The 60,948-nt window shown below is 37.8% G+C and overlaps 3 protein-coding genes across 3 annotated transcripts; all 3 read right to left on the bottom strand.

Moving 5' to 3' along the window:
* Positions 1-1,625: 1,625 nt before the first annotated feature.
* On the bottom strand, positions 1,626-2,360 carry LOC145780289 (uncharacterized). Its single transcript, XM_082591992.1, has one exon. It carries the CDS (start codon positions 2,358-2,360, stop codon positions 1,626-1,628), a length of 735 nt encoding a protein of 244 aa, XP_082448118.1.
* A 2,890-nt stretch (positions 2,361-5,250) lies between these two features.
* LOC145780145 (uncharacterized) lies at positions 5,251-7,590 on the bottom strand. Its single transcript, XM_082591856.1, has 5 exons — positions 7,378-7,590; positions 6,820-7,026; positions 6,357-6,483; positions 6,041-6,126; positions 5,251-5,767 (listed from the first exon to the last, which is right to left on the bottom strand). The coding sequence occupies exons 1-5, from the start codon at positions 7,420-7,422 to the stop codon at positions 5,618-5,620; spliced, it is 615 nt and encodes a 204-aa protein (XP_082447982.1). The 5' UTR covers positions 7,423-7,590; the 3' UTR covers positions 5,251-5,617.
* Positions 7,591-21,545: 13,955 nt separating this feature from the next.
* Positions 21,546-53,183, bottom strand: LOC145779508 (4-galactosyl-N-acetylglucosaminide 3-alpha-L-fucosyltransferase FUT6-like). Its single transcript, XM_082591114.1, has 5 exons — positions 52,988-53,183; positions 30,085-30,135; positions 29,531-29,698; positions 27,706-27,940; positions 21,546-22,596 (listed from the first exon to the last, which is right to left on the bottom strand). The coding sequence occupies exons 1-5, from the start codon at positions 53,137-53,139 to the stop codon at positions 22,030-22,032; spliced, it is 1,173 nt and encodes a 390-aa protein (XP_082447240.1). The 5' UTR covers positions 53,140-53,183; the 3' UTR covers positions 21,546-22,029.
* Positions 53,184-60,948: the final 7,765 nt, after the last annotated feature.

The raw sequence follows: 60,948 nt of genomic DNA, 5'->3' as shown, positions 1-60,948 counted from the left end.
TGAAAAAGGTAGTTTCACGCTTATTTCACTTCAAAATGAATTTCGTAGCAAGGGCCGGAGTGAATACTTTCGGAGCAGGAGCGCAGCCGGAGCCAAAAAAGTGACTTCGTTCACCTCTGCTAGGCATGTGGTGAATGCAAAAGTTAATGAAGAAAGGTTATTGGTCAGATGATTGATTTGATTATATTTTAACAAGATGTTATATTTGAGCCTTGGTAGAGAGCTTGACTTGTTGTAGGCTACCAGATAACGTTAAAGGATTTAACATGTTCATTAAACACACAAAAAAATGAGAAAAAAACTGCTAAATTTAACGTTTTCAGTGTCCTCATCAGGAATAATTACAGGCTACATTTACGAGAAATAAATAAACGAACTTGAAATTTTTACATGAAGGCTGTACAATAAGCGACACCTCTCAACAGCACCATCAACAACTGACACACGAATTCAATGCAGGATACACAAATTGATCGCATGACAGATCACATGACATGCACAACACAAAACACTAAATAATAGTTTTGTTGCAGCCTGATAGCCTACTATTATTGCGCATATTCAATTCTGCAGTAAAATGTTGTGTGGTGTGCAATATGCCTAAACAAACATCACGCGTTTTGTCCATGAAAAAGGGGACCCGGAATGACTCTTCGGCCCGGAATGACTCCTAGTGAAAATTTCTCTCAGAGGCCCTAGCCATTGTTCTTTGTATACAAGACACTTGTATCATTACTCGATGGTGAGCTGAGTGATGAATTAGCATTATTGCTAGGCTATATCTTATCTTATAACTTTAAAAAAAATTGGCCTTTTAGTAACAAAAGTGCCGTTTTTTCATAATCCTGCCCCCCAGTCAAAAACCGTTCCGGCGCTCCTGGATAGCGCCCCTAATGATCAGGTAAAGAAAATACAAATTTTGCAAAAAAAAAAAGTTGTAGCGCGAGACATAATTGCTTGGATAATTCATCCTAGCGCGAGGGGGAGGGAGTATATTTGCCAAGTGCAGCCATCGCATTAAACTGTAAATTGTCATTGCGAATTACCGAGAATGTTCAAAAGGTATTCGAATTCGAGGTCAGAAGGACTAACTTATTGTCTATATTTTGAAGTGTTTGATATCTTTTGTTGGTTCATTGGTTAGAACAAAAAGTTACTTCTGGGGATTCGTTCTTGATTTTGGACCCCTCCCCCCTATCTGACGGTATTTTCGGTTTCAGCTAACCTCCTCTCCCCCGTTCTGACGCATCATATGACATTTTGGTTTGCCCCCCCCCTATTTAAAGGGTCAAACAAGACTAATTTTAACCTAAGTAGAAGAAATTTGAACCGATTAACAGCCATTTTCACCAAATTGAGCTTTCTGTGTACTACCGTTAAGACAACCCCGTGTGTACTACCCCCAGACCCCTATTGGCCTCCAGCCGCCGAGCCAACGGCTACGCGGCTGACTGACACAATGTCTTGCCCCCCCCCCCCCCTAACAAACTTTCTACATACGCCACTGCTTCAGCCCTGCTGTATTGTTGTGTCTTATTCATACCCAACCTGTAAGCAAAAGGTATGAATGGGGAACATACAAAAACTTCATTTTTTGTGGCAGGTTTGGGGGGGCTTGAGTCCCCTTAGCCCCATGCTGGATGCGCTACAGGACAGGTAACAATGCGAGCAGGGAAAATCGTTTTAGAATGAGCCGCATTTTCACACCATGAACAAGATTGTCGATTAATTTGATTTGGTTTGAGTTCAAATCGTTGTCGCACTGCGCTCACTGCAGGCGTGAAATCATCAAAACGTGCGCTGTCCACTTCTAAAACGCTTGTTTGCAGCAAAAGCTTTTGCTGCTTTTTAACCGATTCGGTGTTGCGAAACATCCGAATTGCTTTATCAAGGGTCAATTCCGAATCTAGTTGCAATCTTTCAGACAAGTCTTTGTTTGAAATACCAACTACGATTCTATCACGGATTAGTTCATCACGCAAATTGCCGTAATTACAGTTTTCCGCCAAAGAGTAAAGCAGCGACGTAATAAATTCATCGGCTGTTTTATGAATTTCTTGTTTTCTGAGGTTAAACTTTGCTCGTTCATATATGACGTTGCGGTGAATGTCGAAATAATTGTTAAACTTTGCTATCACCTTGTCATACTTGTTCCTGTCCTCTGCACTTAACTCGAATGTTGCCAAAATATCGTCAGCCTTATCTCCAATCAAATATATCAGAAAGTTAACTTGTTCTTTCTCAGGCTTGTCACTAAGTGCTGAAGCAATTTTGTATTGTTCAAATCTGCGGTTCCAACCTCGCCATTCTTTTGGCTTATCAAAATTAAACTGGTCTGGAGGTCGAAGGTTTCCAGCCATTCTGACACGGTAGTGTTTTTAGCTCTATTTAATAACTCAGATACTTGTAACTAAAATGGCTGCTGATGGCGACAGCGTATACATACTAGGGCAGGTCGATTTTAAAATTTGATATGGAATAAAGTACCGGTAGTTGCCAATAAGTGAAAAACATCTTTCGCAAGCAAAAAAAATAAGTAAAGTGCAACGATCGCTTGCGGAAATACGATTAAATTCTTAAAAGTTGCTCCCCGCGTTTTTTTGAAAAGCGCGAATATGTAGCGCCGTTAGCGGAAGTCGTCATAACAGCCGCAAACGCGCGATGACTTTCTCCATACTTTAATTAGATAATGTAGGCCTACCTAATCACAGCAAGTTAGTGGAATTTTATAATAGGAGACCTGAACAGTGAAAAAGTTGTTGTTTAGCTCGAATTGAAATTAAGCATTTAATTCAGTGATAGACTGTAGGCCTACACTGTAAACGAAAAAGGCTCGAAAAAGAACCTATAAGGGAGCTACTGCGAATGGGGTTCTTTTTAAGAAAAGAACCCTTTATGGGGTTCTTGAAAGAACCTATAAGGGAGCTACTGCGAATGGAGTTCTTTTTAAGAAAAGAACCCTTTAGGGGGTTCTTGAAAGAACCTATAAGGGAGCTACTGCGAATGGGGTTCTTTTTAAGAAAAGAACCCTTTAGGAGGTTCTTGAAAGAACCTATAAGGGAGCTACTGCGAATGGGGTTCTTTTTAAGAAAAGAACCCTTTAGGGGGTTCTTGAAAGAACCTATAAGGGAGCTACTGCGAATGGGGTTCTTTTTAAGAAAAGAACCCTTTAGGGCAGTGGTTCCCAACCTTTTTTGGTGTCGGAGCCGAATTTGAAACTTCAGAGTACATATGGAGCCGCATGAAAACATTCAAGTAATTATAACGAAAATTTTAAAGCATGAAAGCTACCAACGAATAGCAACAATAACAAGAAAAATAACACAAATCAATTTAATGTCCAACTTGGGTTTGAGCCAAGTTTGTCAAAGCGAGGCGCAAATGCAGAGGATGCAGTAGCTGCTTAAGGTGGTCATCGGTCAACCGATTGCGATATTTATTTTTGATTCTGATCATTTTCCTGAAAAGTGCTTCACATACGTAAGTTGATGCAAATACAGAGGCGTTTTTCTGGGCATTGGTTTTCAAGTTGGGATACTTTCCCTCTGGAACTCGATCGACTCCAAAATTTAAGTAGGTCTTCACTTTGAAATAATTGTTTGAGCTCGATATCTGACTGCATGTCTAGCAACTCCAATTGAAAATTATCAGAAGCAGTGGCCACATTAACTGCAATAGGATTTGCAAACATGTTCACCATTGGCAAAAATAAATTCATTCCGTTAATGCGGCGGTTGAACTCATCAATCAAGTTACTGGTAAGTCTGCTGTAGCCTGTAGCCTATGCTTCAAATGATCCATTGGTTCGATGGTCAGATAGCGTTGGGAAATGTGTTGTAACACCACCTGCAAGCTGCGTTTTCCTTCAGATTTATTACTAACCTTGAACATATTTGTTTGCTTATTCCGTGCCGACTTAAGAGATTCCAACTTTCTTTTCCTTGATTCTCCTTGGTATCAATCATATTTTGTAGAATGAGTTTTGTATTGCCTCTCAATGTTAAAAGATTTTACACTACTTATCACCACAGGACATAGAAGGCAATGCGCTTTGTTGTCTACCTCAATTTGAAAATATTTTTCTTCCCAAGCGCTTTGAAAGACCCGATTCTCCTGCTGAAGAGTACGTGCTTTTTTTTGAAGGCTGATCTGACATAATTTTTGGTTGAATATACTAAAACTTAAGCGAATTGCTGATTATCCTATCACAGTTTTATAGCGGCAATAACTTACTGCTTTTCTCAGTCTGTTTTAAAGGACCTACCAGAAATTTTACACGTTTTGAGGTGTGTTGAGCACCACACCATATCAACCTAATTATTTCACTTAATGGTTTATGATTCACAATAAGCCGACAATGGGCCATTCACAACAGTAGGCCTATAAAGTAGGCTACAAGGTGTAAGATGAAAAGTTCACTGACAGTGCAACCTCTACGACACCACGACAATGCAGTTTGTTAACAATTTTGACTTAGTAAATAATTTTGACAAATCAACAAGTAATCGCCCTAATTATTATAATTAGATTTTTTTTATTTTTTGTGGGATTTTCAGGGATCAATGAGAGCCGCAAGAAGGCTAGCTTGGAGCCGCATGCGGCTCTAAGAGCCGCGGTTGGGAATCACTGCTTTAGGGGGTTCTTGCAAGAACCAATACAGGGTTCTTTCAATAACCCCCAAAGGTTTTTTTTTTTTAAAAAGAACCTTTTTGAGGTACTATTATGAACCTTCTGAACGTTCGATAAAATACCTTTCAGGTTTTTTTCTTATTTAGTACCTTTTTGAGGTACTACTATGAACCTTTGATAAAATACCTTTCAGGGTTTTTTTCTTATTTAGTACCTTTTTGAGGTACTATTATGAGCCTTCTGAACGTTCGATGAAATACCTTTCAGGTTTGTTTTCTTATTTAGTACCTTTTTGAGGTACTATTATGAACCTTCTGAAGGTTCGATAAAATACCTTTCAGGGTTTTTTTCTTATTTAGAAATTTTTTGAGGTACTATTATGAACCTTCTGAAGGTTCGATAAAATACCTTTCAGTTTTTTTTCTTATTTAGAAATTTTTTGAGGTACTATTATGAACCTTCTGAAGGTTCGATAAAATACCTTTCAGGTTTTTTTTTCTTATTTAGTACCTTTTTGAGGTACCAATTAACCTTCCTATGGTTCCAATAGAAACTTTTAGATAAACTTACAGTGCAATAACTGCTTAAGGTTTTATTGAAAAAGACAGTATACACAGCAAATTTACCTTCACAAATCAAGATTATCAAGAAATCGTGTTTTGTAGAAATGAACAAGTGGAAAGAAAACGAAAAACGACGAAGCATCTTCATTCTTTACATATAGGACGATAAAAAATACAGACCACAACAACTACAAAAATTACATAGGATGATGGATAGCTTTTAAAGAGCTAAGAAAACATGCTTGCAACAACGAGATACCGGTGCACGTTTTCTGATCTCCTCAAAACCTTCCGAGCATCCTGCATAATCACTGCCCATTACAATTTATTCACAAAACGCAATACCTTGCTTGTTACCTCCACATCTAAATGTAAAATGTGGGTAGACAAAAAAGACAAGGTATGCTTAGTGGATTTGGGGTAGGCTACTGGATGTTAAACACCCAGTAAGTACTCAACAGCACGGCGACTGCATCCACTAAATTATCCATGCCAATTACTTGACACCCGTCGACCATGACAGTGAAGCCATCTTCTTCTTTAAACCGTACAACCGGATTTGTTGATTCTGGATTCTACAACAAACAATAAGCATATAGATCAACTCGATGGCCAGCACAAGTGCGGGCATTGAGCAACATTCGCTTCACTAAACAATATAATGGGAGGGAGACACACAACCATCAAGGGCCTTTTTCTTGGTATCACATTTAGCGGTTATCAATCAAGTGCGATGGCTCGCTATGCAGGACATCAGTAATGTTCTTAATCAACTTTTACATTCTTAATTAGCTTAATTATAATCACCAATTGCTGTAACAAAGCATGCATTGAAAATTGATACTTACTGCATTGGTTGTGATGTAGCCATGATAACTATCATGAAAGAGTGACGGTACCGTGAGTAGCCAGCTTGGAGTAAACTCGTCCTTGTCTAAAAAATGAACTATTATCTATTAATTAATAGTTACTATGCATACTGTACGAACTACAAATAAGGGGGCGTTCAACGTCAACCGGTAACTGGGGAGGGTACCTAAAAGTTGATATTGGAGGAGGGGGTAAAAAACTGGGTGACGTCAATTGTGAACCCTTCTCTTCAAGCAAGAAAAAATAGTTTAAACTTAACTTGATATAATGAAAATGCACGTTTAGTCATGTTACCTGTTAAGTTCAGAATGTCCGCCGGCAATTTCTGCTTTTTAACGTTCTGATAAAAACGGTGGTAGCTAGTTTCTGAGAGCAGTTCAACACAATCTTTTTGCACCAGACTGTTCATTTCTTCGATCATCTGCACAGACAAAAACCTCAAATTAACCCTCACATACATCCACTATTTCTATCATTATATAGGATATATTAAAACTCATATAGTATAAACACAGGGTCAGTCGGATAATAATCCTTAAAAGCGAAATCTATTTGTCAATTAATCAGGCTTCTGTGTTTATACTGTGAGTTTACTACACTAAGCTAGCAAGTTCCAGCAGCGATCGCCTGATAGTTATCGCCTGATATATCTGATGTCAGCTAGATCCTAGTCACCTTACTAACCAGTACGTCATACTGGCTTTAGTCTTGAAACAGTGCCATATGTATATAAAAATGAACGTAATGTTCAACATACCCAAATAGCGGTTCCTAACGGCGGATATTTCGCTTGCAGATCCGCAACCGACATTTCGTTCACATCGTGCAAACGCGTGGATCGAGTGCGCAACATTCGGTCGCGAACCGACCCGTTGTTGCGACGGCTTTCCCCCTTCGCCATCTCCCCTTTCAATTGCTTCAAATGACGCTCAATGCTGAAAGCATCTTCTACCTCGCCAACCAACTGTAAAACACAACAATTAGCGCGTACACAACCATTCAATATCAACAAAGACAGCATCGGCCTTCTTTTTAGCCAAAAGGCAGTCCTTGATCATACGACTGAACTTGCTCTACACTTGATCTTCTACGCCTAACAGGAAGATAGTAAAGCTCTCAACCACGACTTCAAAGCATGTGCAGTGTGGAGTACAAGCTCCTGACAGATTGAGTCAGAGCCAGCAGTCAGAAAAGTGTATAGTAGTCGGTTTCTGTACTGTTTCTTGTTAAAATGGGCCAATATGCCTATGAAAAGTCAAATAAAACCGATATATAGGCTATTACATTTCAGACTAATCAACTAGTAAATTAATACCTGCAGATTTTCACTGATTCTTGATATTTTGCACCTCATATCCATATCAATACTATCATCACCATCATCAATAGCAGAAGTCGACTGACGTTTCTGCTTGCCGTATTTTTGGACCAAATAGTTGTAGCATACAGATCTTCACGAGTTCATTTCTGCACTTCGATAGTTGGCATAAAATGATACTATCTTATGCAGCAGCAGATGTCTTGACTCTATGATACACTAATCTAATTATCGTAAACTGTGAAATGCGTTGTAGCCACCACTCAATATCTGTTTTGTTTTGATGGACATATTTAGATTCACACAGAGACACAGAGAATGGACTAGTTTGACCCGTAAACTGGTCTGACCCGCAAAATTACGATAACTAGTAGAAATTATACCAAAGACAGGCAAGACACAACAATAACACAGGGTTGAGCATTACAACAGTATATTACATATTTACAAATAGTTCAACATATCAAACGTTTTCGACTTAACTTAAGTCCTCATCAGGAATCTGTAAATAATTATAAACTACAATCAATTTCACTTCTTGACAGTGACTACCGTAACTAACTAAAAGCATCGAGAAACACGCACGATTAAAAGCACTGGAGTGGAAAACATACAGACAGACGAAAATTACATTAAGAAAAGGCAACTGCATGATTAAGTTACAAACGAATTTGCACCACGGAGTACGTGATACAACTAGGCTAATAAATATTGAGGAGAATGGAGGCGCCACTGGCAAATAATTGTTTGTTTAGATTTGGATTGTAGCGTTTGATTAACAACGCTTCCTGAATTTTTGTGTCAAATTGGGATTTGCCTTTGCGTAAAATTTTAAATGAGTCAGCAGAGAATTTTTGATCTGTGCAAAAAGAACAATCCATGATATGGTCCTTGATGGCACTTTTCTTTAAGTCTCTAAAGTTCAGATGCTCCCGTACTCTCGTGGTCAAATGTCTGGTGGACATACCGATGTACGTCAATGCCGAATCACACGGACATGTAAAACAATATACGACATTTGAGCAGAGAGACGAAGGCGTCTGGGACTTTAGTTGAAAATACGAACTAATTTTAAATGTTTTATAAACAGGAAAAACGTCCACATCAAATTTATTTTTCATAAACTGTCCGATTTTACGAGCAAACGTTTTGGATTCTTTTCCCACAAACGGAATGGACAAGCAATGCTTCACATTTAACTCATTTTCAGCCTTTTCTTTTTGGTTGGAATTCTCAGAGATAAAACGATTCAATATTTTCTCAAAGTACAATTTTGGATAACCATTATTATAAAACATTTGTTTCAATTTCTCTATTTCAATATTAAAAAGAGCATCATTGCAGCAAATCATTTTAGCCCGAGATAATAGGCACAAGATCAAACCAGATTTCCATTTCAATGGGCATAATGCATCAAAGTTCAAAAACAAACCAGTATGAGTTGGTTTGCGCCAAACCCAAGTATCAAATCCAGTGGCATTAATTTTAATTTCAACGTCCAAAAAAGGAAGGGTTTCACGTGCTTTTTCGATTGTAAATTTAATGTTTTTATGTTGAGAGTTCAGCATATCTAAAAAGGTTTCACATGAGGTTTCTTTATTGAATACCGCAAAAATGTCATCAATGTAACGTAAGAACAACTTCGGGTGAAATGCTAGATGTTTTTCAAATAATTTTGTTTCCAAATGTGCCAGAAAAAAATTAGCAATAGTAGGGCCCAATGGAGATCCCATGGCCACACCGTCAATTTGTTTAAACAATTGGTTTTTATACATAAATATGCCTTCGGTAGCTAAATTCATTAACTTAACAAATACGTCACGCTTGAAAGGTAATTGAGTTGGTTTTGTTTCCGAATAAATGTAGTCAGCAATGATGTCAACAGTCTCTTTCAAAGGTACGTTCGTAAACAGAGATTTAACGTCAAAACTGACCATCATCTGTCCAGAAGACGGAGAATAATCTTTTAGTTTTTCTAAAAAATGACTTGTGGAGTTAAGCATATACGAATTTGGAATGTACGGTTTAATCATGCTATCTAAGAATTTTGCCAGTTCATATTCCGGAGAGCCTATCATAGAAACAACAGGCCGAAGAGGGTTACCTTCCTTGTGCACTTTTACCAAGCCGTATAATTTACCGGGGTTACTGCCCGATGGAATCAGTTTTGTTATCAATTGTTTGTCGAAGTCTTTAAAGTACTTACGGATGTAGTACGCAATTGACTTTTCTTTTGAAATGATGGGATGTGATTTGCCGCTGTCTGAAATACGTTCAAACTTCGATTTATCATTGACTATAGAGTCCAGTTTCAGATAGTAATCCGAGGTGTTTAAAATTGCTGTCCCTTTTCCTTTATCAAATTTACAGATCTTGATGTCTTTGTTTTTTGATAGAGTGTTCAGAGTTCGGTGTATTATTTGATTTCGTTTTGACGAGCAAGCACGTTTTGCATCAGACATGAATCGTTTAACCATAAACTTAATTTCATCCTTAGATTCATCGTCAAGCGTGATTTCTTTTTCTTTCCTTGCCGAGTAAATTAATTGTTCCATGTTCGTTTTTATGCTGTCAATTTGAACTTTTTTCGGCAAAATGTGATGGTCTAATCCAAACCGCAAAGCGTCTTCTTCCAATAGACTGAGTTTCTTGCTACTCAAATTTATAATACAATTAGGAGATTTGTTTCGCTGTCGTCGCCAGAGGTTGGTGAGCTTTTTTTGGTGAACATCAAGAGTTTGTTTTGCAAAGACTTTAAATTGTTCTGACAACAAAGATATTAAACATGTTTTCTGAAAGAAACTGAGTGCTGCTAGCGTCTGTCTCTTGTTTTCCTCATATTTGCTTTCCACAATGCGCAATTCCCGGCTAATTTCTTTTAACTTTCTGGTTACAATGATTTGATAGAGTTCATCCGGCTTTTTATAAACACTTAATCGTGGCGGTTTAAATTTCAAAAATTCTGGGCATATTTTTAAATTTAAGCATGTTTCAAAATATCGTTTGTCCAATCTCAATTTGACTAATTTTCTTCCGCAGCGCTCTATGCTTCTGAGCTGGTTTACAGGAATACCTCTCTTGTTGCTGATATGATAATATAGTTTCGGGAGAGAGTTTGCTTTTTTATACCAAAGACAGGCAAGACACAACAATAACACAGGGTTGAGCATTACAACAGTATATTACATATTTACAAATAGTTCAACATATCAAACGTTTTCGACTTAACTTAAGTCCTCATCAGGAATCTGTAAATAATTATAAACTACAATCAATTTCACTTCTTGACAGTGACTACCGTAACTAACTAAAAGCATCGAGAAACACGCACGATTAAAAGCACTGGAGTGGAAAACATACAGACAGACGAAAATTACATTAAGAAAAGGCAACTGCATGATTAAGTTACAAACGAATTTGCACCACGGAGTACGTGATACAACTAGGCTAATAAATATTGAGGAGAATGGAGGCGCCACTGGCAAATAATTGTTTGTTTAGATTTGGATTGTAGCGTTTGATTAACAACGCTTCCTGAATTTTTGTGTCAAATTGGGATTTGCCTTTGCGTAAAATTTTAAATGAGTCAGCAGAGAATTTTTGATCTGTGCAAAAAGAACAATCCATGATATGGTCCTTGATGGCACTTTTCTTTAAGTCTCTAAAGTTCAGATGCTCCCGTACTCTCGTGGTCAAATGTCTGGTGGACATACCGATGTACGTCAATGCCGAATCACACGGACATGTAAAACAATATACGACATTTGAGCAGAGAGACGAAGGCGTCTGGGACTTTAGTTGAAAATACGAACTAATTTTAAATGTTTTATAAACAGGAAAAACGTCCACATCAAATTTATTTTTCATAAACTGTCCGATTTTACGAGCAAACGTTTTGGATTCTTTTCCCACAAACGGAATGGACAAGCAATGCTTCACATTTAACTCATTTTCAGCCTTTTCTTTTTGGTTGGAATTCTCAGAGATAAAACGATTCAATATTTTCTCAAAGTACAATTTTGGATAACCATTATTATAAAACATTTGTTTCAATTTCTCTATTTCAATATTAAAAAGAGCATCATTGCAGCAAATCATTTTAGCCCGAGATAATAGGCACAAGATCAAACCAGATTTCCATTTCAATGGGCATAATGCATCAAAGTTCAAAAACAAACCAGTATGAGTTGGTTTGCGCCAAACCCAAGTATCAAATCCAGTGGCATTAATTTTAATTTCAACGTCCAAAAAAGGAAGGGTTTCACGTGCTTTTTCGATTGTAAATTTAATGTTTTTATGTTGAGAGTTCAGCATATCTAAAAAGGTTTCACATGAGGTTTCTTTATTGAATACCGCAAAAATGTCATCAATGTAACGTAAGAACAACTTCGGGTGAAATGCTAGATGTTTTTCAAATAATTTTGTTTCCAAATGTGCCAGAAAAAAATTAGCAATAGTAGGGCCCAATGGAGATCCCATGGCCACACCGTCAATTTGTTTAAACAATTGGTTTTTATACATAAATATGCCTTCGGTAGCTAAATTCATTAACTTAACAAATACGTCACGCTTGAAAGGTAATTGAGTTGGTTTTGTTTCCGAATAAATGTAGTCAGCAATGATGTCAACAGTCTCTTTCAAAGGTACGTTCGTAAACAGAGATTTAACGTCAAAACTGACCATCATCTGTCCAGAAGACGGAGAATAATCTTTTAGTTTTTCTAAAAAATGACTTGTGGAGTTAAGCATATACGAATTTGGAATGTACGGTTTAATCATGCTATCTAAGAATTTTGCCAGTTCATATTCCGGAGAGCCTATCATAGAAACAACAGGCCGAAGAGGGTTACCTTCCTTGTGCACTTTTACCAAGCCGTATAATTTACCGGGGTTACTGCCCGATGGAATCAGTTTTGTTATCAATTGTTTGTCGAAGTCTTTAAAGTACTTACGGATGTAGTACGCAATTGACTTTTCTTTTGAAATGATTACGACGACAAGAAGAAAAAAAAGTTTTCTGAACAATGATTTCAAGCTTGACTGAACAGCGACACAAAATGATAAAAACACATGGTTGCATAATGGATATACAAGACGTAGTATAATATAAACGAATTGTAACATAGCCTACCCCTACAAATGTATGAATTTACTTTAAAACTTCAATATAAGTTAGGCTACATCGAGTGCACAGTTTTTTGACCTGTTTAAAGGTTCACTTATTAACCAATACCATCTAGATGACGAATACTCTGGATATTGGCCATTTTACCGCATTATGTTGGGTCTACAAGTACAGTTCGAACAGTTCCGCACTTGTTAGGATAGGTTTCTACAACCTTACCCATAGATCGTTTAGAGCGCCGCTGAGAATGGTCGATCAATGAACAAGAAGATTTATTTTCTTCTGGTAACATTTTTGTGGCTGGATAATTTGAGGCAAATATTGCCTGTTCTAACTTTGCCAAAATTGATGTGTTATTTATTGGATTTGCTCCCACCGACGTCGAACGTCAAATCAGTCCTTCTTTTCAAACAACCTAGGGAGAAATTTGGTAAAGGGCATACCATCAGTAGAAGATTATTTGGTGTTAGAGGCTCATTATCGCGAGGGTCAAAAGTTACCGGTATCGGAAAGATAGGTTTGGAGTTTAGTATATTTTGATTCCACTTCAACCATCATCGTGTGGAGAGACTCGTCCAAACCATTGTTCCTTTAAAAAGGCTGTCAAAATTTTCTTATTGGACGTTTTTTTCATCTTCCATCCTGAAGTTTTCTTCCATCCCATTTCCATTTCACCATAGAAATCTCCCATTCCATCTTCCATTCATTGTAGCCGAGTTTTGTTTTTTAACGTTTAGGTTTTGAGAGGCAGTTCTTTTGTAGTCCCCACTCCAGATAACTGGCTAGCTGCACACGTGGCAAATTGCACATCTCACTCCACTTCTCAGGGTCACAGGGGTCAGATCTCAATAAACTCCACTCTCGAAGATTTATTATTATTATCGATTCCCAATTTAACTGGCCTATACCAACCCCACGTCTTCTTGGAATTTGGAAATTGCGGGCCAAATTCAATGCACTGTTAGATCTTTCTACATGTGCATACCAGCGGAGCCTTGTCAGCAAGAACCAGCAGTCGATCTTGCAACACGGATGACCGCATTTGTGGTCAGACCATTTTTGTTGTTGCATTGTTGGACTTCACATAACATATTTGTCGATGTCGCACACAAGTAGCCTATTATACACTCTCCCACACGTTTTGTAAGACAGGTGGAGTGATCTTAAGACTGGCAACAGTTCTCTGAATGCTTTTTAAGCTGCTTTTCCACGCGGCGTTATTGTGTAATCGCATCCTCCTGCTGCGGAAAGTAAGTCTCTAAGAAAACGAAAAGAGCTTACAACTTGCAGTTTTCCCGACCACTTGAACATCTGTTTGCGTTCTTCCGTCGATCGAATGGGCTGTGCCTAGGTATCGAGAGCATCTAAAGTCAGAGTCTTCGGACAAAGTGATCAGATCGACTGCATCTCTTTATACCCAGTACTGTGGCATCCGTTGCAGTGAATGTTGTTGCGACCTACACCTTTGCGATAGACAGCACAAGGAAATCTGCTTGAATCGTGTAGTTCTTCAAGGCCTATACCACAGATCGACCTTGGTTTTATCAGTGTTCATTCTCAAGCCATTCTTTTCCAATGCTTCTTTCCAAGGCAGGAGCCTCTCTGTACACACTCATTGTTCCAGGCCGTCGGCTAAAATAATTAAGTCATCTGCATAAAGATCTTCCCAAGGAACACCGGCTCGAAACTCTCTTGACAAAGCCTCTGAGAACGACAATGAAGAGTAGAGAGCTTAATACTAAACTTTAGTGTGTTCTCCTACTGTACTCCTACTCCTACGTCAAGTGGTCACCAACACGAACACCAGCTCCTGGCATTAGTGTACATAACCTTGTATAAGTCGCACAATCCACCATTTCCATTAAATATTTCTCAGTGTCCACCAGATAACTTTACAGGGAACACGATCAAAAAGCTTTTAGAGATCTACGATCTTCTTGAATGCACCCCCTTTATCTTTGTAGAGAGATACGATGAAGCTCCTCTCCCATCAGTCTAAAGGAATCCTACTATGACAGATATTGAAGATGCAAGATCACAGATCAATGATGCACCTGCATTACGTACCGTCTGTTGCTTAATAAAAACTAGAAGACCTATATCAGGGATTCATAGATCTATATGTCTGTGGTCTTGTTTCGGTGCAATTTCAACAATCGCATAGGGAGCGCAACGAAATCAATAAAAATGCGTTGGTGACTAATTTTTGCGTTTTCGGTCAATTCATGTGAAACATTATAGGGGCATCTAACTTACGTAAATGGCTGTTTTTTTTCGATGCACCCACTGCCTCCCGTGTATCATTAACAAGTTTTTGTGGGTTGATGGAGCGTGGGAGCGGCTGCTTTTGAGCATAGGCGTAGCCAGGGGGGACGAAAGGGGCCATGCCCCCCCTCCAGTTTTTCAAAGTTTGGATTCCGAAGTTGAACCATTTGTTGAAAATATAATATAATTTGTATAGATTTATATCGTTTTCCAAGACATCTGGCTATTAACACCCCCCATAAGGACTTGTTTTAGACACACAGAAAGACACCAATAAATTTTGCAAATCGTAAATCGCGCAAAGTTTACGCGATTTACGCTTCTTTTAACTAATCTGTGGAAGCAATTTCAGAATCGCTTACTCTGTTGGGTTTTTGTGTAGCTGAGTTTTTTGTGTTCTCTAATTTTAGCCGCAGTTTTTGCCCGTTTGTGTGTAACAGCTATCTTTAATAAGTTAATAGCCTAGCTGTTTATCTGCCTATAAATTTCATACAAATATTACCTTAAAAGTGTTTCCAGAAAGCGCTATAATCCATTATATGAGTGTAATTTTGCAAAAATTTTCCGTGGAAGCATATCCCCGGACCCCCCTAGAATACGCGTGCCTTCGGCACGCTCTAACCCCCCGCCAGCTTTATTGCTTCCTTTGCTTAACCCACCAGGATACGCCATTGCACATCAGGTGGCGATGTCTTAAATCAAACACTTTGTCGTTCTCTTCAATTCATCAAATATTTCCCCCCCCCCCCCCAATTTTTTTTCTGGCTGCGCCACTGCTTTTGAGTGTTTCGTTTGTGCGGTAATTTCTGTCTTCTGTGTTTGGAATTTGTAGCAGAACAAGCTTAAGCCTATTATTATGTACTCTCTCTTCTATCACTTGGTGCTGCTATTTTGCAAGGAGCTTAAGCTTTATTGAAATTTAATTTGCAACTTGACTCAGGGCTGCAGTGCCGCTATAAAAGAGGTACCGGTACATGGCTCTATAGATCCTGCGCTGTCAGGCTTTACTCCAGTGACTCCAGCTCCGGAGGTGTCAGACTTTACATCAGTCGCTCCAGCTCCGAAGGTGTCACACTTTACATCAGTCGCTCCGGTTTCAGCGCATGGAAAGAAAATAAAGACGTGTGTCCAAAATAAGTAGGCCTACATTTTTTTAGAAGTAAACACAATGGAGTTTCTATAAAACGCTGCCCTTTGAAACAAGGACAAATTTTGGAAAGGGACGGTATACGAAATTATACGAATTTTTCGAAATGCACACGTGTAAAATGAAACAAGATGGACAAAATATTTTCGATTTTGACATGAAGAAGAACACGTAATCACAGATCTCAGATACCTCAAAATGAAATACAGTTATAGATCCAGATAACTGCCAACATAACAAGTTTTTGCAATAAAGTAACACAGATGATGCAGTTGACTTGACCCTAGTAGACAGGAACGGATTCAGGGGAGCACTAGGTCATGTGCCCCCTTATTTGGGGTATTGTTTTGCGCATCAGCGAGGATTTAATTAGTATCTAGCAGGAAGTAAGCTAAATCCTCGCCTACGTTTCATTTCTGACAAAGCCATCAACAGAAAAATTAAAGATTTATTGAAATTGGTTAAGAATATAAACTGCATTCACGCAAAAGGCCGAGCAAAAGCTAATCTGGGCATGTATTTGTTCGCTGGAAGTTGTGGCATGCAGCCTGCAAGGATACTCGAGTCAACTGCAAGCTCTTGGATTGCAAGAAAGAGCACATTCTGTGTGTATTCTCTGCAAATGCCAAAATTCCATTGGAAGAAAGAGCTTATCTGATGGATCAAACCCCGGGATCAAACTCTAAAAATTGGTCCTAAAAGTATCTTTCAAATGTTATTGTTTGATCGATCAGCAGTTTCAAAAGCACAAAATAATGAAAAACGGCCACAAAAACTTCCCCATGACTTCCACGAGGAGGAAGGCGATATACCTGGACCATCAGAATTACCCGAATGGATAAGTAGCTCAAGCACGTCAAGTTCGGCGTCAGACAAGGTAAACACGATTTATTTAGTCGATTGAAAGTGATAGGCTACATATGAATTGGTACTACAATGAAAAAATCAACACGTGCATCATATTGATGTTATTTAATAAGCTCAGTGCACAAAGAGTATAAGTAACCTAAAAATTTATAGGCCTATACCGAAACTCTTTTACCTTTGTTTGCCATAAATCCCTGATGTTTGAATGTTTATAATTTAGGCCGGTAACATTTGATTTGTATCACAGATTTATTACTACCGGTACCGTAAGTTACTTTTTTTTAATGTCATCATGTTTTATTTTAAGACAATCAAAAGTGCCGGCCTGCGAATACAGCACCGTAAAATTTCCTTTTTTCCATTTAGAGCTTGTGAGGAGTGACTGTATCATCGCTTGGCAATGCATTATTACAAGACATAAAACATCTTTTGAGACCGGAAATTGATCTCCGTCACATTATTATGAATAAGTCCAAACTGGATCGAGCAAAAGCAAAAACCAAAGTTATCGGCGAAAAATTACAGACAGCAGCAAAATCTGAACTGTTTATTTTAGCAGTCGCTAACTTATTTTTGTATTTTTCTAGCGAGCACAGGGCAGCAAAAAAGATTCCATTAGTCAACTGGAACGCAAACGAGTTGCAATAGTTAGTGGATATCAGCGATCTTGAAAGCCCAAACTCACCACTGACACAGGAAGTTGCAAATTAGGACCTTCAATCATTCGTTGACAACGATCGGAAACTGAACATTTCTGAAGTACCTTCACATTCGCAAAGTGTGGAAAGATCCGTAAAACTGGTTTCGGAAGCTTCGCAAGTTTCCTACGGTTTCGAAAATCGTCACAAAACAATTGTTGCCAAAGCTCTCAGTAGAAATATGCGCCGGTCGTTTTCGTCTTAAAGTCATTATCCTCACTCTTACGACGAATTGCAGTCCGAGCTGTAGCTCAGCTAACCAACTTTCACATAGCCTACTGTAGTTCGCGTACACTGAATATTTGCTTCATTTTTATTAATTTTTTGCTTCGAAGAGTACGCCTGAACATAAAAGTTTTCATTTTGAGTTCCCGAAGGATTGAGTCAAAGCAGTTTAAACGAAAAATAAGCAGCCATTTTCGAAGTTGGTTTTGCGCCATCTAGCGGTAATGCAATTTTCTTTCAAAAATCGAAAAAAATTCAAATCAATTTTCGCAAGCCGTTTCTCATCCGGTATGGCTAATATTTCACAGAAGTGAGTTTTTCAGCTAAATCTAACTACCGGTACATTATTCACTTTAATATTCCAAAAAAAGTATAAAATCGACCTGCCCTAATACATACACGAACTGTAGGTCACGTGTTCTACGGATGAACACACAGGGAGATAACACCACAATACAGACAACCATTGCGTTGTTTCCCATTTTTCACCTACATGATGTAAGTTTCTCCAGCAATAGCATGAGCCTGCTTAACATCATTATTCCAACCAGGGACAGAAAATTTGTTGCATTTCTTCTTATCAACAAAGATTTGATTAGACGCTGCTTTGAGAGCAGCAGTTATACTGTTATAGAAAGAGTTTATTGAGGCAATGTGAGAAGCATCTGAACAATGAGAATTATTGCATTCAATAGTTTCAGTTGGTAAGGAAATTTTGGATAGATATTTTTTAGATTCCAGACCAAAGACATATTTTTGCTTAGAGGAAACACAGTTCCAATTGATCGTATTATGAGAAGAGACATTTGAAACTTCTTTAAGAGCAGGTAGATTTGTACAAGAAAAGTACACAGAAAGTGGTCTATGATGCGAATAGATGAAGTCATGCAGTATAGTTATTTTGGAAATTGATTGATGAACAGAAAAATAGGTTAGGCAGTGATCAATCCAAGAAGTTGAGACATGGCAATTACTTACATATGTGAAAGAGTCTCTAGGGAGCAGCTCTTCATCAGATATACAATAGCTGTGCTTCATACTAAAGGTTTTCAAAAAGTTTCCAAATGCATTTGATTCTCCAGCATTGAAATCACCTAATATACAGAGATTAGAATTGGCAAGGTTATCACACATAAATTGTAGACTGCTTAGATATTGTAAATAAGCATCTGTATTGGAAGAACTACAATAAGGTAAATACACATTAATGAAAGAAATTTTACAAGTGGAATGATCAACATCTAGACCAATAATAGTGGCATTTTCATTTTTGATGGCAGAGGTCTATAAGGATTTATCCCACACGATAGCAGTACCACCATGTGATCTTCCAACTAGAATACCAGACTCATAGTCAATGTTAGAGATACCAAAGCCATTGTGGGAATTACTGATAGTGGATAAAGACATCAGATTTTGCTTCGCAAACCAGGTTTCCTGCAGAAATATGGTGTGATAATCTTTGCATAACATTTTTAACATCATTGGTCAAGATATACAAACTATAGTTTCGCGTGGGAATGTTTCAAGCAAAATATGGTGTATTTCAAAATTTTGCTTTATTTTTGTCGTCCTTGCATTGATTTTCTTTACGAGTTAAACTTTTCAAACGGAATAAAGTCCTTTGCTTGATTTGCTTCAAACACATCTGGTTTATAGCGATTTTATCCTGTTTCAGCAAAAGCAATCAAACCTTTTTTCAACAAAGCTCACGTATCGTAAAAGTGCGGATCAGTGCTATTCAAATTAGTTTTATTCGTAGTTATTTATTGATTTGTTTGTGAGCCAATGAAGATGCTGATTCAAATCAAAGTATGAACGCTATAATTGTAAATGTAGAAAAAAATATTTTATAGCCTATAATACTGGAACAATATGACATGAACTGTCGAAACGCTGTATCAACAAAGGTGTATGACTGTAAGATATTTACAAAAGTTAATATCACCATTGAACTACTTTGTTCTGGAGCAGAGTAAAAGTAAATCACTACAACAAGAACTGTAATGCAATCTTTTCCCAGCTTCCAGAAAAATTATTTTGTAGGCTACTTAGGAAAGACCAACCAAACATCGGTGCGATAAGATATTTGTGGACAATAAATTGCATTCTCGCCCATATATTGCTCACTAAAGCGAAAAGTAGATTAGATTTACGGAAAACCTAGTAGTTCTGATCATGAGTAGCCTATAATTATTTACAAGCCTACATTTTTTAACCTTTCAGAAGCCCAGATTTGTTTCTGTTGCGTTGTAGCCTAACAGGTGGTTGCCATGGTTCTGTTCGTACCGTAATGCAATTTGTTTTCAACCTCTCCCCACCATTGAAAATTTCTGTGTAGCTTACGCTACTGATATAAAAATGTGAATTTTCCAAGATTTATGCCCTACCTCACTCATAAGCTTACTGACGAGTGTAGTGCTCAGTAGCCTTAGCAGCTCAGTAGCCGTAGTAGCTCAGTAGCCACCGTTGTGACTATGTTGTAGGAACTAGCTTAGTTTCAATATAATTCATCTTTCAAAACCCATTTGACAAATTCAAGAACAACAAGAAACCCTGGCGGAATTTCGCATATGTTTTCATTTCTGAGTGTGATGAGTTTTTTTTTGCGCTGTGCGTATTAATATTCTTGCAAAATTGCACATACAGTAGCCCAGTAGGCCCTATTATTGCAAGTAGATTAATTTAAAAAGGGGAAAATAGCAAAGATTTACTATTTATGCGTTTATTGAATAATGTGTAAAGCTTGGAATGTTAAAGACCAAAATTTTCTTTTGTTGAATTTCAATGTCAAGTTAAATATGTGTGCTTCTGGACAGGGGCGCCGGAACGGTTTTTGACTGAGGAGGCAGGTTTATGAAAAAAGGGCACTTTTGTTGCTGAAAGACCAATTTGTTTCAAAGTTTTAAGATAAAATATAGCGACAATGCTCATCCATCAACTCATCATCGAGTAATGATACAAGTGTCTGGTATACAAAAAACATTGGCACGGAAGGGCATCATGCTATGTTATAATGATGTAGGCTAACCTACTGTGATACAGAATTTTGTGTCGTGAATATTATTTTGAGGCAGAAATGAAAGATTATAATTAGGCTAAAAGCGAATAGTTGAAATTGTTATATCGTATTGCAAAATGTGCAGTAGCTTATGAGACCTTAAAAGGGCAGCATTTTTCCCTGTCCTCCATCCACAAAAAAATTGAGGTCAGGGGGGCATCCGCTCCCATGACCTCCCCCCTTCTTCCGGCGCTCCTGCTTCTGGAGTGTCCCTTAATCAAGCCAGTTACGCTACGCTACTGAATGTGAATGTTGTCGACTTTTCGTTCTCGAACAATCGTCTGGCAGCAGTCGCTATGGTTTAATACGAACGCAGATAGTAAATATGTCGTTGTTATACATTGCAACGTCTGCAGACGTTGATTCAATGTAAAAAACGACTAATTTTTTGTCTGGGATGTGATAAATCAAATTATTTTAGTGTAACATAAACAAGTGAAAGCTTTTACTCATTATTTTAAAAATTTTGTATGTCTAGTTTAAAAATTTGGTGATGGACTGATGGAAGACTGTCTTTCATCAAAACATTTAAATCTTCTATCCCTTTCTATCCTTGACATTTTTCATTTTTGATCCCAAAATCTGCCTTCCATTCTTTCTTATCTCACTCATGGTGGCATCAAACGCTTTAATGCCACGGTACGCAGTTTAAACGGATATCTGCCACAGAGGTTTTGGTAGATGGTTTCACGATCAGGTGTGCAACGTCGAACATGAAGTTCAGACATGATCCTTATTAACTTCCCTTGGCCCTTCATCCATGGCAATGACTTAAGAAATGTTACCAACATTGCTTTTATATGACTTTAACAGTGGCGAGATAAGCTATCAATAAAGCAGTTGACAATTGAAAATCACAAGTGGTTGAAGTTTAATAATTACGTTTTAAATCAGTAAATGTTGACTTATACTATAGTATAAGTATATAGTGATAGTATAGTGTAAGCCCTTACAGGCTATAGGGCTTTCCAAAATGGAGTTCGAGACCCGCAAGGAGTCGGGGTCGCGTATCGAACTTCAGGAGTTGCGGAGAGTAAATTACGGTACTTTTCAGACATTCAATTCAAAACGCAGTTGTTAAAACTGGTACAATAGTTCAAAACATTATTCTTAACTGAGCTGTAGATTCTACATAAACAGACCAAGCCCCGGTAGTAGGACTTCATTAATTAATTAACATAAATAACATATTATTATCATTTTTGTTACGTACAAAATTTCAAGAAGTCATCTTTCATGAACTTGGGTTTGTGTAATCTTTTTAGTTTCTTTTTTTTCTTAAACATTCATTTGGTTCTTGCTTATACATAAAATCAGTTATTGAATTAATTACTTTCCTTCTTTGGTTGTCTTTCAGCCGTTGACAAAGTTCTTCTTCTTTTCTTTTGTCTGCAGATGAAAATCTTTCACTTTTCATTCGCCACCGAAAGTATTCACGATAAGCTGTATCGTTTTTATGCAAATACATCAAGTAAGAAGCAACTTCTGCCGGAGATTTAAAATCTTCGGTGTGTATATATGATCCAGCTGGAGCTAACTTCTTTACGTCTTTTCTTGATGGTCCCCAGACAACAGGAACTCTTTGCTTTAGTATAGCTTGTGTCCAAAAATTTTCAGTCACATAATCTTTGCAATGCAAAGAATTTTCAAACGACAAGTAAAATTTATATGAATCGAGTCGTTTTGATGGCATTTTATTATACTCAGCAGAATTATTGAAGCACGCTCCGTATCGATCAACTTCCAACCCGGCATCGACGAGATCTTGAACATATTTCATTCTTGCGATAGATCCCCACACAATGTCACAGTTACTTACGACCCAAATCTAAAAAGTAAAAAAATAGGTTTTTGTTTATTACATTATGTTCATTAGAAGATGGAGTCTTCTAAAATTCAATAAATGTGACGACGTGGTTGAGTAATGTGAATGTAGAATTCAAGATAAACTTTGCAAAGCAGCGTGAGTGCCACATGTAAACCAATTTGGCAGAATGCCAGTCAAATTAAACTTACAAGACAACGAAAACACAATTAGTCACGTTAGGTTTAGTGGTGAACTAAAGCGAATGTTACGTTTAAGCACACTTTAAAACGTCATTTCCACGTTTCAATCAATCCCGCATGCAAAACGAATAACTTTATAGCCTATCCAGGGATGGCGAACCACTGGCCCGCGGGTCAGTCACGAAGTGACCCATCACAGGTTTTCAGTGACCCACTTGTCTTTTTTAGAATAATGAAATTTAAACAAATATTTCAGCAAAGAATAAATGTTTCACTAAATATTTGTAACAAGGCCCCACCCTATTTTAATCTAGTACCGTACCGAATTGCCATATAGCAGTCTGACACGACTAAAGCCGTAGTAGTGCGTTATCAGTATCACGGTTACTGGGTGCGTATGACGTAATAAAGCTATGTGCTCTTGATTGTTAGCAAATCGTGTTACATTTTTGTACCCTTTAGTTTTAGTTAGTGACTGCAACTCTGCAAGCCTCTTGGCTGTTCAGGATTAGTGTGGTCTGGTAAGCTGCAAACATTTAATGCCTGCAAGTAGGCAGGGATGGAGGAACCACGTGGGCCTCGTGGGCCTGCGCCCACCTACTTTATTTTCTGGGTGGGCCTGGCCCATCCACTTTTGAAAGCCAAATTTCTTTGAAAAGGTAGCGAAAACGGCAAATCACAGTGGGAGTTCCAAAAAAAAGGTCTTCACTCATTTGATACACAGTAGGCTAGTTTGATCATCTTTGATGGCTCAATGATGAAATCCAATCTTCAAACTTTTCTGTTGAGTCCATTATTGATTTGCAGCACGTGTGGGTGTGGTTGCGTGTGACTGGTGGAGCAATCTGTCAATCAATATAATTATTCTCTATGCTCTCTATGGTCAACAGTGATATCATTACATATATGCACATACTGTATAATGCTGCATATTATTTCTCCCAAGTGGTGGGCTATTATAACTGTGTGTGTATTGTTGCCTTTTTATTTGTGTGTACATTGCCACTTTTTGTACAGCGCTATAGAGCAATTCAACAATTTTATAAATTTTTTGACCAAATCCGGCCCAAAAATGGAAAATTTTGCCTGTTGGCACGAAAGGCAATTATGAAAACGCAATGTGAAAACCAGGCGTCCGCAACCTTTTTCTAACAGCGGGCCAAAGTCAAACTTTACATTGTCTTGGCGGGCCGTAACCTATTAATACCAGTTTTGATAGATTCAGAGGCATGATTTCAAGGCGTTGACGTAGCCTAACGCCTTCAGAATATCGGCTAGTAGGCTAATATCCTTGATGGAAGTCAGCTCAACAAATTCTTAAACATCAAAATCTTTGTTTACTGCACGCACAAATAACCTACTGCCAGCTCAGCTGTAGGCTTATCTGTCGTGTCTGTGCTCTCATCTATTGCCATTGCGAAGAACTGTAAATATGCAATAACTTTTTGCTAGATGTTACGTTCTCCGATATCTCTTCTTTTCGTCGAGTTACAGTTCTTGTTGAAAGACTTAGGCCTAGCCTATATCTGAAAAGTAGTTTTTTTTTCTCTAGACAGTTGTTTACAATAACATGTTTTCAATTATTGTTTTCAGATGTTTATCAATAACAGTTCATATTACTTTATTTTATGTTTATATTACAGATGTTTTCAATAACATCCATCTTACACCTTTTCCCAAATTCTCCATCACTATACGATTTCTTGTCTTTTGCAATTGATTGTGCTGCCTTGTAGCTAGCAAAAGAATTTTCTGATTCATTGGTTTTTCTTTCCTTTGCAACAGAGAAATTTGCGGGTTTAAAGCTATTTTTGAGTAGATTAACTTTTCCGTTCCTTGTTTCACCCATTAACTTGGAAAAAATAATATGTTTTGTATCATAATGGCGCTTTATGTTGAGTTCTTTGTTTATACAAACAGAAACGCTGCAAATCAAAGACGTGGGCCTACTAAAATGATTAATGAAAAGTAGGCTACTTGTTCTTCCATTCGATTATACTGTAATGAACCACTGGCCTGGCCAGATATTATCATAATTTGTAAAGGAGCAACGGGGCGGATGATTGGCGGCCGTAGGTTTAGGGATTTTACGTAGGTTGCCCACTCCTAGTGTAAACGATTTCAAATATTAGGAATGCGACAATGTTATGGGGGGTCTGGAGGGCAAAGCCCCTCAGAAGTTGGATTGACTTTGACTGCTGCGCCTCTGGGCCCACCTACTTTTAAAATGGTTCCTCCATCCCTGCAAGTAGGCCTAAGTTTTTATTTTCTGTTGAGTTAGTCTCTTTGTAGGCCTACTTTGTTTTGCACTAGCGGTAGTTGAGTATAGTCTTTCCAGAAACTCTAAAATGATTATCTTTTACCTAATTTTTAACTGTCAGTTTGTTTGTTAGACCTAGCTAGTAGTGAAAATGAATACAAACAAAAGAAAATTTAAATCTGATGCCAGTATTAGTGGTAGGCTATTCCATAATGAGTGGACTTGCAAGTTTGGAGTGATCAAGCATGAAGATAAAGCCTTGTGTTGTATTTGCAAAAAAGTTATTATTGCACATTTCTACAATATCAATCGTCATTTTGAGAGCAATCATAGTAGTTTGTGTTTTATGAAAGAGTTTGAAAAACTTGAAATTATTCAGAGAGAAGTAAAGCAGTGGGCTATAGACAGCAAACTAATAGCTTTAAGAGGGTCTTCAAGCCAAAAAATAATATATCTGCTGCTAGTTTCAAGGTATCCCAACTATCCCATGCTATTGCTTTGCATGGAAAACCACTTTCTGATGGCATTTACCTAAAAGAAGTTTTCAAAAGTTATTCAGAGATGCTATTTGAAGATTTTCCAAATAAAACTGATATTCTCAAAAGAATTAATGAGCTACCTGTTGCAAGAAATACTGTGAAGGACAGGATAATTGCAATGAATGAAGATGTTAGGCTACTGACCAGCTTTTACTAGATTTAAACAATGCAGGAATGTTTTCAATTTGTTTGGATGAGAGTACAGACATTACCTCTTCTTCCCGTTTAGCAGTTATCGCAAGATTTCCATCTGGAAATATAATGAAGGAAGAACTCATTAAATTAATGACCTTATCTGAGAAAACAAGAGGTCAAGATGTAATGGATGAATTAAAGAAAGAATTTGCTGAGCTAGGTATAGATATGGAGAAGATTAAAGCCTATCTGTAACGACTGATGGAGCGCCCAGCATGATTGGAAAACATGTTGGATCATCATCTCCTACAAAAAATTGAAATGAAAACGGATATGGATGGACTTTCCTGCTGTTGAAAACCATGCTAAAAATATAATTCTTACAGAGTGGAACTCCCTGTCAAATTTGTTTGAAGCTATGAAAAGATTTGCGGTAGCTCTGTTAACGTTGCTTGGTTCTTCATATTCGTGCGAATCTTTATTTTCGCACATGAATTTTATACAATCAAGCACACGGAATCGTCTCAGCTCAGATATGAATGCTGCATGTGTGAAGCTAAAAACTAGGGATTACCTACCAAGGATAATAAGAATTGCAGAGAAGATGCAGCAGCAAGTTTTGCATTAACATGTAGTTTCGCATTAATATGTAATTAAATGTATGACCCACTTTTGCTTTTTCAATGATTAAGGTCTCTTTTGTGACCCATGCACTAAAAAAGGTTTGCCATCCCATACCAACGTTTTGGTGACAAGTTTGCACAGAAAGCAAAGTAGAAGGAAAAAGAAAACGTGGCAGACAACCAAAACGATGGCAAGACAAGTCCATAGGCGTAGCCAGGGGGGGCGAGAGGGGCCATGGCCCCCCCAAATTTTCAAAGTTTGGATTCCGAAGTTGAACCCTTTGTTGAAAATATAATACAATTTGTATAAATTTATATCGTTTTCCAAGACATCTGGCTATTAACATCCCCCAGGACTTGTTTTAGACACACAGAAAGACACTAATAAAGTTTGCAAATCGTAAATCGCACAAAGTTTACGCGATTTACGCTTTTTTTAACTAATCTGTGGAAGCAATTTCAGAATCGCTTACTCTGTTGAGTTTTTTGGTAGTTTTTGTGTAGCTGAGTTTTGTGTTCTCTAATTTTAGCTGCAGTTTTTGCGCGTTCGTGTGTAACAGCTACCTTTAATAAGTTAATAGCTGTTTATCTGTCTATAAATTTCATACAAATATTACCCTGAAAGTGTTTCCAGACAGCGCTATAATCCATTATTTGAGTGTAATTTCGCAAAAATTTTCCGGGGGAGCATGCCCCCGGACCCCCCTAGAATACGCGTGCCTTCGGCACGCTCTAACCCCCCATCAGTTTTATTGCTTTTCTTGCTTAACCCACCAAGATACGCCACTGCACATCAGGTGGCGATGTCTTCAATTAAACACTTTGTCGTTCTCTTCAATTCATCAAATATTTGGCCCCCCCTAAATTTTTTTTCTGGCTACGCCACTGAAGACAACATCCAATCATAGACCGGACTCAACTTGGCGACACTGGGGTGATGCTATTGTGACATAGATAGACACTATAGCATAGAATAAAACATGACGCAGTGACATAACACGAGCTTACATGTTTAAATTAAACAAAACACATACAGGCAGGGCGCTTGAAGGGATAATTTAGACCCGGTAGCAATGAGATCCCAGGGGCCTTAAATCAGGCACATCTAAGCAATGTGCACTACATCTGAAGAATACGCGATAGTTTTTTTAAGTTCCCTGGCCTTTGGGAGAGGTTACGAGCACCTAAAATCATCTCGGGCCGAGATTCTAAAGTACCCATAGACTTCCTTGTCAAGGTTACACGTAAAACAACGTGTAAATCAACGTGATTACCAAATGGTATAAACGTGATTTTATTAACTGGTGTCATCTAGGCCTACTAAAGAAAAATTTAACGTAGTATTAAGTTTAAGTTCATTTTCAAAGACTTACAGCAACTCGCTTTTTTAACGACAACATTTCTTCCAAATGCACGTTTTGTTTGTGCAACTGAGAAAATATTCCCTTGCCTATTTCGTAACGACTCGATATATCTGCATCTGTTCGATAACTCATAGTCCAGTTGATAAAACCTCCGTCAAACTTAGCAAAACTGGTTCTTTGTTCATAATCTGAGACGTATGAAGGACTTTCGATTGTATGAAACACAAAGACTTGGTTTGGATCTCTGAAAATGTTTGTGTGAAAACAATAAAACATAACAAAACAAAACTTTGTTTGGCTAAGTTTCTAATCTAGGGGAGAGTGGGGTTAGTTGGATAGCGGGGTTAGTTGAAAAATAATAATTTTTTTAACCCTCGATAACTTTGTCAAATATTTACTGCCAACATGTGAAGTAGTCTATAAAAACACATAATCCATGTTAATTTCAATTTGTTCAGTCAAGGTATACCTGTTTGGCTGACAATTTTGTATTTTCTTACTTTCGAAGTAAAATTTTTGGCGTATTAAAAAACATCTTATGCGTCGATATCGTTAAAGATAGGCAGAAGTTTTTTGGTGTGTGTCAGCTGTGGGTGTTCTACAACACTAAGAAATAAACAAATTTTAGTCCAATGCATCATGCTTGAATATTTTAGGAAAACAGTTTGTCATATGCTAATGGGGTTAGTTGGAAAATAGTGGGTGAGGTTAGTTGGAAAAAGGTTTGACATTGGTATGACTATGTAGTATGATACGAGCATATCGTCGTGGTATGATAATAAGCAATGTAAGCTCCAATGTACTTGTTTTAAGCAGACATACATTGTAAAATTTTAATTTGAATAACTTGGAATGTGCTATAACACGGCATCACAAGTTTTAACAATGCGTTTATTAAAAAATGTTTTTATGATGATTAGGTGTAGAATTCATTGCATTTTGATTTTAAAGCAAGTAAACATATTTGCTTACAACCCCATGTAAATGTTTGTTGGTTAAAAAAAGAGTATCCATGCAGTTCATTAGTGGGCATTAAACTGACGTTTTTCAACAAACCCCAGGCATGGGATTAGTAGAAAAATTAATTGTATGTTTGTTTATTTTTAATTTTCATTAAAAGCTGAATTGACTCAATACTTATTTTTGGTTGTATGATAGAGGACATCATAGATGATAATTTAAGCCGCTTCAAGTTGTCAGGTTATGCACCAATTGTTTTAAATTTCACTTAAAAAAAAACTTTCCGACTAGCCCCACTCTCTACTACTGCAAAATTAAAAGATTTTCATAGGGTGATTTGTAAAATGCAAATCACTTGACAACAATTTCCGCTATTTTACTATAATGCTTTGTTACGGTACTGCTTATTTTTCTGTGCTGTTATGATTAATATGAGTTGTTCAGGATATTGCTATCATTTATTTAAAAATTGTTGTTTTATTTACTGAAAGATAATAAAAACTCTTGCTGTGGAGACAAAACTATAGCAAGTTGTCAGGCCGTTGATCATTTTATAAAGCTTTGTAACAGAAGGGGTGAAGTTCTCGGCTGCGTGGCTAAATGGCGATAATGTCTGCATGACGCCCGGAAGAAAGTCGGTTCGTCACAGCTCCAGTGATGACCTTGTCTCGGAGCTAATTTTGAAAATATTGGTATTTGCTTTTGACGCTTTGGTACAAAATAATGAGTTATGCTGTTTTTTTTTGCTTAAAAATATCTAATCATCACCATAACATGTGATTCTAGAAAACTTCTTCCTTTACACAGCAGGCCAGACACTAATCCTAAGCCAACAATGTAGGTTTAAACAAAAATAATAAAACATCTAGGCTACCTGTAATGTTTCCAAGGCATGACTTCGTTATCAAGCGCCGTGTAATGAAAGACAACAGCTTTTGCGTCTTTCAATTTCGATCTGTCATGCGTGACTATACAATCTCCCCAGTTGCCATCCGAAAATCCACCTTCTACACCCCAGTCCTTTCGCCAGTACAAAATGTAGCTTCATAATCCAAAAGCAATGAAATAAGTTTTCATTTAACGAAATGTTTGGGATGTTCTCAGTTAAATGAAATTAGACAGAAATAAAAAAGCCGGTTTTGTTTGTGACAAAATTGAAATTACAAGATTCAAAATTTATTTCAACCTTGATTGTTTCATATACAATCTCAAGATAATCAGACATTTTAAAGCTTGTTGTAAAATTTGAAATGTTGTAATTTTCATCGTTCAGTTGATATAATTTTCATTTGAAAAATTAAATCTATTTACAGAATTTTGTGCAAATTTTTAATCAATCCAAGATCAATTCCTTTACTTTTATTCGATTGCTTTGTTCTGAAAGTGCAAAACTTAATACTCAACGCCAAGGAAGGCTTTCCAACTTACTTTCTATCTTCGATTTTTGAGACGGTGTAGTTCGTTGCAGATGCTCTAGAACTAAAATAAGAAAACATTATTTAACTTCGTCGTCAGCACAGGGGCAGATCCAGAGAGTAGCCTTATAGGAGGTGATTTTCAAAAAATACAATGATGTTTAAAGTAAAAGTGGTTCCCAGGGGCGGATTTACCTATGGCGCCGCGGCGGCCCCTAAAATTCCAATTTACTTTTTATGTCTGCATGCAAATTTCCTTTTCATGCTATACTTTAACTTGTAAATTTCCATTTTACTAACATAAAACAGTGCGTGATGTTTAGTTTCGGCAAGTAGACCTACTAACCGCTGATCACGGTAGCCTACAAGAAACAATGGACATTATATGAAATACTAATTACTAATAAAGATACTTTTTTTAACTCAAGTTTAAATAATATAATGCATGGTAGCATAGTTAATTATATTTATTAACTATGATGCCATGGCACTCTGAACTTCTTCTTAGCCTTGAGCCCATCAGAAACGAGTTTGAGTGCAATGTTTGCATACTTTAGGAGGAAACCAGGACTTATCTTTAGGGCCGGATTTAGCTGATGGGGGGCCCGGGGCATTTTTAGGTCGGGGGGCCCCGTGCAAAAAATTGCTTGCGCCTACGGCGCGAAAAACCACCTCTACGTCTACAGTAGCATTAATCCAGTACTACACAGCATTTTGCAGAAACTTTAAAGGCTGAAAGAGAAAAAATAACACAAAATCACATTTTTTCCACGTAGGGGGCCCTTCGAAAGTCGGGGGGCCCGGGGCACTTGCACCTTCTGCCCCCCTAAATCCGGGCCTGCTTATCTTGATTACCCGGCTTCATGTCAAAGTAATAATAATGCTTGTTTTTATATAGCGCTGTATCCATCGCAGAATGCGTTGCTCCTCTGCGTTGCCTCATGCATACTATCTGGGTTGTTTGTACAGCATTATACTTGTCAAAGGCATATTTTATTAGCCTATAGACCAGAAAAAAAACTTCTTGCAGCAAAGACTTGGTCTTAGCAAAGGCTTAGAATAAAATTTCATTTGTACAAGTATCCATTTCAGTAGGCCTACCTTTTCAATATAAGGCTGCATTCATAAACACATGACTTTCGGGCTATTTTTTTATGATTTAGGCCTACTGATTTACAACTGCTTTCATTGAGTATTCATGTCTCCCTTACGTTAATCACAGTTCATTTCAACCGTTGCTTGCGTTTTGAACTTTCGTACAATATGAACCAATTGAACTAGACAAGTGCAATTATGACATCATAATGGTAAACAGGGCTAAAAATAAGTAGCCTAATTTGCTAATTGAAATCTTTTGAGTATCGATTTCAAAAACATTTTCATCGTCGAATATTTTGAAAACTAGAGTCAATTCGAAAAAACTAAGTGCATTTTCGGAATCAGGGGCCCTGAAATACTCTAAAATGACTCTCTTTTTTTGTGCCCAAATTTTTTTGTTGGTCTGTGATTATAGGTTCATTGACCGCGAAAAGGCTGTAAAATCAACTAAAATGGCACTAAAAGCATGCATGCTCAAATTAGTAAAACACACGAAAACCCAATGTTGGTATGATGCTGAAGCTGAACTCTGTGAACTTCATAGAAAAAAACAACTTGCATATAAAAAATACATTAGAAAATCATCTGAAATAAATAAATCCCGGTACAATGCTCTGAGAAATTTTTACGTAAGATCACTCAAACTCAAAAAGCAAAATCATTTCAAAATTGCTCTGTTAAAACACAAAAATGATCTGAAAAACACCTGGAGTGTTTTAATTCAGCTATTAGGAAAAAGCAAGTGCAACAAATGGTCCCGTCTGGTTGCTGGAGATAAAATCTTAATTCACAATAAAGCTGACTGCTTTAATGAATATTTTTCTTCAATTGCATCAAAGCTAGTTGATAAAATTCCAAACACAACTTCACAATTTCAGACTACCTTCCCGATCCTATTAGTAATTCAATTTTTTTACAGCCCACCACCGCTCTTGAAATTAAGAAAATTCTCTCTTCCTTTCAATCCAAACTAAGTTGTGGCATTGATGAAATACCAACCAAAAATATAAAAGCTTCCCCAGACAATATAAGTTACTTACTGCACTTGCACATATATTTAACCTATCCTTAACGAATGGCAAATTCATATCATCATTCAAAACATCTAAAGTAATACCTGTATTTAAAAAAGAGAAAGCAGAAGACTGCAGTAATTATCGACCTATCAGTTTATTATCACCAATTTCAAAAGTACTTGAGAAAATAATGTACAATAGAATATACAATTTTCTAGAAGGCAATACCTTCTTCTATGGTCAGCAGTTTGGTTTCAGACAAAATCACTCAACAAGTCATGCAGCATTACATTTTGTTGATAAAATTTCAAATGCAATTGAAAGAAAAGAAACAACACTAGGTATATTTTTGGACCTGTCCAAAGCATTTGATACTATCGATCACCACATTCTGCTAAACAAACTTTACTATTTTGGTATTAGGAGTATAGCCCAGGAATGGTTCAAAAGTTACTTACAAAACAAATTTCAAGTTGTAGAAGTATCTCACTTAATGTCTGCTAAACGAGAAATATGTTATGAAGTACCACAAGGATCGATCCTTGGACCACTATTACTTTTAATCTATGTTAATGATTTTTCAAGATGTTTAGTACACTCTGAATCTATAATGTTTGCTGGCGACACCAATTTATTCTTTTGCAGTAAAAATTATGATAAACTTTTCGAAATGGCGAATGAGGAAATGTCAGGAGTAACAAATTGGTTAGCAGCAAATAAGCTATCACTAAATGTAAAAAACAACAACATGTTATTCAATAATACAAATAAACTTTCAAACCTCTCTTACACACTGTCTATATGCAATCAACCCATTGAACGTGTCAACACTATTAGTTTTCTGGGCATTTTGCTGAGCGAAGACTTGTCATGGAAACCCCACATGCTATCTTTACTGCAAAAACTTCGCAAAAACTTTGGAGTGATCTGCAAGGTTAAGCCCTACCTAAACACCAACAATTTGATTTGCCTTTACCATTCCTTAATTGAAAGCAATCTCCGGTATTGCATAAGTGTATAGAAGCATGGTCATGTAACTGTTTTAAATAAGCTTCAAAAGATTTGCAACAAATTTATAAAAATGATTGCAAAACATGAATCAAATCGCTCTGAATCCAATAATTTCTTCACAATTGACGAACTATACACAATAGAAACTGCAAAATTTATGTTCAAACTCAAACACAATCACTTACCCCAATGCTTTAATTCTCTATTTCAACTTAATAACAATTTGCACTCAATATCAACCAAAAGCAACAATCACATTTTCCTCCCCTACTTCTCCAAAAGACTGACTCAACAATCCATTCAGTTTAGTGGAGTTAAAGTGTGGAACAATCTCCCGAAAACCATCACTGAAATTGAAACCTTTTCAATATTTTGCAGTAACCTGAAAAAGCCTTGCGTTCTGAAAATTAACCTTCAACAACCTATGCTGTAACTCTTTAATTATTTGACTGTATTATTGATTGTTGCACCAAATCCTGGTATAGCATGCCTTTCCAAATGCCACTTTTGTAAATTTATCCTACATATCATTACGGTCGGCTGCATAGCCGAGTGGTGAGAACCTTGGAACGGCAATCGAAAGGGCGCTGGTTCGACACCGCTCAAGAGCATGCGGCTGTGTTTGTGGCAGGACACTTAAAGGCATGCCTGAAGGTGGACACGAAGATTGGCTTCCTTGCCTTGCCGTCCACTTAATCTAAATGTTCAACCACAGGGTATAAACTTGGATACGACAAACAAACAAACAAAAAAAATTACTATATTATACATTAACATATCTTACTATACGTATATCTTATCATATATTACACCCGACTGGATAAGGATGATGATTACTATCTTTACTCTTCCATGAATAAGCTACCATACCATATTGCATAATTTAATATTTGCCAGATAAGAATATATCACTAAGTTACTACCAGCTTGCATCTAACTACTGCCTGATTATTATAAGCTATTATGTTCGTTCAGAGGATCGCTTGACTTTTCGTAAGATTATTATTTAGGTTGGTTTGGAAAAGATGCTTGAAACAACTCAGACACTACATCCTTCATCGGCACTACCAAAGAATCTCCACCTCTCATTAGCGATACCAAAAACACTCCATCCCTCATTGACGCTATAAAAGATGATTCAACTCTTATTAGAAATACCAAAAACACGCTGCTATATCGTCATGCTTTTTATGCTCTTACATGCACAGGAAATTCATTTAAAAAAACAAAGCTTTTTTAACTATTTTATCTTGATAATGAGCTGCCATATTATGTATTTGTTCTGCAATATATAGACTACTTAATATCGTTGCTGGGAACACTTTATTTCTGTATGAAATCTGTAAATAGTCCTTGTTTTGATAGTTTGTTACGTAATTTCAATATGTGTGTGTTACTGTGTATATTAGTTTGTTTTTGTGATGTTGTTAGGTTCAGTCGTGTTCTCATTGCTTTAAGAATTGGCGCTCCAGTTGTTCCAAGAACGAGGAGGTGACTGATTCTTAACTAATTCATCAACTTATTTTAAAGTAGGCTATCAGGTTTGGTGGCCGTGCTTAACTATATTTATTGATGCATATACCGCAATATTAGATCCTTTCATGCACGTCTTACCCCTTTTCCTTTTGTTAGTGTTGTTACTGTATTTCTTTTTCACGATATCATTTCTTTTGCATTCTGACAAAGAAAAATAAATTGAATTGAATTGAATTGTGATTATAGGTTCATTGACCGCGAAAAGGCTGTAAAATCAACTAAAATGACACTAAAAGCATGCACTATTAGTGACTTTCAGACTTGGAGTAGGGTGAAGCATGGCCACCTAAAGATACGGCCTGATTTGTCACATTTTGCATAAATTTCCAGGTTTTTCTAACTTTGAGCAAACGTTTAAATAAATTTTTCTAAAAATTATATTTTTACGCTTTCTTTATTCTTTTCCCCAGATAACACAATAGGTTTTAACATCTTCACATGTTGAAAAATAAAGAAATTTTGATTTTGAAGATTTTAGTCAGACTGTTAATTTTCAATAACAGTCTGATTTTGCGTTTTTCAACTTACTTTTTCTCATTTGTTACTGCTTCCCCAAGGCAACAAAAAAGTTTTATGTCATTAGGAAACCACAAAAAGTAAGAACATCTCAAAAAATGTCAGTCAAGCACCAGCAGTAGCTGTAATCAAAATCTGTAAAATGTGACAAATCAGGCCGCATCTCCAGATGGCCATGGGTGAAGATGTTCCACGTGGAAGTTAACAGAGGAAGTGACGTCAAAATCACGTGGTCAAATTTTGAGAAATCCCCTGTGCAGATATTGCTAAACCACTTCAAAATTTACTAATTTTTTGGAAAAATTCAGAATTTCTCCTTGGGTGAACCTGGGTCAAAGGTCAAAACCCAACAAAAATTTTAGGTTTGCAAATATCAGTGAGCAAAATGCAACATGATTCCAAACTGATAAAAATTTTAAAGAACATTAAGGAAAATGAGCCACCCTAATGAGTAGTTTAATCGTATTGTTTTTTTGCTCAACTGCATCATTGTCAGTTCACTATATTTTGTTTTGCTGATTTGTCTCTTATTGCTGCAAGCGCTTTGTTCATATTGAATTATTTTTTTATTTGCAATATCTTAACTGAGTACCACTCGCTTGTACTAAGTACACCTAGGCCTCACCGTTTGAATATTTTTTTACAAAGCATTTTTTGGCTCTGATGCACCAGTGAGCTTTAGGCACTCCATGTTGGTGATTTATTGAAATGGATTTTGGTAGTTACCTCTTTTCATTCACTTGGAGCAATCACTGTTGTATAGCCCAAAGTTTTAGTGGAAAATACCTAAATTAACATTTCACGTTCGTTATTGCTTTTAATTGCCACGAGCGGCATTATGGTATTGCTTCAACTTTACAACTGATTGTCACTTGTATAGTTGTGGTGTTGATTTGTGATGTGGGAATGACTGGTAGCCTACCTGACTTAGATAGGCAATTTTATTGATAAAAATGCAAAAAAATTTCCCAAGCCATTTGCGGCGAGGTTGTTCCATACTTTTTTGGCGCCCCCTAAAATTTTGCCCTAAATCCGCCACTGGTGGTCCCATAGCCTACTTGATTCAAGTGTTGGATATGAGAATATAAGCAGTGTTGGGCGCGATAACTCATTTTTGGGTTAAGCGATAACGATAATCGATAAACAAAAAAATGCCTAAAGCGATAACGATAAACCATAAATCAAAAAAAAGTTGAGCGATAACGATAAAATTATCGCCGATAATGTCCGATAACAATTTTTTTTTTTTTCTTTATTAGCGCTGCCCCATCCCATGCAGCACGAACTGATTTCATTAACATGACGAAAAATCGAACATAATATACTGTAAAGGGACAAAACTTTTTGTAAGCTATGCATGAATAGAATCGCAACAGCGGCAGTGGGTATCGAATCTTCAACCTCTTGATCCAGAATCAAACCACTGAGGTAACCGCCGAGCTTATAATTTTACCTTCAGATACCAGTTGGATGCTTATATCAATTGAGTTACACTGCCGCTTACGTGCAGTAGGCAAAATAATTAAATCAAATGAAAATACCATAAAAAATTCCAAACTTCGTATTTTGCTTTCTGCTTAAAGGGCTGTTTACAGCAAAGTCAGCAATAATTAAAAAAATTTCAAAAAACGCAAAATCAAACGAAATTTATATCGGAACAACAATAATGGATTTTTCAATGTTAAAATTAGCAATTTAATGCCAAAAACTCTCTGATAAACTCCCTGAGCTTCCGATCCTCGGATTCTACTGAGTGAGTTTGCAGCGCTTCCCCAGTTCTCTGTCTGAATTTTAAACGATTTTTCATTCAAATTCACTAGGCTATTATTTGTTACGTTTTTGTCTCTGTGGCCTCTCCTTATAAACCGATTTCTTATTATGTTGATTAAATTAGTTATTTGTTAAATCTGATTTGCAAAATTACCATTCAGCATTCATAATATTGTTGCCCCACGAAAACTTATGGCGTTTATTATGTGACCGGCTTTTTTTATGACTTGTTCATTAGGTTAACATTTTGGTGCTCTCTCACTTTGGGCAGGTGGCCCCCCGCCCCCCTAGTGCCGGTCTTAGAATATTTCGCGCCCTGTGCAGAATATGCTTTTTGCGGGCCCCAATGACAATTTTCATCCAATTTAGTAGCGTAGCTAGGTATTTTGAAAGGGGAGGGTGGTGTGTTTGATGGGCGGCGGGCGAATCCTGACGGCGTGTTTGCCGAAGGCGACACACAGCGGCGGGGAGTCTGGGGGGCCCTCCCCCAGAAAATTTTTAAAAATTACTTTGAATTTGGGGCATTCTGAGAGCATGTTCAACAAAAATTCGGGTATGAATATTACTGTAAAATGGTGCTGTCCGGTGGCATAGCAAAAGGATAAGATCATGCTTTCTTTGGCATGTTTCGGAAATAAAGCTATGTTTCTGTGTTGAGTATGGATGCAACCTATTTCGTCCCCTGAAAAATTCGTACCACCTAAACGGTCCCCCAAATTTCTCCAGCGGTTTCCCAAAATTTGGACTTGCAACTACAATAGAAAAGTAATGGTTGTTTCTCGCTATGTCTTGTCGATAATAAGAAATATAGCCTACGATCAATAGTTCACGTCCGGAAAAAAGAATAAGTGGAGGTACAGCTAACAGCTGAATCAAAGAGTTATTCACAAAAGAAGTGCACCTTCGATACTCGTCAATGTTTATTTCTGATTTATGGCGCATAATGATCAGTTTTTACGTGTGGAAACATAACAAGCAGAAGCCAACAAACACACTTTGTTTGGGCAGGCACTTTTACGTAGTATACTGTCCGAATTCCCTAACGCAATCATGCGTGACCTATATGACATCACTGATAATTCAGTCACAATTTTCCTTATTAACTCCATTGATTGCAGTCATTAAGATTCTTCTTGCACTCAGTTCAGTTGCAGAAGAAAAAATAGTATTAGCAGAAAGTGGGAATCGAACCCACGCAATCGAAATTACTACTCCTTTGCCCTAACCCATTAGGAAACGCTGGTAGTGGCGATGCATTCAGTTAAATTTTTTTGTATCAAAATCTTTGGATAAAGACGACCTCATAATCACGTGTTGAGTCACATGACTGAAGTTAGCTGATTTGCGTGTACGTTTTTCGATGGTCACGCATGGTTGCGGTTACCTTTTCGGGCAGTGTAATACGTTAAAGTGCCAACCCTTTGTTTGATTGTGCAGCAAACTCGTTTGGCGGCCGTGTTGGGCAGCTGTTTGGTCGCTGTCACAATCATTTAAGCTGTGCCTTGTCGAATAATTCATTTTATGTTGCGTTGATTGTATGTAGTTATGGCTGTTTTTTGGTATTTAAATGAAACACTTGCGATCTCTTAAAACTACTTAGCGGTCACCCAAATCAAACCTTTAAAAAAAAACTGCTTGCATCTTTTCTCAACGGTCATACAAGCCTATCTACTTCATACTTAGGCTACTGCATGGCTAATTTTCATTAACTTTAAAAGGAACAACTTTTAACTTGCTACGCCCCTAATCTAAGCCTGGGCTATGCAATAAAATCCCACTCTCCAAAGTCTTGATCTTGAAAAGTGCGGTAAAATGCACGATGCTGCAATCAGAGTTCTCATTCTGCTGCAATGCTTACTTGAAAGCGGCCTCGTATGCATAGGCGTAGCCAGGGGGCGAAAGGGGCCATGGTCCCCCCCAAAATTTTCCAAGTTTGGATTCCGAAGTTGAGCCATTTGTTGAAAATGCAATAAAATTTGTAGAAATTTATTACGTTTTTCAAGACATCTGGCTATTAACAGCTCCAAGGACTTGTTTCAGACACACAGAAAGACACCAATAAATTTTGCAAATCGTAAATCGTGCAAAATTTACGCGATTTACGTTTCTTTGAACTAATCTGTGGAAGTAATTTCAGAATGGCTTACGCTGTTAGGTTTTTGTGTAGTTATTGAGTTTTTGTGTAGCTGAGTTTTTGGTGTTCTCTAATTTTAGCCGCAGTTTTGCCCGTTCGTGTGTAAGAACTACCTTTAATAAGTTAATAGCTGTTTATCTGCTAATAAATTTCATACAAATATTACCCTAAAAGTGTTTCCAGAAAGCGCTATAATCGATTATTTGAGTGTAAATTTTCAAAATTTTTCCGGGGGATCTTGCTCCCGGACCCCCCCTAGGATACGCGTGCCTTAGGCACGCTCTCTCTCACCAGTTTTATTGCTTGCCTTGCTCAACCTACCAGGATACGCCACTGCACATCAAATGGCGATGGCTTAAATCAAACACTTTGCTGTTCTCTTCAATTCATCAAATGTTTGGCCCCCTTCAATTTTTTTTTCGCTACGCCACTGCTCGTATTGCGACACGTTCACAAACCAGTTGCCAATTTCATTCGCTTTTCTTCAAAGGAAGCTGTTCCGCCTGTGCGCTTACATTTTAATTGTAAAATTCACTCGCTATTGCCGATTGCAGCAAACAACAAGAGAATTGTTGCATGCATTTCATTGCATTGCAATTTGCAACTCTACAAATTATTGTGTTGTCAGGGCCGTCGCTGCAGGGAGGCGTGCCCTCTCCCCTGACAACGACCTGTGCACACACACTTCAGGCACTGAAGAAGAACTGGTTTCAATTTTAGTTTTATTAACTAGGTGGCTAGAAAAACATTACTTTTCATGGTCCTTCCACTTGTGTGTTGATCCGAAATAAATTTATAGTTTCGGGAGAGAGTTTGCTTTTTTATACCAAAGACAGGCAAGACACAACAATACCACAGGGTTGAGCATTACAACAGTATATATTTTTTACATATTTACAAAATAGTTTAACATTCAAACGTTTTCGGCTTAACCTAAGCCCTCATCAGGATTCTGAAAATATTGATAAAATGCAATAAATTTCAACTTCTTGAAGGTAACTAGCTAACTAATTGTAAGCATCAAGAAATACGCAGCGGTTAAAAGCAATAGTGTGGAAAACAAACAGACGGACGGAAAACAAAATTACATTAGAAAAAGGCACACATGACTACACATAAATTTATCGACGACAACCAAATTTTGCCTTTGGCGATAACGATAAACGATAACTGAAAAAATAATTGAGCGATAACGATAAGCGATAAAAATTTATCGCCGATAATTATTGCCGGTAAATTATCGCCGATAATACCCATCACTGAATATAAGGTTTTCGTTGTAGCCTACTAAGCGTTCGGCACTAAGGAGTAGGGTGGCCAGTGCCTTTCTCTCGGCCGTCTTTCCTGCAGCAATTATGCCAACCCAATTTATACACCCTAGGTAGAGGTGAGCGGTGTTTTCAACAACCAGCTGAAGAAGGGAGTCGAACCAAGTTTGCATAATTGGAAAGCCAATTATCTTTATCCATTACGCCATTCCACCGTATGATGTGTAGGTTTACATTAATCTGACCTTGCAAAATGCAAATACATCGTCGATAAATTTACTTTCTGTGTTTTATAGAGGAGGAGCGATTGCCTTAATCGTCCTCTTCTTATTTGGATCAGCCACTGTATCAGCATCATTACCTTCACTTGCACCAGCACCATGCAAATCAAACTTTGCAATCAGTACCTACTGTGTTCGAAATTGTAAATTAATGTGTTAAAAATATGAGTTTGCGGAAGCTAAATCAATGTAAAAATGACGGATTCTGCTGTCTGGTGACAACCGGATTGATTAGAAGAATCAGGTGCAACAATCGTAAACATGGAGTAACCACCTGTCACGATTGAATCTTCATTTAAAGATTCTGAGGACAGAATATGCAACAGTCAATACGCATGTAGATTTTTTTCGACTTTAGAAGATCAGTGAAAGGGGAAAAAATGTCCTCGATTGTAAGATCCGGACGATTTAAAACAACGAAAAAATGTGCCCATTTACTGTTTAGCTAGTTTAACTTTCATCAAAGCCAAATAGAAAATAAATCAATTGTAGGCTATTTTGTATTTGGTATTGCTATTTGGGTTAAATGTAAAGCTTCGATTCAGGATCTGCAGAAATTAAATGTAAAAGAATACAATTGGTAAGCAAATGTACTGTAAGCTTATTTTACATTAGATACTCATTAGGATACTATAGAGCAGGACTTCCCAAACTTTTTTGTTCTCGACCCCTTTTAATCTCCTAAAATGTTTTGCGACACTTTACGATTAAAATGAAGAACAGGGCGAAATATACATTTGTGATATTTATTGAAAAGCTTAAATTTAACGAAAACCAAAAACAATTTACCGTTTTCAGTTCAGTTTGTTTTTATTTATTTGTGACCGGAACAACGAAGCCTATGGGCAGCCTACTGAAAACAAAACAAAAAAGCAAACACATTTATTTAGTGTGATAGGTGTGACTCACGCCATGGTGTGACTGCTTTCCAGTTTGCCACAAAGCAAGTCCAGCCATGGCTCAGTGTTTGTTAATGCAGGTCTCAAGGCGGTTTCAATGTTGTTTAAAAGTTTAAGTAATTTAAGCTGGAACGGTGGGCGAAGTGAGAACATTTCAGATAAATCATTTTGAAATTTTTGTTTCCAGATGTTCAATTCTTTGATGAATGCATCAATTTTAGATTTCAATGCAAAATATTGATATTTTTTCTTCTTTGTTTTCTAATTCGTTCAGTTTTTCAAGCAAATCTGACATTTGGCATAATTCCAAAAGCTAGGTGATATTGCGAAAATAGTTGACCAAGACTGAATTTTATTCTGTTGGAAAATCACAATTTCGGTTTTCAACGTTAATTGGCTAGCCATTTTAAAGCTTTGACTTTTGAAAGCCACCTCACTTCACGATGCAGTTAAAGAGTTTTTAACTCCGATTCCATTTCACCTCATAAATTTTCAAAAATACGGACAGCCTATTGAGTGCGCGACTTTTAATACAGTTAATAACTGTCATAGTATCTCGCACAAAAGTGTATGCAGTAGCCTACCTTGTGCAAATTGGTATGCTCTCTGCGACCCCTGAAGTTCGTTACCCGACCCCTTGGGGGGTCGCGACCCCCAGTTTGGAAAGCCCTGCTATAGAGTATAGACAGATAAAACCAAGCAACCACACGGCATTTAACATAATACATTAAAGTGAACATAAACTATAAACTACGAACGTTTTTGGCCATACACATGTTAGCCCTTTTCAAGTAACGAAAAATAACTGATTTTACAGCTACATTGAAAATAAATAACTGATCTACACAATGAATTGAAAAACCAAATGCATAAGAATGAAACGGCAAAGCAGGGGAGAAAGGCACATCATATAGCAGTTAATTCTGTGAAGCAAAAACGCATCATATGATAAATTAAGAAAAGACGTTAAGCAGATAGGAAGCACCTGCGGCAGACAACTGCATATTAAGGAGAGGATTGCAGGATTTTGTGAGCAAAGCCTCATTCGTAGTTTATACTTTATGTTCACTTTAATGTATTATGTTAAATGCCGTGTGGTTGCTTGGTTTTATCTGTCTATGGTTGAAGAAAGTCACCTCTTTACTAAAATTGCATTAGGATACTAGTCTACGTTTCTTCATCAATAAGTTACAATTTAAAAGCCTGCTGGGTACTGGTAACCTTATGAAGTTTTTGTTTTAGTATCGGAGATATGTTTAGGTATTTTGATGTTTTTGTCCATGTCTTGCTACTGCAGTTATTTGCAAACACATTTGGCAAAAATGTTCAGTTATTAACGTAACGATGGTACTGAAAGAACATTGACTATGATTTCATTGTAATATTACATCAAACGCTAAAGGTAATTTTGTTCAAAAGTACAAATTTGATGCAAGAAAAGTTCAATTTGATGGTTTATTTACGGTAGGCCTAATTGTGACACAAACAGGTCTATGAATGTAGATTTAATTTAAATCAGCCTTGTTTACCTAAGTTGAACGTTTTGTTGCCGGAGTTTTCGTACACTGCCAAGTTGATGAATGTGGAGTTATTAGACCAGGGATTGGGAACCATAGGCTTTATCCAAGGGTGAGGGGGGTGATCACCCCCTCACACATTGGAATGGGGGGAGAGCCATGCAAAATCACCACCCCTCACTTATTTGGCTTTGAAAAGGTTTTGAAAAGGCTTTGTGATATGTTATTGATCAAATTTTGAAAAAAATATTTCCACTGTTATCACTTTTATGATGATAGCGGACTTTTGGATCAAGATTTAAGTAACTTTCATCAAAAATTTGACCCCATCACACACGTATGTGATGCAAGAAATAAATTAATGGGGCTTTAACCCATGATTGTAAAAGACTTGTAGCCTACATCAGTGTGGAAAATCTTGTAAGGGCTGCAATTAGTTAATGGCTCCTCTTCTGCAGAAGCAGAAAGAAGCTTCAGCAAATTACGGCGGTTGACAAGGCCGGATTTATCAGTAGGCAGAGTAGGCAGTTGCCTAGGGCGGCAAATTATTGGGGGTGACAAAACATGCGAACATATTACATTGATAATACTGTACGTGAATATAATAATTCACAACAAATATATAAAAATTAATAAATATGTTATCACATCACACACATTTATAAACAGTGCGGCAAGTCATGGATAGCAACTCATCGCCCCTAGAGTACTTCACGCTTGATTGGTTTTCAACAATATGTGCTGCTTAGCGCTTCTTAAATTTAACTTAACTAAACTTAACTTAACTTTTTAAACTTAGGCTTTGTCTGTGCAATTTTTATTAATCTTTGTTCGGTTTGTTTCACTGGTTAGTAAATTTAAATATTAATTTTGCTGTGCTGGCGAATTTTATTGTGAAAAGGCGACTGCAGGAACTTCCAGGAAGTATACTCAAATGTTCTAGAGGCAATTAGAATGGTACTTTGCACAATGGTCACCAATTGCAGTGCAGAGCGATCATTCTCTATTTTGAAGCTGATCAAGAATGCACGGCGGTTTACATTGAAGCATGATCACATGAATGATCTCACATTTTTGAGCATCAACTCATCTTTACTTATTTCTACAGACTTTGAAGAAATTATTGATTTGTTTGCTAGAGAAAAAGCCCGCCGGAAGCGATTTTAAACAATTAGTTCAATATACAATGACATTCATTGATGTATTCAAATAAACAGTACAAATAACTTTTTTGTAAGGAATTGAAAATATAAATCGTAGCGCACCATCGAAAAAAACTTTTTTAGGGGGCAGCAATTTTCTTTTCTGCCTAGGGCAGCACTTAAGCTAAATCCGGCCCTGGCGGTTGAAGACATGGCTACGAAGCACGATGAAAGCTACACGACTAAATTTTCTTGCCATAGGCCTATGTTATAGTCACCAAGACGTTTTAGATGAGCTAAACGTGCATCGAATCGGTCAAGAATTTGTTTTTAACAGTTCTCAAAGATATAAATCTTCGGGCGTTTTTGACTGTTGTGAACTTGTGGCAATTTTCACTTATTATATACGCCATACGGTATCTTGTTATAGCCTACCATGACATCTACAATACTGTGTACTGTATGATGCTTTTTTACTCAGTGTGTTATTGTGTTGTGCATTATTTCTTGTGCAATTGTTAGCATTCTTTCGTTAGTGTTGCTGTGCAAGTGTAGGCTACTGTATTTTTTGTTAACCCCTGCTCATGCATTCCATGACTACATTCATTGCGTGGAAATAGTTCATGTCTTCACACCACAAAAAAAATCTGTGCCGATTGAGCTTCGATCAGAATGAAGCTGATACTAGTATGGGAGGTCTGGCGGGCGTATCCCCCCAGAAGTTTAAATGACTATGACGATTTTAGCCCACTGACCAAATATCACCCCTCCGAAGTCTAAAAGTGGATAGAGCCCCTGTTTGGAACCCATGGCTCGCGAGCCATATACGGCTCTTCGTGACGGCATCTGCTTTACAAAAAGTTTTGTTGTAACTTTTCATTATAATTTAAAGCTGAAAATACGCTCAGAATGTACCAAATTAAATGCATTTTTCAAAATTTTTCTGAGGAGGGTCCCCACACCTCCCTCTGTTTTCTTATCTTCAGTAAACACATGTCCTGACTTTTACAACTCATCACCTGCCACTACACGTTAGTTGTGTAAAGTGTTAAAGCATTATCTGGTTCTTACGGAAATGCATTTCCAACAATGTAGCTTTTATGCTATCTCACCTAAAAATGTTTCTAACCCCTGTATTAAGACCAGTGCTTCCCAACCTTTTTCAGTTCGCGAACCACTTTTAATGCAAGTTTTATTGTGCGACCCACAATGAGGTATGACATCTTTACTAATTGGCGTACGTACTCAAATAGTTGAATGCGACATACCACATCTAATTGTTACATGTTTGTTACATTGTTGCATCTCTCTGTAGCAGTGACGTTCGGTGGCTTAAACCGTTGGGAAAGCAACTTGTAAATATGCTGCAGCAAGGTAGTAGGCCTAGGCACGAAGGGCGTAACCGTCGGGCGAAGCCCGAAGGCGTGTTGCCGAAGGCAACACCTCCAGCGGGGGGTCTGGGGGGCCTCCCCCAGAAATTTTTGAAAAACACTTCCAATTTGTTGCGCTCTGAGAGCATTTTCAAAACAAATCAAACATAAAAATCTGTCAAATTGTGCTTCGCCTATGTCGTGATCATACATCCATTTAATGTTTAGAAGTCATGAACAATCTTAATTTTAACATTGCAGGACCAAAATCCAGTGTTAAACATGGAATAATAGTTGTCTAAATATTTACTTCGTCATGAATGTTCATTCATTCTCAGATATTCAGTTAGGCCTACACTACAAAAACTAACACTTAGGTCTAAACATTACAACCGCAAGCAATTTGTACAAAAAGCTGGATAAGTTTGCCTCCTGAGTATAGAAGCTTAACAAACTAAATATTGCAGCCGCACCTGAACGTTCATTGGCGAAGTAACGTTATATCAACGCTGTAAAAAGGGCAAAGGCATGACTATGAAAGTTAGTAGGCTAAAGTACAGTACATGGCGAGGAGACATCAAAAAACAGCAACAATTATTTCGGCATTATGATGCTTGTGCTGTGTACCGTGACGAGCACCATTCTGACGAGTTAGTCTAGCCGCTCTAGCGAATGTATGCATTGACGTCACTGGGAAAGCAAGACTCACCTGGTCTCACCATAACACATCTGATTGGCTAAGCAGCTGGTGACGTTTTGCAAAACGAGTGATGATTGGATAAAACGAAGGCGTTTTTTGACATTTTTGAATCTGGGTAAGCAAGTTTGATAGTTGCTTACCTAGAGCCTCAGTGATTGTTTCTGACAGAAGCGTTTGCGTTAATTGGCATTTATAGGCAAGACATGCGGTTTGGTGAGGATTTAGACTACTCACAAGCGTTACGAGTAATTCTAGTCACGAATACAGTAATTTTCAAGTTAAAATAGACATGATAAAAATAATAAGAAGTTAAACCTAGAATTCAATCATTATAACCTACTTTGCATAGTTTTCTCTCAGGTAAGCACTGCTTTCCTTGCTTTCCCTCACCGATCGTCACTGCTCTGTAGGTATCATGGCTGATACAGCCCTCGATGTTCCAGTTTGATCGATCTCGTGCGTCTTGCCAAATTTTAGTAGGGTTTTTGATTTGTGAATAAAAATATAACAGTTAACCTCTCAAGTACATGTAGCTCCACACAGAGTGAAATTTGTCCGTAGTTACTTTTCGTAATGTCTTTTTAGACATTCTTTTTGAGTCAATAATACTTTTAAAGAAATAAAAAAGAGTCAAAAGGCATGTAAATTTCACTCTGTGTGGAGCTACATGTACTTGAGAGGTTAACTGTTATATTTTTATTCACTTGTTGATTCATTCATATCAGTTTGTATCCTCTGGGGATCCTTCTCTTGTATCATGGGCCAATCCTATAGATGTTTGCTGGTACACCCCTTCATTTTTTTGATTTGTGGTTGAAAATTGTGCAAAAATGTGAATCTTTGAGCTCCTCTTGACCGTTTTCCTATTATTTTTCCACTTAAAGATAAATCTTCAAGTTCGCCCTCCCTTATGCTGTGACCCAAGAACTTCAGTTGCCGCATTTCTATAGATCTCATTATCACATTGTTGCATAATTGTTACGTAACCATAATGCAAATGCAATGACTTCCCGACCTAATACTAGTAAACAAGGTGCACAATTTATGAAAATGGAAAGTCAACAAGTGAAATGAAGTGAAGATAAGAGTAGCGATGGCCAAGGCGCAGCAGCCTATACTGTTCAAGACCAAACAGTGGCTTGTGAGATCCATAGTAATGTCGGTATTTTTTAGAAAATTTTAACATTCAATAACATTTAGAAATGCTTCGCGACCCACCCAAAGTTGCCAGATTTTGAAAAAAAACTAATCAAACCTAAAATAGGCTGTTATCATGCATAGGCTGCTGGCGTAGCAGAGCAACACAAACACAATCTTTACATATCAGAAACTAAAGCTATTATGCAAAGTTCTCCAATATTTCACAACCATTCTCTTCTGATGAACTGTTCTGTATCATTTTCATAAACCATGGGTTCTTAACCAGGGGTACGTGTACCCCTTGGGGCATAGCCGTACGAGACCAAACCATTTTGGGGGGGCAGAACGTAAATTTGCCCAAATGTGCACGCTTTTGTAGAAATTGCCCAAATATAATGTATGCGGTGTATGATAACAATGAAAAACTAACATAACAAGATCACCAGCGGTGGCGTAGCTAGGAATTTTGAAAGGGGGAGGGTTAACGGCGTGTTTCGCTTATGACGACACCCAGCGGTGGGGGGTCTGGGGGGCCTCCCCCAGAAAATTTTGAAAAATTACTTTGAATTTTGTGCATTCTGAGAGTATTTTCAACAAAAATGTGGGTATGAATATTCCTGTAAAATGGTGCTGTCCGGTGGCATAGCAAAAAGATAAGATCATGTTTTCTTCGTCATTTTTCGGAAATAAAGCTACAAGTCTCTATGTTTTCTTGTTGCTAATTCCTGGCTGAGATATTTGAATGTTTGGTAATGGCAAAACTCGCTCTTTGCATGTTTCATTTAAAATAAGGCAAACTTTGTTTTAGAGGCATAGACTGAAAGCATCATTCTCAATATCGTGACGTCACACGCTTGCCAAAGGGGGGGTGCAACCCCAACCACCCCCCTTGGCTACGCCACTGATCACCAGCTAGCTAGAATTTCTTACCAAAGGAATCAAATAGAACAGTTTTGAATTCATCTTTGAAGATACCTTGCTTCTGCATTGCTCGATGCTTCTGCACGTTGGCATGGTAGGTAAGAGTAACAAATATTGTTTTACACACCACAAATAAAAAACAACCCCACTTAAATATTCAGTTGAGATGTCATAAAAGACTCAGAAAAATAAACATTGCAGGAAACCGGCTCAGGGTGACCATGCGGATTCAGAAAAAAAGTACATAACAATAGAGAAATTATGATTAAATGTAATAAAACACAAACATACTACTTCTGTTCAAACAAACTTTGTAGACTGTGGTTCAATCAATTAAAGTAGTTTTGATGATACGAATTTTAGTGGTCTGGCAGCACTACTTCTAAAAATATAGTTAGGCTAGGCTAGGTAATTTGATGACAAAAATAACTAATTATTCTAAGGTTGCATACAGACGGTGACGTAGGATTCAAAGAACCCAATTAGTCTAACAGTTCATATTTACATTGATTCAATGTCTGAATATTGAATAATATTCAATCGTCGGATTTGCAGAAGGCGTCGTTGGATTTTCAAAAAATCGCCGAATAGGGAACTCGCCGAAAAAGGCTCTCGCCGAATAGGGAACTCGCCGAATAGCAGCAGACCCTTTCATAAAAGTAACCAAACAAAGCTAAGCAACACCTTAGCATTACTTTTAACAGGTATAACATTTTTTTGTTAAATGTTGTGGTGTTGCTTAGCTATGTCTGTTTATGGTTGAAAAAGTACTGTAACCTCTCCACCCAAATTGTTTTATAAAAGTATTCACCAGATTTATATAAATTCATATTTTGTAGTTGCCCAAAATCAAGATGATGCATTTATGGATACTATGACAAAAATTAAAGACTTTGTAAATTTTGATGCGAGACAACTGCATCATGCCAATTTGAGCAGTTTTATAAATAGACTATGATCAGATAATTTCATATTTTTTTGTTGCCCAAATCTAAATGATACAGTTATGTAGGCTAATGGGAAAAATTAATGAATTTGTTCATTTTGGGGAAACTGCCTCACGCTAATTTGGGCAGAACTTTGCATAAATAGACTAATCAGTTTCATCAAATAATTTCATGTTTTCAGCTGCCCAAATCGACACGATGCATTTGTGAAAATTAATAAAATTAGCTATATAGCAAATTTTGCGTTTTGATTTGGGCAGTTTCACAAAAGTATTAGAGACATATTTTGGTGGCTGCCCAAATTGGCATGATGCGGTTGGTTAAATGCATTTCGTAGGCTAATACAGTTTGATCACCATGCAATACAACACATCAATACGGGTGTGCCAAATGAAAATTTTGCGGCACATTTCTTGTGCAAATAAGAGGCTGTACTTAGTTTGATAGAAAAAGATATTAATTTATAGTTTATCTTAATTCATGCAACTTTGTAGCTTTTCATATAGCAATTTTTGCCCGAATAATTGCAAAATTTTGCCCGAATTCGCGACGTTTTGAAACAACAGGGGGGGGCGGCTGCCCCCCTGGCTCGTACGGCTATGCCTTGGGGGTACGAAGCACCAAAGCAGGGGGTACGACATGCAGTGTGAAATTATACGCTATTTAGGCATATGCGTAAAGAATGCGTAACAATTCACTTTTGTACGATATACGATACGTAGGCTATATGCCTATATTACTGAGGAGGTTTCTATTTCTCAGGGATGGATGCAAGACCCATTTATTTTCAGCCTACATTCTATGGATGATAATGACCAAATGAAAGACTATCTTGTTGAAATGAAAGCTAGTAGTAAAAGCAAAATGGAGTTTGATCCAATGCAGTTGGATGCCTTCTGGTGTGCACAGTGCGCAACTCAACACATTTCCCCAGTTGGCAAAAAAGCTTTAGAAATCCTTGTGGCTTTTGCGAAAACCTACCTAAGTGAAACTGCGTTCTCAACTCTTGTAAATATCAAAACTAAGCTGAGGAATCGTTTGAATCCATGAGATGATATGCGTGTGTCCTTCTCAAAGAAAGAACCTCGTTTCAACATGATCATTGATATTGATCAACAGAATAGCGATTTGTAGATTGACTGATGAATATTGTTGAACTTACAAGACTGTTTTTAATGCATAGCCTATGCATTCAACACGTAGGCTAAGTTATAAATGTACTGAGTTTAAATCCTATTATTACAATTTTATTTGCTTCCGCTGGCCATTGTAGACAGTGCAGAGGTACGAGAAAATTTCATGAAAGCTCTAAGAGTACGAGCGCTGAGAAGGTTAAGAAATACTGTCATAAACGGTAAAGACAGAACGGAGATAACGTAACGCTAGAATAAACTAGAAACTCACTCAATCATGTCCTTTGCTACGTCTTGGAAACATGAGAATGCGCTGTAAAATTTGTAAACGACAAATAAACTGTCAGTAGACTGCAAGCGAAACTTACTTTAGCAAGAAATTTCCGATGTAAAAAAGTCGTAATCTTGTTATATTGTCGCCAATCTCAATTTAAAAGTAGCCCAAAATGTCGCAAGTCGCCAAGCTCAATTTTTTGTCGCAAATCACATATGGAAAGTAGCCCAATTTGCGATAAATCGCCCAATCTAGCAACACTGGACTCTCCTAAAATAGCTTCGCGACCCACCGGTTGGGAAGCACTGTATTATACAATACACCACCTCAGAGATTGTAAATAATGTTGCGTTTTTGGAAGTATATTTGCTAAGACAAAATGTGGGAAAATTTTGTTCGCTCCCACCCCCCAATGTTTTACTCTCTTTCGACTATGTTTTTATACATTCATTTTAATGTTGGTAAACTGGAATAAGTTTGGGTTGTTTTTTATTGGTAAATTTGCACACGCGACCTCTGATCAATGGCGAGGAAGAGAACGTGCATTTTACTAAACATAAGCTTAATTTCATGTCACAGTCTTTCAGACCAGGGGTGGGCAAACTTTTTATCTCGAGGGCCGTATTCAGATCCTGAATTTGTTCGAGGGCCGCAGTATAGTATAATTAAGATTATAAGCCAAAATGTCAAATCTAAAATAAACAAAACACAAGCTTTTATTTCTTTTTAAAGTGACGAAAGAAACGGAGATTTTATATACAGAACATGTATTACATAAAAGATATAAAAAAGGTTTGTCTCATGTATTTGAATACAACCCACATCAAGATAACACTTTGCCAGACGCACTTTGAACAAATTAAACAGAATACATCTGTGAGCGAATTAACATAATCAGAAAAACTAAAACAAAAAAGAAAGTCTCATGATGCGACAGGCCGAAGTCAGAAATTTCGATTGTGACGTATCCGGCTGTTTTTTGACACTAATATTAGCCATCCATTCATGCAAGATCACAATGTGGCAGGGGAAACAAACTACTACAATGCGATAAAAAGACTATAATTTATCTTTATCAAGATGAAATATACGAAGTAAAAGTTTAATTAAGTCATTGTAGTAATTAAAATTTTCAAGCAATTTTAAGATTATTTTATTATATATTTGCTTCAGGCTTTTGCGGGCCGCACAGAAAGTAGTCACGGGCCGCATGCGGCCCGCGGGCCGTAGTTTGTCCACCTCTGTTTTAGACTATCGTAGGCTACACCTTGATAAAGAAAAAAGAATAGGCCTAATCCAAAAAAAGTTTTAGAAATTCTGTTTTAAAAAAACTATTCAGGAATCAAGATGAAAAGAGAAATAGCTAAAATTCTCGGACTTTAAAATCGGAATATTCCGAGATCTCGCCACCACCGCTAGACCGTTACAAGGTTAAAGTTATGGCAACCTTTATTGCCAATGTGCAGCTTAAAATTTGACCGAAGGCCGATATGTTGGAAAAACCTAGAACATCACACAACTTAGGCGAAAGAGAAATTGAAAAAGAAAACTAATCAGGAAAAAATGATGGTTTGCGAAAATGAGAGAATTGAAAGTAGTTGCTTTTAGCGCCAAAATTGCTGTTATATGTTAATAGTTTAAGGTTAAGCAGTAACTTACCAGTAATTATTAAATATGTGTAGGTATTTTGTGTATGTGTATGTTATAGTATATGTGTAATGTTATAGTATGTGTATATTAAATACGTGTAGTCTTTGTGTGTATTTTGTGAGGTTTTTGCTTTTGTGCTAGTGTTACCCATACAAATAATGAACTAGATATTGGTACTTGTGCTGAAAATCCACAAAGCGTCTGGTAACACTGGTAATAAAGAAAGATTTGTCATTTTTTTAAACGAAATACCAGGAGTTTTGCATTAATTTAAGTTTTAGTGATTACACTCTGACAATTTGGATTCTTAAAACTACCATTTGAAAGGGATATAAAGTAAATTTAGCTTAGAGTTCAAAGTCGAAATTAGGCCTACATCGGCCTGCAGTCAAGCATTTTGTTTGCACGTTGTCAAGGCCTGTGTGTATATATCGCAATGGTTAAAATATTATAGATAGGTCTATGCTTACATTTCACAAAAGATGCCAAATTAAACCATTCTTATTAAAACTAATGAGGGTGTGCTGTAAGTTGTCTCACGAAAGTTGGTGATTTACTTTAATCTTAGAAAGTTAATGCAAAACCGAACTTACCCATTTTGTGCAGGTGGGTATTGCATTTTGTTTTTCTTTAACAGTATGGCATGCTCCATAAAAAGGTATATGGAAATACAAATCAGAATCACGCCACAACATAATTTCATTAAATTATAACCTTTGTACAACTGACACACATTCGTCTTCATGTTTCAGCAGAAGTGCGACTATAAAATAAAAAGTTAACGCAACAGCAACTGTAGCCTAAGTATGTTGAGCTGAGCCATCTGTTAAAACCTGCATGTTGACAATATGATTGTATTTTGTATTTTATCTATACTCTTATTTATCTTTGAAACGGTACCGATTGTGTTCTTTCTTGCATAGCGCAGTAAAGATAAATCGGGTAATAATGTAGTGATATCCCAAATCTGATACACAAATTAAAAATGAGCCCTGCCGCTAAAATATCTTAGTAGTTGTAGAGCGACAATAAATTTAATAAAACCTTACCAATATCATTATTATCTTAAGCAAACCTTTTGTTACACTTCTGTTTAGAACCTTAGACTCAACTTTTGCTGGCAATTTGTAGGTAATGGTATAGCTCGTTTCAAACCTTTAAGGCCTCCGCAAGCGCTTGTAGTAATAATAACCATGCACTTTTCAATGAACTTAGCTATCTTCGTCTACTGATTCAATTTTTGTTGCGGTTGGTTTCACCACAATAGACGATGCCTAAAATTTCAGACACGCTCACCTAAAACCTATTGTTGCCTGTGTGCAACTGGATGAGTTGACTCAAGCATGATGATGGCTCGTGACGGTTTATGCATGATAGCTCACGCATGAGCCACTGGATGTAAAAAGCTTCTTTTAAACCTTTGAAGGCATACTAAATGAAATTTTCAAACGGGAATTAAGCATTAAAATGCGTAAACTGAACATTCAAAAATACATTTAAAAAAAAAATTACTGAAAAAAATTTGTTTTCAATGGCACTGGCAAGGCCCAAAGTCTAACGTTTCATGTATTTTTAATTTTTTTTAAATGACCAAAAAGTAGAAACACTGCTCGAGGATACGCCACTATCGACAGCAATAACAAAAACCACGTTACCACATCTGATGTTTTAATATCAGATCTGATGTTTTAAGCAAACGGTTTGATGTTTTGATGTACATACATACATAGCCTACAGTTAAATTGCCCCCAGTAACAACTATTGCTCAATCAGCTGATTGCTAGTATATAGTGACGTACACTGTACAGTCGCACGCTTCGCTGCTCACGCCCAATCCCGTTTTCAAAGCTCTGACAAAAGCACGCGCGGAATGCTGATCAGACCGCAATTGGGCAAAATTTTATTGAAAATTGTATTATGTAGCATATGTTAAACACAAAGAACGTGTAGCCTACAATCGCCAAGTCAGGTTTTTCCTTTAATATCCCTTTAACAACTTTGTGTTTCTTCATCCTGGCAATCGGTGCTACCCCTTTATTGAAGCAGTAGCCTGTAGTAGCATCACTTACTTAACCCCTCTATTCCCTCCTTACTCTTCCTTCTCCATAGTATCTAGTGAATTACCCACTGGGCTGCTCCAGTGCCGAGCCTTTTTACTGCAATTAGAAGCATAGTGTTGCGCTTCACATCAGGGGTGCATTCCTAAAACTTTATTTGGAGGGGCTTTAACACTTAGCTGTGTTGTTATAGACAAAGTATGTATAAGTAATCAGTGTAGGTTAGCCAACAATGTTTACCTTTTTTAAAAGGAAACACCGTTCAGTTTGTTTTTACTTCTGAACATCATGTCGAAAAACAACCCATGCTAAAACATAGCTTGAAGTACAGAAAAAGGTAGAAGCAACAAAACGTGAAAACGTGGTTGAATCCGATATAAAATTATAAGTTTGAAATTTGGCTTGGTTGCTACACTGCAATCTCCTTTGCTTTTTTTTACTGCGTAGACCTACACGTGAAACTCGATTTGCATGAGTTAATTCCAATCTCTTAACTCAATTGTAAATTTATTTGTATGAGCCAATCCTAAGCACACTTGCAAAAACATTGACTGCAATAGGAAAGTAAGGAAATGCAATTCTTGAAATGGGCGCTTGTGGTTGCAGATTTGCTATATAAGAACCAATAAGCTGCCAATGTGACAGTTACACTAAAATCTCATTTAGTTCTTAACGAACAGTTTAAAAAACTCCAATTACAGCAAAAGCATATTCCAAATTGGCGCAAACGAGATTACACAAAACAAATAGCCTGTCTGTCAGGTCTTTGGTTTTATGGGCTAAGTTATAAGCACCACGACAGTCCTTGATTTTAGCCAGCAAACAGTTTTGAGTTCAGTCAATGTGGGCAGCTTAAAATGCTTAACTTGAATATCCACAGCCGACCGATGAGTCTGCAACCACTTCTGAGTTGCCGCAGTGCCATTCCATAAATGAGGGGGTGGTCCATTGATGCTGATGAACAACAATGCTGAAACAAGTGATATGGTCAGTCGTGATCGTAGCGGTGTGATGACCAAGTTCATTTGTGAAAATCCACGTTCGGCTTCAGCAGAACTTATAGCAATCATGTTTAGTACTACGTTCTTGAGCAACTTTATCGTATCTGGTATATGACAAGGATTGTCAACATACAATCGAAAATCGGAAATAGGAGTGATGACATGAAATCTCTCCTCTATTTTTTGTGATCTCTGCTCCCCTTTCTTGCCATGGAACTTCGACTGCAGCAGGCCATTACTCTGGTACAATAATTTCCAAGCTCTTCGCAGGTTTTTCATTGTTGGTGTTGTTCCAGACGGTTGTTCGCCTGGTCAAACGTCATGTAGAAACCGTTCGGGTCTACTGAATATTACGTCATGGAAATTCCTAAAACATGAGCCAAAATTGCACCATCGTCCGTAAGACTCGTGTCAAACCTGTTGAAACCGGTTTAAACATTGTGCCTTTGAGTTATCACAAATTTTTCTGATTCATTCTCGAAGTTGTTTGTTGGAAGTCGGTCGCACATTTAACTGGTTTATTTGGTGCTTGCTAGCTGGACAAATTCTCCGTCTTTTATCCAAGTAATCTGTATCGTAGTGACAGTTTTAGAGGTGTAGGCATTGCATCCCCATTTCGATAGCCGCGGGCTAATTTTACAGAAATACACTGTTTGAAAAGAAGTTCAAGTGTGTGTTTCTTCGGTCATTATATACAGACGAACGGATTCGGGAACTTTATGTTAAAATTTTCCCACGAAGAGATTATGGTTTACCGCTGTGACCATAAAAAATAAAAGACGATTTTTGTCAGTTGGTAGGTCAAGAAGAAATTAAAGCAAGAAAAATAAAAGACGAGTTCTTGTCAGTTGGTAGGTCAAGAAGAAATTAAAGCAAAAAAATAAAAGACGAGTTCTTGTTAGCTGGTGGGCCAAGAAGCACTTGAAGGCATAAAAATAAACGACGTGTTTGTTGTCAGCTAGTGCAGAAGAACTAATTAGAAGTACAAGAAATAATAAAAGAAGATTTGTTGGTTGGTAGTCTACACTCTTACAGAAGCAAAGAAAAGTAAAGACATTTCTTCTCAGTTTGGTACTGAAGAAAAATAACTTTGACATTCATTGGCAAGAAAGAAGATTAAAGACAATCCATCTGTGCTTGTAGATTCAAGTGGAAGAATCCAAGCAAGTTTGTGGACTTTAGGACTTCATACTCGTACAGCTACGGTATCGTGCATTTAAATTCTTTTTTGTATTTTTACTGTCTTTGCAGTTAAGTTTTTTATAACTACTGTAGCCTAATAATTTTGTGTGTTTGTGTAACTTAATTTTTTTAATTGTTAAATTTAGCCCCAACATTTAATATGTCTACACTCGGTGGCGACAAGGACTCGACCGCCGTAGACTCGACTGAGTTTAAGCCTGATGATGTTCTTTGCGGTCGGGCAGGCCATTCTGGGGAGGGACCCATTAACGATGAGGCTAAGTCAGTTCGAGAGGCCCGGCATCTTAGACGGGATATTTTGACTCAAATTGGGAAACTTTCTGTAGCCCTATAGGTTCTTTGAGTGATAAGCAGGAACTGTTAATTTTTAGATCTAAGTTATCTACTTTAGAAGAGGAATTACGGCATTTCCATGCTCTTTTGACTAAAATCTTTAACTCTGCGATCTTGGCAGAACTTGGTGATAGGGTAGACCCCGAATTTAACTCGTTAAAAAATAACTTTGAACAAAAAGAAAGTGAGTTCTCAGATATGTTGGATGCTGACATACATCCTGAGGATAGCGCCTCAAATGTAAGCACTAGGATGTCTATGACTTCGTCTCGGATAGTGGCACAAATTAACCTGCAGCTAAGACGAGAGGAGCTCCAGATACAAGCTGAGGCCGAAGCGAGAGCTGCTGAGGCTGCCGCGAGAGCTGAGGCCATTCGAGCTGAGGCTGCCGCGAGAGCTGAGGCCGAAGCGAGAGCTGCTGAGGCCATTCGAGCTGAGGCTGCCGCGAGAGCTGAGGCCGAAGCGAGAGCAGCTGAGGCCGCCGCGAGAGCCGAAGCGAGAGCTGCTGAGTTCGCACTCAAAGACGCTCAGTTGAGGGCTGAACAACGTAAAGAGGTAGTTTTAGCTGAATATCGATCAGAGGTGGGCTCTCGGCGTAGCTCTAAGAAGGGCTCTTCTAGGCATTCCAGAAATGAACATCAATCGCATTTTAATTTACATAACCTTTTCCAAACGCCCGTTCAACCTGTGAGTGGACCAGGGCAATCCACACGTTTTCCAGCTGTTTCAGGAGGTCTCGGGGCCGCGGCTAAGGGTCTTCCGAATGCTGTAGAGCCAAGGTCTGCGAATTACAACCGAACTCCTCCCCCAGAGCGTACAGGTCACGGGGCCGCCATTAGTAGTAATGCTTTGCCCCCTTCACAGTTTTCTGCGCCGCTAGGTTTTGATCGCCCAGCTACACGTAATTTGGGTGTTTGTGAGAGGCGTATTGTGTCTCCTGATTTTAACGTGTGTGAGGATCGTGGTCGGGCTGTGCATGTGACTGAGCCCACTCAGCCCCTTAAGGGATATAGCTTGTCTTCTCCCGCTAAATCGAGTTCTCAACAGCAGGATTGCTTTTTTGAATACCAAAATAGTAGGACGTTTTTCGATAAGGCGGCCTTGATTGGTTACGATGGTAATAATATGCCATTTATCTTCTTTAAAAATCGTGTTACGGCCTTAATGGCAGCTTCGCCCTTTAAGGGGACTCGTTTGACTTTGTTACAAGCAGCTTGTGTTAGGACAGCTGCGCAAACGATTGCTAATTTGGTTTCTGACACCCCTGGCTTGTCAGAGGAAGACAGGATAGAAATGTCGTTTTTGGGGTTCGTGGAGGTCTTTTTGCAGAACCGGAAATTAGAAAGTATCGCTATGGTAGCAAATTGACTTCGACCTCTTCCAGTGATCTGAAAGAGTTTAAAGATGAATTGTCGCAGTGTTTGCTTTATGCGCAAGCTTATGGTCAGCGTGATAAATTAGAAGGACGTTTTGTTTTGGATTTGGCTAAGCGACTCCCGTTTGACGCTAAGCAGCGTTATCTTGACTTTTTAGGTGATCAGTATGGTGGCACTGATGAGCCTACCTTTCAGAGTTTGTTTGAATTTGTAGTACGGGAGGAAACGCGTAAGTCGACTGATTTTAGCATTATGCTAATGGGCGATTCTGGTGAGTCGCAGCAATTTAAAAAGTTTGGCAAAGGAAAATTGCCTTCATGTCCGGTTAGGCAGACGTCCGTAAAACCCCATGATGATGTGATGTCAGAGAGTTCGCAGTACTCGACTGTTGTTGGCGCACCGCGCGGTGGTGAAGCCAGACGTAAAAACCTACCGGCATGCATTTGTTGTTCGTCACGTGGTCAAGTTGAATATCATTTTTTGTCTAATTGTAAAGAATTTTTGCGCTTGACACCTAAAGATCGGAGAGATGTCATTGTGAAAGCTGGCAAATGCTTGAATTGTTTGCGCCAGCATATGGTTAGGGATTGCGTTCATGCAAATAACTGTCGTAAGTGTGGGCCTAACAACGATAGGAAACACTATTTTCTTCTGCATGATTTTTATGTGACGTCACATGATTCTCTGGATTCTGTTGGGAAAGATGATGCTCGTGCCAGAGTTCCTGTGCGTAATGTTAAGATTGGAAATGTTAAAGCAGCCTTTAACCGCGTTACTGCTGCTCGTGTTTTGAATCCAATGACTGGCAAATCGAAGTTGGTGTATTGTCAGCATGATCCTGGTTCGCAGTTGACGTTTGTTTCGAGTGACTTGGTGTGTGAACTTGATCTTAAACCGTACGATAAAGCGTCGTTTAAAATGGATACCCTGGCTGGTCAGAAAGCTACTTGTGCTGACCTTGTCAAACTCAACATCCAGTCGTTAGAGACAGATGAACTGTTTTGTGATATAACTTCGGTGGTTAACCCAGCTTGGGCTGATGATGTTAAAACTTTACCGCATAAACAAGATTTAAATGGTTTCCGTCATTTTCATGACGTGAATATGTTTCATTTGAATGATTGCAGTACTGTAGATGTACTGATTGGCAACGACAACGCTTATTTGATGTGGGCAAAAGAAGAACGTGTTGGTGAAAATCGTAGTGAACCGCATGCTTTACTCACTCCTCTCGGTTGGTTGGCTTGTGGTGGTAAGTCACCCTTAGAGGAAAGCGTTGCTAAAGTGTGCAGAGTGCAGACGTCTTCAGAGTCGGATGTCATCTCTGGCTTTCAGCGTAAAATTGAGTCTCGTGATATGGAAATAGCAGACCTGAATAAAGTCATTCAGGATTTGACGTTGCAAAATGAAACCTGTGAATTGTCTCGCAATGATAAGTTGGCTAGAGAACTTGTTGAACCGAATATTGAGTTGAAAGATGGTCGATTTGAGATACCTGTTCCGTTGAAGGAAGATATTGATCTACCTAACAATTTGTGTTGGCGTCAGATAGAGTTGCTGCTTTAAGGAAGAAAGCTTTAAAACAACCTGAACTTCGTGATTTCCTTACTGACACCATGAAAGATCTTAAATCAAATGGCTATATTGAGCGTACTTGTGAAGCAGGAAATGTCAAGGGATTTGAATGGTATTTACCGTACTTTGTTACGTCACAATTAAAAAAGCGCATTGTTTACGATGGCAAGTCTGAATTCCGAGGAACTTGTGTTAATGATGTAATGTTTTCGGGTCCTGACTTGTTAAACCCTCGGGTAGATGTCTTGGCTAGATTTCGGCTTGGTAGATTTGGTCTCATGGCTGATGTGACTAAATGCTTCTTTCAAATAAAGTTACCTGAGTCGCAAAGGGATTTGTTTCGTATATTGTGGTTTGAAGATGATGACCTTGAAAATGGTAGGATGGTACCCTTTCGTTTTTGTGTACACCCTTGGGGAATAAAGAGTAGCCCGTATATCGCTTGCTTGGCTATAAAGAAAATGATCGAGCAGAATCCCAGCAGTGCTGGTGAATTGACTCTCTGCAATATTGCAAATAATATGTACATGGATGATTTTATATTTTCGGCTGATAGCTTAGAGGAAGCTCAGCAAATCACTCATGAATCAATTGCTTTGTTTGATAGCCGTGGGTTTAAACTTGGTAAGTGGAGTGCTAACAAGGAGGTTATGATTGTCTTGTCAAATTTGGATAATGAGATGCTTTCACCTTTGATTCGTGACATTGACTTTCAGACTGAAAATATGACTTTGCCATCAGCGAAGACATTGCGTTGTGCGTGGCAAACCGAGTCTGACGAGATGCGTATCGCATGTTCCTTAAAGCCCTTAGCTAAACACACGCGCCGAAGTATGCTCAGTCAGCTTGGACAAAATTTTGATCCGCTAGGCTTTGGAGCGCCATTTTTTCTAAAAGCACGCCTTATACTTCAGCAATTGGCGATAGACAAGTTTGATTGGGACACCGAGGTCCCTGATAGCTTTGTTAAAGAGTGGGAGTCGTGGCTTCGCTCTTTGGACCTGCTTAA

The sequence above is a fragment of the Aplidium turbinatum genome, chromosome 11 (assembly GCF_918807975.1).
Source record: "Aplidium turbinatum chromosome 11, kaAplTurb1.1, whole genome shotgun sequence".
NCBI classification, from domain to species: Eukaryota; Metazoa; Chordata; class Ascidiacea; order Aplousobranchia; family Polyclinidae; genus Aplidium; species Aplidium turbinatum.
This window is presented reverse-complemented; position numbering and strand designations above follow the sequence as displayed.

Excerpts from the sequence above, each read along its gene's own strand:
- LOC145780145 (XM_082591856.1), bottom strand. The coding sequence starts at position 7,422 with ATGGATATGAGGTGCAAAATATCAAGAATCAGTGAAAATCTGCAG. Across the intron at positions 6,127-6,356 it reads GGACATTCTGAACTTAACAG|ACAAGGACGAGTTTACTCCA; the intron begins GTAACATGACTA and ends TTCATTTTTTAG. Across the intron at positions 5,768-6,040 it reads GCTACATCACAACCAATGCA|AATCCAGAATCAACAAATCC; the intron begins GTAAGTATCAAT and ends TGTTTGTTGTAG.
- LOC145780289 (XM_082591992.1), bottom strand. The coding sequence starts at position 2,360 with ATGGCTGGAAACCTTCGACCTCCAGACCAGTTTAATTTTGATAAGCCA.
- LOC145779508 (XM_082591114.1), bottom strand. The coding sequence starts at position 53,139 with ATGAAGACGAATGTGTGTCAGTTGTACAAAGGTTATAATTTAATGAAA. Across the intron at positions 30,136-52,987 it reads TACCCACCTGCACAAAATGG|TTCTAGAGCATCTGCAACGA; the intron begins GTAAGTTCGGTT and ends TTCTTATTTTAG. Across the intron at positions 22,597-27,705 it reads CGTTAAAAAAGCGAGTTGCT|ATTTGGGTCGTAAGTAACTG; the intron begins GTAAGTCTTTGA and ends TTTACTTTTTAG.